Below are 72,089 nucleotides of genomic sequence, written 5' to 3'. Positions count from 1 at the left end.
GTATTATAACCCATAGTGGCCCCTGCACATAGTATTATGCCCCATAGTGGCCCCTGCACACAGTATTATGCCCCATAGTGGCCCCTGCACACAGTATTATCCCCATAGTGGCCCCTGCACACAGTATTATCCCCCATAGTGGCCCCTACACACAGCATTATCCCCATAGTGGCCCCTGCACACAGTATTATCTCCATAGTGGCCCCTGCACACAGTATTATCCCCATAGTGGCCCCTGAACACAGTATTATCCTCCATAGTGGCCCCTGCATACAGTATTATACCCCTTAGTGGCCCCTGCACGCAGTATTATACCCCATAGTGGCCCCTGCACACAGTATTATCCCCCATAGTGGCCCCTGCACACAGTATTATCCCCCATAGTGGCCCCTGCACACAGTATTATACCCCATAGTGGCCCCTGCACACAGTATTGTACCCCATAGTGGCCCCTGCACACAGTATTATACCCCATAGTGGCCCCTACACACAGTATTATCCCCCATAGTGGCTCCTGCACACAGTATTATCCTCCATAGTGGCCCCTGCACACAGTATTATACCCCATAGTGGCCCCCTGCACACAGTATTATCCCCCAAAGTGGCCCCTGCACACAGTATTATCCCCCATAGTGGCCCCTACACAAAGTATTATCCCCATAGTGGCCCCTACACACAGTATTATCCCCCAAAAGTGGCCCCTGCACACAGTATTATACCCCATAGTGGCCCCTGCACACAGTATTATCCCCCATAGTGGCCCCTGCACACAGTATTATCCCCCATAGTGGCCCCTGCACACAGTATTATGTCCCTTAGTGGCCCCTGCACACAGTATTATCCCCCAAAGTGGCCCCTGCACACAGTATTATCCCCCATAGTGGCCCCTACACAAAGTATTATCCCCATAGTGGCCCCTACACACAGTATTATCCCCCAAAAGTGGCCCCTGCACACAGTATTATACCCCATAGTGGCCCCTGCACACAGTATTATACCCCATAGTGGCCCCTGCACACAGTATTATCCCCCATAGTGGCCCCTGCACACAGTATTATCCCCCATAGTGGCCCCTGCACACAGTATTATACCCCATAGTGGCCCCTGCACATTGTATTATACCCCATAGTGGCCCCTGCACACAGTATTATACCCCATAGTGGCCCCCTGCACACAGTATTATCACCAATAGTGGCCCCTACACAAAGTATTATCCCCATAGTGGCCCCTACACACAGTATTATCCCCCAAAAGTGGCCCCTGCACACAGTATTATACCCCATAGTGGCCCCTGCACACAGTATTATACCCCATAGTGGCCCCTGCACACAGTATTATCCCCATAGTGGCCCCTGCACACAGTATTATCCCCCATAGTGGCCCCTGCACACAGTATTATCCCCCATAGTGGCCCCTGCACACAGTATTATCCCCCATAGTGGCCCCTACACACAGTATTATCCCCCATAGTTGCCCCTGCACACAGTATTATACCCCATAGTGGCCCCTGCACACAGTATTATACCCCATAGTGGCCCCTGCACACAGTATTATACCCCATAGTGGCCCCTACACAAAGTATTATCCCCATAGTGGCCCCTACACACAGTATTATCCCCCAAAAGTGGCCCCTGCACACAGTATTATACCCCATAGTGGCCCCTGCACACAGTATTATACCCCATAGTGGCCCCTGCACACAGTATTATCCCCCATAGTGGCCCCTGCACACAGTATTATCCCCCATAGTGGCCCCTGCACACAGTATTATACCCCATAGTGGCCCCTGCACATTGTATTATACCCCATAGTGGCCCCTGCACACAGTATTATACCCCATAGTGGCCCCCTACACACAGTATTATCACCAATAGTGGCCCCTACACAAAGTATTATCCCCATAGTGGCCCCTACACACAGTATTATCCCCCAAAAGTGGCCCCTGCACACAGTATTATACCCCATAGTGGCCCCTGCACACAGTATTATACCCCATAGTGGCCCCTGCACACAGTATTATCCCCATAGTGGCCCCTGCACACAGTATTATCCCCCATAGTGGCCCCTGCACACAGTATTATCCCCCATAGTGGCCCCTGCACACAGTATTATCCCCCATAGTGGCCCCTGCACACAGTATTATGTCCCTTAGTGGCCCCTGCACACAGTATTATACCCCATAGTGGCCCCTGCACACAGTATTATACCCCATAGTGGCCACTGCACACAGTATTATACCCCATAGTGGCCCCTGCACACAGTATTATCCCCCATAGTGGATCCTGCACACAGTATTATCCTCCATAGTGGCCCCTGCACACAGTATTATACCCCATAGTGGCCCCTGCACACAGTATTATACCCCATAGTGGCCCCCTGCACACAGTATTATCCCCCAAAGTGGCCCCTACACACAGTATTATCCCCCAAAGTGGCCCTTCACACAGTATTATCCCCCATAGTGGCCCCTACACACAGTATTATCCCCCACAGTGGCCCCTACACACAGTATTATCCCCCATAGTGGCCCCTACACACAGTATTATCCCCCAAAGTGGCCCCTACACACAGTATTATCCCCCAAGGTGGCCCCTACACACAGTATTATCCCCCATAGTGGCCCCTACACACAGTATTATCCCCCATAGTGGCCCCTGCACACAGTATTATGCCCCATAATGAACACCTATAAACAATTATTATACTGTGGGGTCTTTTCAGACCCCAGAGTATAATAATCGGAGACCCAGGGGGAGAAAAACATTTTAAAAAAAACTCTGTTACTCACCTATATCCCGGCTCCTACACTGTCGGCCTCCGAAGTAGTCAATCTTCAATGACGTCACATGACCCGGGACGCAGGCCCGGCTCAAGTGACATCGGACGACTAGGCCGAAGCCTGCCCGGATCGTGGAAAGGTAAGTAACAGTGTTTTTTATGTTTTTACCTCTCCCGGTCCGCCAATCATTATACTACCCCCCCCCCCCCAATGTCCCGGGCCCTGTGGCAGCTGCCTCTGCTGCTATGGCGGTAGTTACGCCACTGCCTAATAGTTATTGTGCCCCTGTACAATCCAGTTCTTTGCCATTTTCAGATCCCTGAAATTGATTTTAAAGGCTCTACAGCAAATGTCAGGTCAAAGGAGAATCAGACATGTTAGACTTCAACATGTACAATAGTATGCTGCGGGGGTAGATAAGGAGGTGTCTTGCTTCTTGCCATCCCCTTAGTGAAAAACAATGCATGCTCAGCTCAATGTACTAGCCATTAAGGCTAGGACTGCACAAGACTGTCTGTGACGTAGGTTGAACAGAAGACCCTGCGTGTGCCGTGTGCGTGCTCTCAGGGTATCTGGACACTCTCATCTGTACAGAACATACAGTTAGGGCCAGAAATATTTGGACAGTGACACAATTTTCGCGAGTTGGGCTCTGCATGCCACCACATTGGTTTTGAAATGAAACCTCTACAACAGAATTCAAGTGCAGATTGTAACGTTTAATTTGAAGGGTTGAACAAAAATATCTGATAGAAAATGTAGGAATTGTACACATTTCTTTACAAACACTCCACATTTTAGGAGCTCAAAAGTAATTGGACAAATAAACATAACCCAAACAAAATATTTTTATTTTCAATATTTTGTTGCGAATCCTTTGGAGACAATCACTGCCTTAAGTCTGGAACCCATGGACATCACCAAACGCTGGGTTTCCTCCTTCTTAATGCTTTGCCAGGCCTTTACAGCCGCAGCCTTCAGGTCTTGCTTGTTTGTGGGTCTTTCCGCCTTAAGTCTGGATTTGAGCAAGTGAAATGCATGCTCAATTGGGTTAAGATCTGGTGATTGACTTGGCCATTGCAGAATGTTCCACTTTTTTGCACTCATGAACTCCTGGGTAGCTTTGGCTGTATGCTTGGGGTCATTGTCCATCTGTACTATGAAGTGCCGTCCGATCAACTTGTCTTGTCTGCTGTTATGTCATCAATAAACACAAGTGACCCAGTGCCATTGAAAGCCATGCATGCCCATGCCATCACGTTGCCTCCACCATGTTTTACAGAGGATGTGGTGCGCCTTGGATCATGTGCCGTTCCCTTTCTTCTCCAAACTTTTTTCTTCCCATCATTCTGGTACAGGTTGATCTTTGTCTCATCTGTCCATAGAATACTTTTCCAGAACTGAGCTGGCTTCTTGAGGTGTTTTTCAGCAAATTTAACTCTGGCCTGTCTATTTTTGGAATTGATGAATGGTTTGCATCTAGGTGTGAACCCTTTGTATTTACTTTCATGGAGTCTTCTCTTTACTGTTGACTTAGAGACAGATACACCTACTTCACTGAGAGTGTTCTGAACTTCAGTTGATGTTGTGAACGGGTTCTTCTTGACCAAAGAAAGTATGCGGCGATCATCCACCACTGTTGTCATCCGTGGACGCCCAGGCCTTTTTGAGTTCCCAAGCTCACCAATCAATTCCTTTTTTCTTAGAATGTACCCGACTGTTGATTTTGCTACTCCAAGCATGTCTGCTATCTCTCTGATGGATTTTTTTTTTTTTTTTCAGCCTCAGGATGTTCTGCTTCATCTCAATTGAGAGTTCCTTTGACCGCATGTTGTCTGGTCACAGCAACAGCTTCCAAATGCAAAACCACACACCTGGAATCAACCCCAGACCTTTTAACTACTTCATTGATTACAGGTTTACGAGGGAGACGCCTTCAGAGTTAATTGCAGCCCTTAGAGTCCATTGTCCAATTACTTTTGGTCCCTTGAAAAAGAGGAGGCTATGCATTACAGAGCTATGATTCCTAAACCCTTTCTCCGATTTGGATGTGGAAACTCTCATATTGCAGCTGGGAGTGTGCACTTTCAGCCCATATTATATATATAATTGTATTTCTGAACATGTTTCAGTAAACAGCTAAAATAACAAAACTTGTGTCACTGTCCAAATATTTCTGGCCCTAACTGTATACACCCAAGCATAAGATGACCCTGTAATTGGAAAGAATAACATCCAAGCTAGAGATGAGCGAACACTAAAATGTTCGAGGTTCAAAATTCGATTCGAACAGCCGCTCACTGTTCGAGTGTTCGAACGGGTTTCGAACCCCATTATAGTCTATGGGGAACATATACTCGTTAAGGGGGAAACCCAAATCCGTGTCTGGAGGGTCACCAAGTCCACTATGACACCCCAGGAAATGATGCCAACACCTCTGGAATACAACTGGGACAGCAGGGGAAGCATGTCTGGGGGCATCTAACACACCAAAGACCCTCTATTACCCCAACATCACAGCCTAACAACTACACACTTTACACATTCAAAAAAACCTCTATCAAAGTGGGAAAATACCTGGAAACTTTCTTTACTCCCCAAATGGATGGACACAAACCCCAATTTAAGCTCAACAAACAGTAACAACCACCCCTTTAAACCATGACAACCACAGATGGAATAGGCAATGGGAAATCCTTTAGTCCTCACCCACAACTGTCATTGTGTGTGTGTGTGTGTGTGTATGTGTGATGTGGTAAGACCTTCCAAAATTGACTTTTCTAGCCCTTAACATGAGCCCTTCCAAACAAAGTTACAGGACCTTAAGCTGAGCTAACAGCAGCAGAGATTGAGGCCCTTGGCATGAGTAGAGCCTTGTACCAGCAGTGTTTTTGGCCCTTAGGGTGAGTTGAGCCTTGTACCAGCGTGTGTCCCTTAACATCAGGCGGGCCCTAAGTTCTGCGCTTTGCACAAAAGTTCCACATTAACTAGGCTGAATGGTACAAACCTTAGTAGGCCCGAGAACCAGGAACAGGTCTTGCAATGGCTGTCAGATAACGCTTAAAGCACATTGTCCACCAGCCAGTCAGCCTCTACCTCCTCTCCTCCTCTTACCCAACAGTCTTGTCCTCCTTCCACCCAAAATTCCCAATCTTCCCAGAACAATAACCCCAACTGTCCCTGCTCCCCAGAGCTGTTCTCCCTTCCTTTGACTGTACCGCAACCTGCCCCTCCATTTCGCGATTCCACGGACCTAACAGACGAGTATCTGTGTCCAGATGCTCAAACACTAGAGTCTTCTCCATCTCCGGTCGATTTGGTGGCGGATGACCAGCAACCCACCCTCATCGACGACGATGAGACGCAGTTGCTGTCAGGGCAGCCAGTTGACATGCGCATTGTGCAGGAGGAGGAGGCGAGACAGGAGTTGAAAGAGGAGGTGGTGGACGACGAGGACACCGACCCCACCTGGACAAGGCGGATGTCAAGCTGGGAAAGTAGTGTGGATGTTGAGGCAGGTGCAGCACCAAAAAGGGTAGCTAGAGGCAGAGGTCAGCTGCTTTGCCGAAGCCAGGCCAGACCCGGAATGTCCGAAGATGTTCCTTTTTGTACCCAGCCCAGAAAAACTCCCCCATCGAGGGCACGTTTCTCGAAGGTGTAGAGTTTTTTCAAGGAATGCGCCGAGGACAGCTATAGTGTCGTCTACACAATTTGCCTCTCAAAATCGAGTAGGGGCCCTGAGAAGAGCAACCTGTCCACCACTTCAATGCACCGTCATTTGGAATCCAAGCACTGGAATCAGTGGCAGGCAGCAACGGCAGGACAAACGTCGCCCGCCGTTCATGCCACTTCCTCTGCTCACAGTGCTGGCGATGCACTCCAGAGGACGAGCCAGGACATCACTTCATCTGCCTCCGCCACTTTGTTGACTTCTCCCTCATCCTCCCCTGTTTCTGTCTTATCTCCTTCTCCTGCACCATCAAAGGCACCATCAGGCGCTTCTTTACAACAACCCACCATCTCTCAGACATTGGAGCGCCGGCAGAAATACACCGCTAACCACCCACCCACGCAAGCCTAGAACGCCAACATCGCTAAACTGCTGGCCCAGGAGATGTTGGCGTTCCGGCTTGTTGAAACTCCCGCCTTCCCGGACCTGATGGCAACTGTGGCACCTCACTATGCCGTCCCTAGCCGTCACAACTTCTCCCAGTGTGTCGTCCCCACCTTGCACCAGCACGTGTCACTCAACATCAGGTGGGCCCTTAGTTCTGCGTTTTGCTGCAAGGTCCACTTGACCACCGACACATGGACAAGCGCCTGTGGTCAGGGATGCTGCTTATCTTTAATGACAGGCAGGGTGAATGTGGTGGAGTCTGATCCCGGGGTGCAAACTGAGGTACCCTATCTCCTCTCCCAGGCCAAAATTCATGGCAGGAGTAGACTGAAACCCTACAACGCTGCAACCTCCACCCCAGCTACTAGCGGCAAACGCTAAAACACTGGTGTGGGGAGACGTCAGCAGGCGGTGCTGAAGCTCATCAGCTTGGGGGACAGACAGCACAGTGCCTCCGAGGTCAGGGATGCCATCCTGGCTGAGATGGCATTTTTTTTTCCCTGCTACACCTGGAGCCTGGCATTTTTACGCCTGTGATAATGGCTGGAAGCTGGTAGCGGCTCTGGAGCTTGCCAGCCTCCAACACGTTCCAAGTTTGGCCCACGTCTAACCTAGTGGTGCAATGTTTTTTGAAAACATACCCAAATGTACCGAAGCTACTGTTGAAAATGCGGCGCTTGTACGCCCACTTTTGCAAGTGTACAGGAGTCGCTGCTAGCCTAAAAACACTCTAGCAAGGCCTACATCTGTCCAAACACAGGCTGTTGTCCGTCATTCACACACGCTGAAACCCTACAATACCATATCTTGAGCAGGGTGTGTGAGCTGCACAGACCTTTGATGGAGTTCCATCTACAAAACCCAAGGGTTCCTCAAAGTCAGCTCCCAAAGTTTCTGCACCATGAGTTTCCAGGGGTGGCAGAGTTATGGCTAGGGGCAGAGGCATGGATAGGGATGATGTCTAGGGGCAAAAGCAGTGTGGATGTGGAGGCAAGCTAAGCAGAAAAAAACTGGGGGTACAAGCAGAGGCATGGACTGGGGTGATATCTAGGGGCAAAAGCGGTGTGGATGTGGAGGCAAGCTAAGCAGCAAAAACTGGGGGTACAAGCTAAGGAATGGACTGGGGTGATGTCTAGGGGCAAAAGCAGTGTGGATGTGGAGGCAAGCTAAGCAGGGAAAAAGGTGGCTAGAGGCAAAGGGATGTCCAGAGGCAGAAGACAGCTGCATGACAGAAGCTAGACCTGAGCCAGCAAGGCCCAAGATGCCCTCTTTTCTAGCTTCCTTAGAAAAATTCCCCCATCGAAGCCACGTTCCTCGCTGGGGGAGATAATTTCTAAATGTATAGGTCGAGGACAAACTGAGTGTGGTTTACACACTTTGCAATGCGACTCCCCATCTCCCAGGCCTTTCATTCCAGGCTAAAGTACAGCACAACCCACCCACATGCCCAAGGCTTCAACGGCCTCATCTCAAAAATTCTGGCCCAGGAGATGTTGGGGTCCCGGCTTGTGGACACTCTGCCCTTTTTGGGCCTGCTGGCTACTGCGCCACCTCACTGTGCCGTCCACCCAAGCACTTTTCCCCAAACATGAGGCGGTCCCTAAGTTCAGCGCTTTGCCCAAAAGATCCACGTGACCAGCTACGAATGGACAAGTGCATGCGGACAGGGACGCTACCTTTCAATCTTGGCAGAGTGGTTGAATGTACTTGAGGCATGGACCGGGTCGCAAAATGTGGTGGACTGACTTGTCTCCCCACACAACATTCCTGGGAGGAGGGCTGAAACACCACCCTCCTCCTCCACTGTTAGATTGACCCCAGCTATGAGCTGGAAACGCTGCAACACTGGTGTGGGGAGACGTCAGCAGGCTGGGCTGAAGCTCATCAGCTTGGGGGACGGACAGCACACTGCCTCTGAGGTCAGGGATGCCATCCTGGATGAGATGGCAATTTGTTTATCCCTGCTGCCCCTGGGGCCAGGCTTTTTTGTCTTGTTGGAGGGCTCTGGAGCTTGCCAGCCTCCAACACGTTCCATGCCTGGCCCACGTGTTCAATGTAGTGGTGCAACAATTTTTAAAAACATACCCCAAATTAGCTGAGCTAAGGGTGAAAGTGCGGCACTTGGACACCCATTTTCCCAAGTCTACAGTACCTGGAGCTAGCCGCAATACACTCCAGCAAGGCCTACATCTGCCTGAAGCACCTACTGTTGTGCGAGGTCACCACACGCTCTAACCCTAGATACCGTATGTTGAGCAGGGTGTGTGAGCAGCAGAGACCTTTGATGGAGTACCAGCTACAAAACCCAAGGGTTCCTCAGAGTCAGCTCCCTCACTTTCTGCACCATGAGTTTCCATGGGTGGCAGACTTATGGCTAGAGGCACAGGCATGAATAGGGGTGATGTGTAGGGGCAAAAGCAGTGTGGATGTGGAGGCAAGCTAAGCAGCAAAAACTGGGGGTACAAGCAGCCGGTGGCATCATCACTGACAAGCACAGCTGTATGTCAGCTGACAGGCTGACTTTCACCAAAATGAACAGACAATGGATAGACTCATCATATACATGTCAGTTACATGACAAATTTAGTGCAATTTGCAAGTCCAAGATGGGTTGGAGATCTGCAGAGAGGAATCTCACCACCTCTTGCGGGTGCCATCATTTGGAAGGCAAGCCCTGGGCTCAGTGGGTGAGAGCAAGCGCAGGATAATCGTTGTTTGGCCTTGCGGCCACTGCCTCTCCCACTATTGACAGGGCTGGCGCTGCAGTCCAGACCAGCAGCCAGGACACCTCCACATCTGCCTCTGACACTTTGGGGAGTTCACCCTCTATCCTCACCTTTTCCTGCCACTTCTCCTTTTGCCTGCGCCATCATGCGCCTCTTCCCAGCAACTCCCCATCTCCCAGGCCTTTCATTTCATGCTAAAGTACAGCGCAACCCACCCACATGCCCAAGGCTTCAACGGCCTCATCTCAAGAAATCTGGCCCAGGAGATGTTGGAGTCCCGGCTGAGGGACACTCTGCCCTTTTTGGGCAGAGTGTCTACTGCGCCACCGCACTGTGCCGTCCACACCAGCACTTTCCCCCAAACATGAGGCGGTCCCTAAATTCAGCGCTTAGCCCTAAAGTTCCACGTGACCAGGTACGAATGGACAAGTGCATGCGGACAGGGACGCTACCTTTCAATTTTGGCACAGTGGTTGAATGTAGTTGAGGCGTGGACCGGGTCGCAAAATGTGGTGGCCTGACTTGTCTCCCCACACAACATTCCTGGGAGGAGGGCTGAAACACCACCCTCCTCCGCTGTTAGATTGACCCCAGCTACGAGCTGGAAACGCTGCAACACTGGTGTGGGGAGACGTCAGCGGGCCGTGCTGAAGCTCATCAGCTTGGGGGCCAGACAGCACACTGCCTACAAAGTGAGTCATGCCATCCTCGATGAGACGGCAATGTGGTTTTTGCCACTGCACCTGGGCCCAGGCATGTTGTCATGTGTGATAATAGCCGTAACCTGGGATCGGCTCTGTAGCTTGGCAGCCTGCAACATATTCCATGCCTGGGCCACGTTTTTAACTCATTGCTGCTAATCTTTTTAAAAAGGTACCCCAATGTTCCTGAGCTACTGGTGAAAGTGTGGCGCTTGTGCGGATAGTTTTTTTTTTGTTTTTTTTTTAAATTGTTTATTTATGAAAATTTGTAACAATAAAGAAACACAACATGTCTACCAAGCCAGAGGAGATCACAAAGAACAGTATAATAGAAAATGACGAAATTACAAATGGTAAACTAGGTGTGCGGATAGTTTTTAAAGTCTATAGTTGCCGCTGCTAGCCTCTATGCACTCCTACAACGCCTGTACCTGCTGGAACAACGGCTGTTGTGCGACGTCTCCACACTGCTGGCACTAAACATATCATGTGTTGAGCAGAGTGTGTGAGCAGCACAGACTCCCTCAGTTGCTCAACCATGAGTGGCCATGGGTGGCAGACTTATGTGAAATCCCATCCCATCCATTGCACTGAACACGAAACATTAGCATGCGCTCATCAAAACTCCGGATATGGCAGCTGCGTTAAGCAGGGTGCAGGGTACAACACAGACCAGGCCCGAGCACCAGGAACAGGTGTTAGAAATACTGCATCATCCGCCATTTCCTTCCAATTTTGGGGTTTTGGACCCGCCACTGACTTGTCTGGACCTCAGTGGGGATCATGAGACACAGTTGCCATCAGGGCAAGCTGTGGTCATGTGCGGTTTGCAGTAAGGGGGCAGTGCGCAATTGGAAGAGGAGTTGGTGGATGACGAGGCCACCGACCCCACATGGACAGGGGTGATGTCTAGGGGCTAAAGCAGTGTAGATGTAGAGGGAAGCTAAATCAACAAAAAACCTGGGTAGAAGCAAAGGCATAAACTGGGGTGATGTTTAGGGGCTAAAGCAGTGTAGATGTGGAGGGAAGCTAATTCAACAAAAAAACAGGGTAGAAGCAAAGGCATAAACTGGGGTGATGTTTAGGGGCGAAAGCAGTGTAGATGTGGAGGGAAGCTAAGCAGCAAAAACAGTGGGTAGAAGCAAAGGCATGCAAAACTCTACCCTGTTGGAAGACTTATTCCTAGGTCTGGAACACGTTAATGGCCCCCCTGGACAAATTACTGCCACTCAGGGGCCTAGTGTCACCAGGAGGGACAAGTATAAGCGCATGTCGTGGGAATACCTGGCCGACACCAGCTCTGTCCTCTCCGATCCCTCTGTGCTCTACAGCCTACACTTATTTTCTCATCTTTTTTTCTGCACTGCACATCTCTTGCCTACTTCCTTTTGGATCTCAGAAGTGGTGGTCCACTTCAAGAGATGGTAACTTCAGTGCTGAAGTTGTCAATAGACAGTGTAACGGGAGTAGCTGAGGGATCACTGTCTTAACCACTTTTTGGCTCAAAATTAAATTCCAAAGCCAAGTATGGTGCAAGTATATGATGCAAGGACACCTACACACCTATCTCTGACACATTGGGGAGTTCACACTCATGCGCCCTTTTGGCCTGCACCATCATGCGCCTCTTCCCAGCCACTCCACATCTCCCAAGCTTTTCATTGCAGGCAGAAGTACAACACAACCCATCCCCATGCCCAAGCCTTTAACAGCCTCATCGATAAACTGCTGGCCCTGGAGATGTTGGTGTTTGTTTATGCTTCTGGATACCCAGGCCTTCCGTCAGCAGATGGCAGCTGGGGCACCTCCCTATGCTGGGCCTAGCCGTTACTACTTCTCTTGGTGTGCTGTCCCTGCCTTGCGCCTGCATGTGTCCCATAACATCAGTCGGGCCCAGAGTTCTGCGCTTTGCTGCAAGGTCCACTTGACCACCGACACATGGACAAGCGCCTGTGGTCAGGGATGCTGCAGTGCTTATCTTTAATGACAGGCAGGGTGAATGTGGTGGAGTCTGGTCCCTGGGTGCAAACTGGGGTGGCCTATCTCCTCTCCCAGGCCAAAATTCATGGCAGGAGTAGACTGAAACCCTACGACGCTGCAACCTCCACCCCAGCTACTAGCGGCAAACGCTGTAACACTGGTGTGGGGAGATGTCAGCAGGCCATGCTGAAGCTGATCAGCTTGGGGGACAGACAGCACAGTGCCTCCGAGGTCAGGGATGCCATCCTGGCTGAGATGGCATTTTTTTTTTCCTGCTACACCTGGGGCCTGGCATTTTTGCGCCTGTGATAATGGCTGGAACCTGGTAGCAGATCTGGAGCTTGCCAGACTCAAACACGGTCCACGCATGGCCCATGTTTTCAACTTGTTGGTGCCATGTTTCTTTGAAACCTACACCATTGTGCCTGATATACAAGTCAAAGTGGGGCCATTTTCGTAAGTGAGAACTAGCCTCTGCTAGGCAGAAAACATTCAGAGCACACTCCTCTCATCTTCGCACCGTTGGCTGGCGGAGGAAGACGAGGGGGTTGGAGTGGCATCTGATGTCCCTGTCCCACACGAGGCTAGAGGGTGCACTTCAGTGCATCCCATTGCTTCACCACAAATGGTGTGAAGGGAGTGGAAAATGGAGGAAATGGAGAGTGACCCTTACAGTTGGGGCCAGCAAAGGCATGCCAAGTAACACACTGGCACACATGGCTGACTTCATCTTGGGTTGCTTTTCAAGAGTCTAACACATATTTCACATCATGGAGAACAAATAATACTGGATTTTTACAAGCCTCGAACCCTGGTCTAGGTCTAATGTCTGTTCCTTTCTTATATTAGGGGAGAGGGAAAAAAAATTACTTCAGTGATACGTTTAGCGTACATAGACTGACTATTAATGTGTATCCCACTTAGTGTTGTTAGGGTTACACACCGTCACAACCTGGCTAAAGCTTCTATAGCTGTTAATAAAGTCAACATAACTTTACGGTATCCAAAAAGACAGCTGGTACCGACAGAGAGCAAAACAAATGTCAACCAAAGCTGTGAGCTCTGAACACCCACAGTGACTTTGGCGTCATCATCATTATAAGGGAGCGGGTGGTAATAAATAACTTGGCAGTGCCTAAAACCCAAAAAGCTTATACAACTATATTTACATTAAGATACACAAATGACACTTTTTAGTAGCATGTCATGAAACAAGCTGATAAGATCTTCCTTTGTGCAGTGCTATTTGAAAGTTAAACGCTGCCTTCATTTTAATTCTGGAGAAGGTGCAGACATTAGATTTAGAACATGTTGTCTTCATTGTCCAAATCCTCTATATAGGTAATGTGTTTTTCGGGCCGAGCTGTCTGGGAACGAGCTGGTGCAGCACTGACAACCTGGGTGAATATGGCAAGAGCCTGAGATGTAGGGTGAATGAATCCCCAAATTATTTGAGGAATTTCCACTCAGAAACTTGCACTATATGGCAGTGGCAGGACTTTAAGGTATTTGTAACACCAATATATTCTTTGAATTCCCAGTCAGACAATGGCACTATATGGCAGTGGCAGGACTTGAAGGTATTTGTAACACCAATATATTCTTTGAATTCCCAGTCAGACAATGGCACTATATGACAGTGGCAGGGCTTGAAGGTATTTGTAACCCCAATATATTCTTTGCATTCCCAGTCAGACAATGGCACTATATGGCAGTGGCAGGACTTGAGTGTATTTGTAACCCCAATATATTCTTTGAATTCCCAGTCAGAAACTGGCACTATATGGCAGTGGCAGGACTTGAGTGTATTTGTAACCCCAATATATTCTTTGAATTCCCAGTCAGACAATGGCACTATATGGCAGTGGCAGGACGTGAAGGTATTTGTAACCCCAATATATTCTTTGCATTCCCAGTCAGACAATGGCACTATATGGCAGTGGCAGGACTTGAAGGTATTTGTAACCCCAATATATTCTTTGCATTCCCAGTCAGAAACTGGCACTATATGGCAGTGGCAGGACTTGAAGGTATTTGTAACCCCAATATATTCTTTGAATTCCCAGTCAGAAACTGGCACTATATGGCAGTGGCAGGACTTGAGTGTATTTGTAACCCCAATATATTCTTTGAATTCCCAGTCAGAAACTGGCACTATATGGCAGTAGCAAGAAATGAGGGTATTTGTAACCCCAATATATTCTTTGAATTCCCAGTCAGAAACTGGCAGTATATGTCAGTGGCAGGACTTGAAGGTATTTGTAACCCCAATATATTCTTTGCATTCCCAGTCAGACAATGGCACTATATGGCAATGGCAGGACTTGAAGGTATTTGTAACCCCAATATATTCTTTGCATTCCCAGTCAGAAACTGGCACTATATGGCAGTGGCAGGACTTGAGGGTATTTGTAACCCCAATATATTCCTGGAATTCCCAGTCAGACAATGGCACTATATGGCAGTATCAAACATAGTGGGTGTATATAGCCCCAATTCTATTGCTAGGGGACTTGCAGTGTATTTCTGGGGTGAATGTGGGGGGGCACACCGTTGGAACGGGGATCGGGGGTATATATAGGGTATACGGGAATACACTGTCAGTGTATTCCATTCAGGATCCTGGGAAAGCTGGGTTGCGGCGATTGAGCCCGTCAGTGCCACGTTACACTGACAAGCTTCTCCCTGGAATTTAGCTCTTACAAGAGCTGTTGGTTGTCTTCTCCTTCATATCCTAGCCTGTCCCTGCCTACCCAGAATCTAAGCCCTAGCTAGCTGGACGGAAACCTCAGTCCCCGGTGAATTGCAAGCTCAGAATGACGTGAACCTGGGCGGCGCTGTTCTTTTGAATCAGAGGTCACATGTTTTCGGCAGCCAATGGGTTTTTCCTACTTTTTTCAACGTCACCGGTGTCGTAGTTCCTGTCCCACCTACCCTGCGCTGTTATTGGAGCAAAAAAGGCGCCAGGGAAGGTGGGAGGGGAATCAAGTAATGGCCCACTTTACCACGCGGTGTTCGATTCGATTCGAACATGCCGAACAGCCTAATATCCGATCGAACATGAGTTCGATAGAACACTGTTCGCTCATCTCTAATATATATGTATTGTGGATATTTCAAAACCTAGAAAAATGGATTCATGACATGAACTCTCCAATTGTCTTGTCATGAAGATATCACCAGTTGAACACACAGTTAGAATTAGCATACACACACACACACCTTCTCCCAATCCCGGTGTGAAGCATGGGATTTTCCAAAAAAACAATCAGGCCTTGATTGATGAAAAGAAATCCGAAGGAGTTAATTTAAGGAAATCCGATGGAGTTAATTTAAGGAAATCCGATTTAACAAACAAAATAATCCATCAGAAAATATCCATACAGCATACAACAATATCCTTGCATTTCAGGCTGCTCTAGTCCCACAGACTTTCCACTATGTCAACTCCACCAACAACCCAGCTTGCTGTCTAATGGAATCCTTTTATACCATGGACATTTCCCATAATCCTTTGCAGTTTTCTCTATAAAACACCAGAGTTGCTACAGACTTGCCTCTTATAAGATCAAGACAGAGACTCCCTGCTCCACTACTGCAGGTAAGGATATTCAAACACTTCTTTAGTAACTCATGTTGTTGGGAACTTTTCCTTCGATTTGGTACACGGTTCCCAGATGGCAAGACCAGAAAGAGAAGAAAAATAGAACATTAGGTAGCCAGCCCAATGAGGAACGAAAGTAATACAACATTCACACAGAGATTTTACCAGACCTGTGGAACTTCTATACCATAACTAAGGCCTGGTTCACATCTGTGTTTGGTGAGTCCGCTTGCTGCCTCCATTTTAATGTTGCCCCCATTTTAATGTCCTCCTCCAGGTTTAATGTCCCCTTCCATCAGCCCCCAAAATTTAATGTCCCCCTTATATGCCTTACCCAGTTTAATGTCCCTCTTCATATGCAACCCCCAGTATATTGCCCCCCCTCCATCTCCACCCGCAGTTTAATGTCTGTCTTGAGCTTCAAAAGTTTAACATAATAAACACGGACACTCCCCTCTCCTCGCACCCCTGCTGCGCAGTCTGCAATCTCTTGTTCCGGGAGCTACATGTGTGATGTGAGTGACATCATCACATTGCGCCTACAGCTCCCGAAGCCAGAGTAAGCAGAGGAACGGTAGTGAGGCATAGCCCAATCTTATACATTGATCTTGTGCTTCTCATCAGATTGTGCAATACTGAACATGAGGTTCATAGTATATTGATCAAGGTGCATAAGCCCACTAGCCACTTCACAGCAACCTCTTTATAGTGGGTCTCTACTCTACTGGGTGCCGCGCTGCAGAGCACACTCCACCACAATACAGCACCCACAGGGGTCTGTTCACATGGTGCGGTGCTGCATGGTGTCTTCTACTCCTGTGGTGCTGTGCCTTTTTGTCGGTGCAACCCAGTGCTTGGGGGTTTGGTCTGATCGCAGGGGTGTTGCTGGACCACTGTGTCCACCCCCTTTGGGTGCTGCATTGTGGTGGCGATGGGCGCTGTGCAGTGTTGCACCTAATAGAGTAGGAAACACTATAAAGAGGTCGCCGTGATCAATGTATAAGATTGGGATGTGCAGTCCATGACGTTCTCTTTTTGCATATACTATGGTAAGTATTTCCCCTCCTTTTTTTTTTTTTTTTGTTTTGCCTTGGTACCAGCACTCCCCCTGTTAGGCTGAGGTGATTTTAATTAGCAGGAGACATCAAAAGGGACCCACCTACTAGCTCTGTCCTCTGACTGGGGCTGTATGGTAAGGTGAATTTTTTGAGCTCTGTTCACATGGTGCGGTGCCTGTGAGGGTGGTGTGGCTTAGAGCCTGGGGGCTTGGTCTGGTGGCAAGGGTGTTGCTGAACCACTGGGTCACTCCCCCTGTGGGAAGTGCATTGTGGTGGTGGTGGGCACTGATCAATATGTATACTAAGAAACTTATGTTCAGTATTGTAGACTTTGCTGAGCAGCACAAGAAGATCAGTGAATTAGACTGGGATGTGCGGGCTATGTCTTTCTCTTTTTGGAGAGACTAAATCATACCTCCCAACTTTCAAAGGACAGAAAGAGGGACAAAATTTGCGGCAAGCTATGTGCGGCAAATTTAGCTCCACCCACTTCTACGTTGACTCCGCTCATTATCATGCTTTTTTTTTTCATGTGCCCTCACACAGTATAATGTTCCTACAGTCACCCTAACATTATATACCAACACAATATAATGTTCCCCTCCAATTTACCACAGTATTAAGTCCCTCTCCTCGTGCCCCAGTTTAAAATGGCGGAAACTAGAGGGGGACATTAAACTGGAGCAGCTTGAGAAGGACATTAAACAATGAGGGGTAATTGGAGGGGGACATTAAACTGGGGGCAACTAGAGGCAGACATGTCCCCCACCAGCTACCTTTCATGGTTTAATGTTCTCCTCCAGTTGCCCCCAGTTTAATGTCCCTCTTCATCTGCCCCCCAGTTAACTGCCCTTTCACCTGCCCCAGTTTAATTGCCCTTTTTCATCTGTTGCCAGTTTAATTGCCCCCCTTTATCTGCCACCAGCTTATTGTCCCCCTTTATCTGCCCCAGTTTAATTGACCCCTTCATCTGTTTCAGTTTAATTGCCCCCAGGTTCCCCCTCTTGCTCACACATTCTGTCTCTTCTCTCCTCCTTACCTTCCATCAGTCTCAGTTCCCAGCAGCTTCCTCTTCCTGTGTAACACCACACTGTCCTGTAGTATCCAGAATAGCTCCACTCACACAAGAGTCTGATCACATGGTCATGATGTCCTCAAAAGTCATTTAGCCCACTAGGTTTTAGCATCTACCATTTAGCTTTTACCCTACCCTGAGATGAGCTGGTGGATGGGGCAAAGTTTAATAGCAAAACACTTCAGGGGCATAGCGGGACAAACTGTAAGCTATCCAGGACGGCGGGAAAGCCGTGTAAAATCGGGACTATCCCGCCAGATTTGGGACACTTGGGAGCTATGACTAAATACGCTAGGCCCCACCCTACCTGCGGATTCTTAGGCCGTATTCAGATGGTCAAAATGTGTCTACGTTTAAGCGTTCCTATTAGACGCAAATCCTGTTACAACTGCTGGTCTGGAGACCTGAACTTACAGCACTAGAGATATCTATGGTACTGATCGTTTGGGTCTTGTTTGGTGAGGATGAGATTTCGTCCTATAAAATGGACATTAAAATCCAAACCTGTTATGGCCGTTATCTTCTAGAACAGCGGTTCTCAATCTGTGGGTCGCGACCCTGGCGGGGGTCGAATGACCAAAACACAGGGGATGGCTTTAGCCGCTGAGAAGCCGCGCTACCGTCTGCAGCAGTGGTCGGCAGGAGGTATGTCCCGATTTCAACTCATCGCACGCACCGCACATTTTGTCCCTCTTTCTACTCTTCAAAAATTGGGAGGTATGCATAATGCATATCAGGTATTTACATTCTGAATCACAACCGTACCAAAATTACAGTTATGAAGTAGCCACCAAAATTATTTTTTGGTTTGGGGTCTCCGCAACATGAGGAGCTGTACTGCGGGGTCAGGGCATTAGAAAGGTTGAGAACCACTGTTCTAGAAGAAGCTGACAAAAAAAACCATTAAAATGCACCACCAGAGGGTGCTTCGTACCGCTACAGCCAAATATACCTTATTATAGGCAGTTTAGCATGTTCTGTTTCTGTCCTGTAGTTACTTATATGGTAGTTACTCTAAAAATTCATGGCAATGCTTTATAATCCTTGCAATGTTCTAGAGGTGAGGCATAAAGCATTATTTATTTATTCTTTCAGCCATGGTGTCTGCTGCCCTGAGAGCCGAGCTGGACTGCTCCATCTGTGTGAGCACTTATACAGATCCTGTAATGCTGAGATGTGGCCACAACTTCTGCCAGGTCTGTATTGATCGTGTTCTGGATACCCAGGACCAGTCTGGAGTTTATTCCTGTCCTGAATGTAGAGAAGAGTTTCCGGAGCGGCCTGTACTGATGAGGAACTTAGCTCTACGTAATATAATGGAGGATTTATTGTCTACTCAACCAACACAGACAGAAACCGGGATCTCCTGCACTTACTGTGTGGACTCTCCTGTACCTGCTGTGAAGTCCTGTCTACACTGTGAAGCTTCTCTGTGTGATAAACACCTCAAAGTTCACAGCAAGTCACCAGAACACGTCTTATGTGATCCCAGCACTGACCTGGAGAAGAGGAAATGTTCTGTCCATAAGAAGGTCCTGGAATATTACTGTACTGAGGACTCTGCTTGTATCTGTGTCTATTGTTCAGCAGGAGAACATCGAGAACATCGGGTGGAGATGCTGGATGAGGCCTCTGAGAAGAAGAAGAAGAAACTGAGAAATGTTCTCCAGAAACTGATCACAAAGAGCGAGGAGACTGAGGAAAGAGTCCAGAGTCTGGAGGAGAGCAGGAGAAAAGCTGAAGAGAAAGAATCAGGAGAAGCCGAGAGAGTCACTGCCCTGTTTATAGACATCAGGAGACGACTGGACGACCTGGAGAAGAAGGTCCTGAGTGAGCTCTCCAGGCAGGAGAAGGAAAAGTCACTGTCACTGTCTGCTCTGATCCAGAAGCTGGAAATAAAGAAGGCCGAGCTGTCCATGAAGATGAGGCACATTGAGGAGCTGTGTAACATGACTGATCCACTGACTGTCTTACAGGAACCAGACACAGGTGACTTGTGTGATCCTGAGGAGGGTGGAGGTGATGAGGACACAGGGGGACATGATAGACAGCGCCATGACGTAGATGAAATGGATGTGGCTGAGATCTCGGACACATTACACAAATTAAGTGACACAATAACAGGTATAAGGAGTGGGATCTATGTGGAGGATCCTGGAGACATATTACTGGATGTAAACACGGCCGCAAATAATCTCCATATATCAGACGACCTGAAATCGTCCAGAAACAGCCGAGAGATTCCAGAATTATCTGGTGATAAGCAAGAGGAGATTTACCTCAGGGCGACATTACTGGGATGTGGAGGGCAGTAGATCAGTGGAGTGGAGTGTGGGGATGTGTTATCCCAGTATAGACAGGAGGGGGCAGCAGTCAGTCATTGGATGTAATAACAAGTCCTGGGGTTTGTGCAGATATAATAATCAGTATTCAGTGATACATGACAGTACAGAGATCCAGGTACTTGACAGTATCTCCAGTGATAGAGTCAGGATCTGTCTGGATTACGAGGCCGGGCAGTTGTCCTTCTATGAGCTGTGTGACCCCATCAGACACTTACACACCTTCACTGCCACCTTCACCGAGCCCCTTCATGCTGCATTATGTGTATTTAGGCCAACATATTCTGGATCCTGTGCAGATAGTTGGTTGAGAATTAGAAGTTAAAGGATTATTCCCATCTCAGTGAAACAGGTAATGGCAGATGTGAATATGAGACTTGTTCTCTCTTCCACCAGGCTGGAAGTTACAGAAAGAGCTAAACATGGCTGTTCTGTGTTGCTCCTGTAACTACTATACACCTGTATGAGAGATACAGAAACAGAGTAGAACAGCTGCATTTCCACAACTCCCATGACCTCAGTAAGATGGATACGGGGCTATATCAGGGGCGTATCAGTAACCCTTATGTGAGGCACACAAGGGTTAATGTGAGGGACATGATGGAGTTAACTGCTATTAATATGAGGCACATGGAGTTACTAACTGGTAATGCATATGACCAGACTTTTTATCCTCAATTAGGGATAATATTGTGGACTATTATATTTTAATGGTCCTCTACACACGGCTGTGTGTCTGGGCCAAAATTGAAGAGCTGCAAATTATGGATCAGGTCTTATATGCGTCCTATACCTGTTCTATAGGCGTCCTATAACTGTCCTATACCTGTCCTATAGGCGTCCTATACCTGTCCTATAGGCGTCCTATACCTGTCCTATAGGCGTCCTATACCTGTCCTATATGCGTCCTATACCTGTCCTATATGCGTCCTATACCTGTCCTATATGCGTCCTATACCTGTCCTATATGCGTCCTATACCTGTCCTATATGCGTCCTATACCTGTCCTATAGGTGTCCTATACCTGTCCTATAGGCGTCCTATACCTGTCCTATAGGTGTCCTATACCTGTCCTATATGTGTTTCCATTTGCAGCCCTGTCAATTCATTTTTAATGTATAAATCAGTCACAGCCCTGCGTGTAATACCGGCATTGATCAGTAGCCAATGTCGTAATCCATATCCAATAAACTGAGATTTCTAGAATATTAGTGTTGTTCTGTTTTATGTGTAAGTGCACGCTCTCCTATGGGCACACCAGAGTAAATTTTTGGGCACCCTCTTATGTTGTCTGTGTATAGGTTCTACCACCTAATAGTAGGTGCCTGCAATATTTTGATGCCGCCATGGCCTGCAAAATTGAAATTCTTCACACCTTCCTTGTCATTCTATGAACATACAATATGGCTGCCCTGCTCTATCCTCGGATCCCCGCAGCTTGTAGTAGGAGTCATAACATTATTAATAATTTAGAGAATAGTTGTAATAACTCACTTTGTGTATATGTTATGGTGCGGGATGTTTTATAATAATTTAGTATCTTATACTGTATTTCCTCTCCGGAATCAAAATTCTATCATTATGCTCCTATCTCTGCAATATATAGAATTCAGCTAGTATTACCTTATGTGTCGTTCAGGCCCTCACTTCCTGTATGGACTGTTCCACACAAGCTCCCCACAAGGGGGGGTACAAAGTTTTATAACTACTGTTGATCAGTAGACAATTCCTGTCACACAGTTATAATGAAGGTGCAACCTTCATGACTATGTACTTATGTTCTCGATTTATCTAGAGGTAAGGATGTTTACAATGTTTCCAGCAGGCAGGGATGGTTCTGTCTATAGCGGCCTTTGTGATAATGTGCTGAGGCATCATGGGACAGATAACAAAGCAAAGAGAACTGAAATCTAAAAACCAACATCTGGTCAGTCTGCTGGACTGCTGAAATATGAGTGCAAGTTACATAAAAGAAGCCTCTTATAGACAATCAGGTAAGGTAAGGTATGAATACGGTGAATACGGTGTTTATGTTGTGTATTAGTGTGTATTAGTGTATATTAGTGTGTATTAGTGTGTGTATATATATATATATATATATATATATATATATATATATATATAATAATGCGTACTGTACAGTAATGCGTACTGTTTTGGTTCTAAAAAACCTTTCATATCCTTGGAGATGAGCGGTATTTTATACTGCTAGACAGCTGACAGTGCATTGAATTTAGCACACTGTCATCTTTGCCGGTATGTATTATATATATGTCTCTTATACTGAATGTAGTTTATGGATTTTATATTACAATTTGTAGTTGGTGATTTTTATAGGACAAGTAAGTTTAAAAACAGAAATGGGTAAAATGGGTTTTCTGGGCAAATATATTGATGACCTACCCAAGGACAGGACATCAATGTAAGCACAGTGGTTGTCCAGTACCCAATACCCCTATCAATCAGCTGTTCTCAGCCGCTGAGAATGGAGCAGGAAACAGACAGCGCTGTTCTCTGTGTAGTGGCCAGAACAGGTTACTGCAGATCAGGTCTCATTCACTTAAATCAGACCTAGGCTGCAGTACCTTAGTTCAGCCACTATGTAGGGAACGGAGCTGTCTGTTTCCTGCTCCCGGGTGCTGTAATCTAATATTAGTATACGTCATCAATATTTGTAGCCTAGAAAGCCCTTTTAAGGTTTCAAGGGTTACAGCTCACAAATGTAAAACAAACAATAGGGATAATGGCTCACAATTGGTGGGTTTATACTCCTGAATAGTTTCACTCCTACTATTACTAGTGATTGATACAGCCGTCTCCTTATAGAGACCACTAATCCCCTCAGATTGTGCCCAATAATGCGTACTGTTTTGGTTCTAAAAAACCTTTCATATCCTTGGAGATGAGCGGTATTTTATACTGCTAGACAGCTGACAGTGCATTGAATTCAGCACACTGTCAGCTTTGTCGGTATGCACCCCGGGGCCAGAGATATCAGTGCCGTTACTTTTGGCACCGATTTCCCTCCACTGTCAGAAGGACGGGCCATGGAGCCTAGCGTCATCGATGGCTGTGATGAACGCCCCCTCCCTTCCCCATACTACTGTATTCTTCCATAGCCTTGTTTGCCAGGGAGGCTCGACAGAGTCAAACTGCTAAGACAACGGACACTGCGCGGACCCCATAACTGATCATGGAGTCTGTCAGATGTCCGGCGTGTGTTGATTATTTTCATAGGAAAGCAGCATAGAGAAATGTTCTCTGTACTGGACTAGGTGTGAACTTGGTCTAACAGTGTTAATTACCAAATGGCTCTTCCTCCCCCTACAGATATGTAACATTTGGTCTCTTCCGTGGTTTGGCCAGTGTTTCTGTTACCTCAGGATCTCAGTCAGGACAGGTAATGTATGAGGAGGGGTCACCAGGCCTCAGTGGGACTGGGGACATATGTGAGTGACATCACCGGTCCCTCTCCAGCGACCGCCTAATCGGCCTCAGCGGTCATGTGGGGTGCAGGTGGAATGAGGCACAGGGCGCGACCGAACGGGCTGCAGTGTCAGACACTGGAATGCTGAGAACAGGTATGTTTTGTCCCTAATGTTACACCTCTTGTCCCATAGTGCACAGAGTATAATGCCCCATAGTGGTCCCTTCACATAGCCCTATTTTCCATAGTGGCCCTCACACAGTATAATGTTCCATAGTGGTCCCTGCACTATAATACCCAATAGTGGCCGCTCAGAACTCTAAATTTTTGCGGGTCCGTCACCAATTAACCATCATTATACTCTGAGGTCTCTTCTCTGATGTCATTCGTGACATCTCTCATGACATCAAGGCCAGAAGAGGCTGGAAGACCCGTATCGGTGCCCGGGAAAGGAGAGTAACAAATAATGATAAATTGCTGATTAAAAGTTATTATATTCATTATATGTGACCTCAAGTAGTAACATAAATGTATCATGTTCTACAGGGAGAGAAAAATAAAAAGGTTATGATCTGACTCTTGGAAAACCGAGATGAAATGGGGAGAAAAGCTGTGATGAGGTGTTAAATAACGTCCCACACCACTTGACTGATGAGACAAGAGGTGTACTTCGGTGATACCAAGAAGCAGCTGGAGTCCAATCCAATTTGTGGTTAAAACAGCAAACGAAGGTTTAATTCAAACGAATAGATAGGTTACAGTCCAAAAATTAAACAAAGTTAAAAGAACATAGAATATGCATGACAAATAACAAGTGTCAATATGAAGAGAGTGAGAGCTGGTATGAAGGTGGAGTTAGTGCTCTACCTCCATGTTACCAAAGCCTGCTTATAAAGGCTGAGGATGCTTTACCCTCATCCAAGTTTTTTCCCCATAAGGAAAGGTGTAGGTATGATCCTTCCATGTACTCCGGATCGTTCCTTGTTTGACCATAGCCCTAAGTTTGGCTACACTGACGTATTGTTGTTAGTAACGAGACTTCTTCTACCTCCACCCAACATTCCACTAGCCCCTTCATCTGTCAAGGATGACATGCTGGACACAAATGCTACTCCATGACCTTCTCCACTCACACTCTAAGTTCAGCAAATTATGAGATTTAACATTTCCCCCTGATTATGATTAGATATACATTTTTCTAATCATAATTTCCCTACTCTAACTCATTTACTCACCAATCGTATCACATTCATTCACAGGCCATGTGATAACATTTTATCAGCATGTTCTTTCTTTGACTCAATGTTAATGATGGAACTAGCTTGTTGAGTTCTTTTTAACATTTCTTGTAAAATTTTGTCTCCTTTTCCAATTTCCTTTTTTACCTGAGTGTATATTCTCTTGATTCTACACATTATAAATATCTGATACAATATACACACCACTACAAACATAAATATCCAAATAACATCTTCTGAGACTTCTATATTGACTGCGATGAACCTTTGATCTGTCTCTTTCCTCAAGGAGATGTAGTTCCTTGTGAAGGTTCATTTCCTAAAAAAACAAGCAGTATCATTATTTTGAAACATATAATTTACACTGATCAACATGTACCCACAGTTTTTGTTGTCTGCGAGTATTTTTTCCTGCTTTGGGTGATCTTTGCACCAAAATCATCACTTGTCCCATTGTATCAATTATTTCAAAGGGACCTTCCCAATTACTTTCCCAAGGTCCACTCTTCTTGAAGGTTTTAATCATCACTGATGCACCTTTGACAAACTTTGAAGAGTGAGGTGGCATCATACGTTGCATTCTAGATGCTGCATGTGGAAGAATTGTTTGTAAGTTTTCTTGCAGCAACTGCAACCACCTGGACCTTGCTATAGCATCTTTTTGGGGTGTAGACAAACATGGTTCATGCGGAAATATTAATGGCATTTTTCTTCCTGTCATTAATTCAAAAGGAGTGTATTGTGTTGTAGAGGAAATTGTTCCTCGAATACTCATCAAAACAAATGGTATTGCATCAACCCATGTATTTCCTTTATCCAACAACATTTTTGCAATCCTGGATTTTATTGTTCGGTTCATTCTTTCCACTATACCTGCAGATTGTGGATGATAAGGAACATGGAATTGTTGCTGTACTCCTAGAATACCACAAACTGTTTGCATTATTTGTCCAGTAAAGTGACTTCCTCTGTCGGAAGTGATCATTCTTGGGATCCCCCAAGTACAAAACACATGATTTACCAATGCTCTAGCTGTAGACAAAGCATCATCTTTCCTGACTGGTAAAACTTCTACCCATTTTGAGAACACATCTACCACCACCAATGCATACCTGAGTCCATGTTTACCTGTAGGCAATGGACCTATGTAATCAATCTGCAATGTAGACCATGGACCATCTGCAGGTGCAATTCTTTGGAGTGGAGGTTTTTGTCCTTTAGGTCGAGGGTTCACTTGAGCACAAATGAGACATGACTGAACAACATTTTGTACAGTTTCCTCCATTTTGTCCCAATAAAACTTTCCTTTAAGAACTTCCAGCAACTTTTGCTGACCCAAATGACCTAAGCTCTCATGATTGTATCGGGTGAATTCAGTTTGTAAATGCTCTGGCACAACAGGACGCAATTCCCCGTTATAGTCATGACACAAAACCCCGTTTTCACAAACAAAGGGAGGTTTTGGATCAACCTGAGAAACTGCAAGGGATTGATCCTTTGCTTGTTCCTCTGCAAAAGAAGGCAAATGCGTGTCTGTTTTCCTAGCTGGTAAGGCTTTCAATTGTTCAGGTTCGAGGACCTCTGCTCCTGTTAAAGCGGCCTCTTTTGCTAATGCATCTGCAGTAGAATTTCCTACTACTAGCTCATGGTTTCCTTTCTTATGTGCTGGGACTTTGACAATTGCATATCCTTTTGGATTCTTTGCAGCTAATTCAACAATTCTTTTTAGAGTATCACTGTGCACCAACACTTTGTTTGATGAATCAACAAAGCCTCTTTTTTCCCACACTGGTAGGTAATCTGTCAAAGACCGAACCACATAAGAGCTATCACTGTAAATGACCAAAGGACTTCTGTTCTCCTTTTCATCAATCTCCAACACTGTCCTGACAGCTTCTAACTCTGCTCTCTGAGCTGAATAGTGTCCTGGTAACTTGTGCTGGATTGCATATCCTCTTTCAGGATACCAGATAGAATACCCTGAACAGTAATGTCCTTCATTGAAAAACCGTGATCCATCCACAAAAACTGCTTCGTCAGTCTTTTCTGCTTCTCTTCTGAACATTGAAATGTATGTCTCCTGAAATGTGTGTAAGCATTCATGTGCCTGACCCTCGTACTGCATCAATTGGGGAAGTACATACTTGGCTTTGTGGTCAACTTCAAGTTGTTTTGGAGACAGAGTCAACAACCAATGTGCAAATCTTTGATGAGATACACCTGGAATATTTTTCTCAAGGAGAAGTTTTAATGTGGAGTGCGGCGTCTGCAAAATTAATTTGTTAAAGCCAACAATGTGTTCAGTTGCTTTTACAGCAAAATACACTCCCATCAGATGTCTCGCACAAGTTTCGAACCCTTTTTCCACCGGAGTAAGGAGTTTTGAGAAATATCCCAAAATTCTCCATTCCCCTGACTGCAATTGCAACAACACAGATGTAACAGCAACTTCTGACGTATGTACCTGCAAAGCAAATGGAGCTGATGCTTCCACAGTTGACAAGGCTGGAGCTGTTTGCAAAGCTAACTTCAATTGTTCAAATGCCTTTTGTTCCCGGTCTGTCCATGGACCAAAGGAATCATCATGGCTCTTTTTCAAGAGATCATATAAAGGCTTTGCCTTTTCAGCAAATCCCTCAATGAATTCTCTGGAAAAATTCACAATGCCCAAAAAGTGTCTGAGATCCTTATGTGACATTGGAATGGGAAGTGAAGCAACAGCTGCAACCCTGTCCTGGAGAGGCATTCTCTTTCCTGGTTTAATTAGGATCCCCAGATATTTCACTTCACGTTGCATCAGTTTACACTTCTTTGTGTTCAATTTTAGACCTGCTTCGTGCAACAAGGTAAACAATTCCGCTAAAACTTCCAAATGTGTTTCCCTGTCTTCTGTGGCCACCAAAATATCATCAACAAACTGTTTGATATATTTCTGATGTGAACTCCTTCCCAACACTTTTGCTAGTGCTTGATGAAATATGCTAGGTGACAAATGGGCACCCTGAGGCAATCTACAGAACACATACTGTTCATCCAGAAATGTAAAAGCAAACTTGTATTGACAACTCTTTTCCAATTCTATGCTAAAAAATCCATTGCTAATATCCAAGACCGAGAAATAATTCGCTTTTGCATCTAGTTGTCCCAACAAATCATGTGTGTCAGCAACAATTGGAGCTACATTAGGCGTATATTTGTTCAAAAGCCTTAAATCCAAAAGCATACGATATGAACCATCAGGTTTCAAGACACACCATAATGGATTGTTTGTCACAGAGTTTGCTTTCCGTATGACACCCTGCTGAAGCAACTCCTCAATAATCTTAGACATTGGACCTATTGATTCTGGAGGCAATTTGTACTGTTTTTGGGCTGGTGGATCCCTACCCTCTATGTTCACAAGTACATCTTTCATTGTACCTACTTCATTCCTGTACTGTGCCCACAAAGAAGGAATACTTTCTACAATTTCCTTTAACTGTACATCACCACCAGTGTCAGGCCAAACATGATCAGAAGGAATAACATCTGTTAAGCAAATAGTTCCAACCTTGCTGTATTCACTTGGATCAATCAGTACCGGTTTAGAACCATCAACATCCTTCCAAATCACCTTGTTTCCCAAATCAATAATCCAACCTCGTTTGTTCATTACATCAGTCCCTAAGATGTTCTCTGAATTAGGACAATGCCAAATATCAATGCTCGTCTCCAAATGTCCAGGAATTTCAAACTTAACATCAGATATCAATGTGGCTGACACCCCCCCACGACCATTGAAGCCTACAATTGTACAAACAGGTGCATTTTTGGATGGGATCTGAAGCTTATTTGTGACACTCAGTTGAGCTCCAGTGTCTATGAGGAACGTGATCTTTTCCCCTTGAAGAGATCCTGTTACAAAAGGTCTTCCACATTCATCCAAAAATACTGGGGCTACATATTCCAAGGGTCGAGAGGTTGGAATCTTTTCTAGTCATGCTGATCCTAACAGACCATCATCTCTGTCAATCATGACGCGTGACCTCCCTTTTGATCCCTGTATTGATATTTCCCTAATTTGCCGGATTAGAGATGCATAGGGAGATTCTCTTTCCTCTGAAGGAGGAGGAGGTGCAGTGGGCACTAGACCATTCTCTTTCCCTATATTCTGGGTCTCTCTAAGGAAACTTTTACACTGCCATTTTAAATGTCCCACTTTACCACAATGATAACAAGACATCTGACCTCTCTCCCAAGTTCCTTTCCTTTTTGGCTTTGGAGCAATACTTTTTTTAGGAACAGGTGCAGTCCTGGAATTAGTTTGACTGTCCTGATTTGCATTGACTGATTGCTTATTTACTTTATTCTGGACAGCAGAAATCTTTGCCTTTGTGCTTGTTTGCTTCAATGACCTTCTGATGTGGTCAATGAACATTGCTGCATCATATAAAGCAAGTTTTTCTGAGGCAATTCGTAATGATACTGGATCCAAATATTTAAACTTCTTTACAAATGCCTTTATCATAGCTGAAGGTTCTTCACCCTCATCTATCCCTAAGACCATCCTGTATGCTTGCTCAAACTTCATTAAGAAAGCAAAAGGATCATCTTCCAAGGTTGGCTTCAAAGAATCCAGAATATCTACTGTTGGTTCACATTCTCCAGTAGTGAAAAATATAAGCTGTTTCAATCTATCTGATTCAGTACTAAGGGAGGGCCGTAGCTGAATGAAATAAGCGCAGGCCGTCATGACTGGGATTCCTGAGTCGTGCATGAGCCTTCTCTGCAGCATGTTAGGGGTTAACTCCTGATTAGTTGTTTACAGTTCATGGCCTGGTCTCCAGGTGGTGACCGGGCCATGACCCCCCTGGGGATATATATATATCCCCTCTCTCTCCCTATCTTCCCTGTGCCTGCCCTGAAGCAAGATCTTTCACACAAAACTCTGTCTGCCTTACCTGAAAATGGCCAGCTCCTCTGATGATGCGGTTCTTCAGGACTCTATCCGGCGGCTTGCCTCCATTCACGGTGCTGCATGGCTCCGGGACAATTTTCTAGCAGCTCTTTCCTCTCTGGATGAAGATCCCCAAGATGTTCAGCAGCCTCCTCCGTCCCCTGCAGCTCCTTCTGATGCCGGAGTTGTGCCTGCTGCGCCCAGGGTTAGGGCCCGGCCTTCCCGGCCTCCACAGCGCTTAAGCCCTTCAGCTTCTCCCAAGCGACGACGCCGCCGGAGCCCTCCTCGGGACCCTCCAGGTACTGCATCCACCTCTGCTGCGGTGCCCCTGTCCTTGCATGGTGTGCAGAGCTCGCACACTCCATCTGCTGGACGCTCTGCTGAACAGCCTGGGAACAGGCCTTCCGACTCGGCTCCGCCCACTTCCGGCCCGGCTCCGCCCACTTCTGGCGTGTCATCTCTGACGTCATCATCTGGTGTCCAAGATGGCCGCCGCCACCGGAGATCCAGGCCCCAACCATCTGCCAGCGCCCGGAGTCCTGTTTCCAGTGTTAGGGGGCCTGTTCTTGCCCCCCATCCCTCCTGCAGTGTTGCTCCTCCCCTGATGGCGACCTCCAAGGCTTCCAGTCTCCAGGGTGTATCCAGGACACGGCGTTCCAAGAGATCTGCCCCTGCCTCCCTCCAGCCGGCCTTGCTTCAGGAAGAAGCTCCAGGATCTTCTCCAGGACCTATCCGCTGCGGCCGCCCTGCTTGTCGTGGCAGGGTCAGGGACCGGGACGTCGCCACTCTGTCTGCTGCTGATCCTGCTACGGCCCCGGCTATGTCATCAGCCGGTGAGGCCTTCAGCTCCGGGGATGATGAAGTCGTCACGGAGGGACCTGCCACGGCGGCTGCCCCGGTGCTTTGCCGGAGCCAGCCTGGTGAGTTAACTCTTTCCCTTCCTTTTGTTAGTTCATCTGTGCGGTTAGGGACCCTCCCATCCCTGAACCCTTCAGGCCATGCAGCTAATATCCCCCATCCCCCTGATCCTATAGCTACTCTGGTTTCCAGTGTACAGGAATTGCTAGATCGTTTTCCTCCTAGGGTTGTTTCCCCTTCACCTGCCGCTGCGTGGGTTGATCCTGGGACGGTTCCTCCGCCTGCGGCGCCACTCTCAACCCTGCCTTCTTTGCCAGTTACTGAGGATGGGTCTGGTGTGTCGCCGCTGGCTGAGGCACCTGTTGATCCGGTTCACCTGGATGATGCAGCGCGGGGTGAGGTTTATGTCTGTTTTGATGGCCCGTTAGGGGTTCATCTCAAGCAGGAAGTCCGTGAGAAAATTTGGAAGGATGAATATGTTGAAATTTTTGCATTGTTGCCTTTAGAAAAGTTTAATTTGGATAGGGTTAAACTCACTGAGTCTAAAAAAGAGGAGGAAGAAAGGCGCAGGTATCGCCTGATACCTCGCACTTTTGCGAATTGGCTTCAGGCCTTTAACATTTTGGCATGTACTATTTGTGAAAGAGCGCCCCAGCATTCCACAGGTTTGTTTTGTTATCTTGATTCTATCAGTGAGGCCTATAGGGTTTATGGAGGGACTGCCTGGCTTCGTTATGACGAACAGTTTCGCCAGAGGAGGGCAGTCCGGCCATCGATCCGGTGGGATCATAAGGACATCAGTTTGTGGATGCGCCTTATGGTGGCAGCTCGTCTGCCTCCTCAGCCTTTTCGTGCCAGTGCTGGGGTTGCCTCTTCGGGACAAGCATCCTCCTCTGTGGTCCGTCCCGGTTGTTGCTGGCAGTACAATGAGGGACAGTGCCGGTTTGCCGGCACCTGTCGCTTCAAGCATGAGTGCTCCCACTGTGGGGGCACTCATGCAGCCTCTCACTGCTTTAAGAAGCAGCGAGCTAAGCAGGCTGAGTCCGCTGCAAAAAGGGAGGACTCCAGTTCTGTTAGATCCGATGCTGCCGTACCTAAATAGGTATACAGATCAGCGTGCTGCTCAGTTTTTGTTGAATGGTTTCAGGGATGGTTTTGTGATTCCTTCTGTTATTCCAGTGTCTTCTTCCTGTCACCAGAATTTGAAGTCAGCCCGCTTGCGGCCTGAGGTGGTGTCCAATAAGTTGTCAAACGAGTTGGCTTTAGGCCGTATTGCTGGTCCTTTTTCTACTCCCCCGTTGCCCAATCTGCACGTGTCTCCCTTGGGGGTTGTGCCCAAAAAGGAGCCTAATAAATTTCGTCTTATCCACCACCTCTCGTTCCCAAGGGGGCTGTCTGTTAATGACGGCATTGATGTTGATTTATGTTCGGTGTCCTATGTGTCCTTTGATCGAGCTGTGGACATGGTTCGCCTCTGCGGTCCTGGAGCCCTTATGGCTAAAGCGGACGTGGAGGCGGCCTTTCGCTTGCTCCCTATCCATCCGAGTAGTTTGTATCTCCTGGGTTTTCGTTGGGAGGGTGCTTATTACGTAGATCGGTGTCTCCCTATGGGTTGTGCTATTTCTTGTGCGTTCTTTGAGTGTTTTGCTACTTTTGTTGAGTGGGTTGTCAGAGAGGAGTCTGGATTGAGGACTATTTTGCACTATCTAGACGATTTTTTTATGTATTGGTCCAGCAGGTTCACGGGTCTGTTCGGTCCTTTTGTCCACTTTGCAGCAGGTGGCACAGCGCTTTGGTATCCCCCTTGCTGCGGATAAGACGGAGGGCCCGACCACGACTCTGAAGTTTTTGGGAATCGAAATTGATTCCGTGGCTATGGAATGCCGTTTGCCCATTGACAAGGTGCGGGATTTGGAGAAAGAAATAGGTCATTTGCTCCTTTACCGGAAAGTTAGGTTGCGCCAACTGCAGTCTGTGTTGGGCAAATTGAATTTTGCCTGCAGAGTCATCCCTATGGGGAGAATTTTTTGCCGCCGTCTAGCTCAGGCCACTGCGGGGGTTATTAACCCTGCTCACTTTATTCGGCTTACGGCAGAGCATAGAGCGGATCTGCAGGTTTGGTCCTCCTTTCTTTCCCAGTATAATGGCAAGTCTGTTTGGCAAGATGCTTGGATAGACAGCTCAGATCTCTCTTTGTCCACAGATGCGTCTGGTAGTTGCGGTTTTGGTGCCTATTTTCAGGGAAGGTGGATGGTTGGTGAGTGGCCGCCTGAATGGCGAGATTTAGGTTGGACACGCAATATGACTTTACTAGAGTTGTTTCCGATTGTTGCAGCTGTGGAGGTTTGGGGTCCTTTGTTGGCCAATAAGAGAGTCCATTTTTTGTGTGATAATTTGTCTGTGGTGGATGTCCTTACCAGCTTGTCTGCCTCTTCTCCTCCTGTTGTGCGTCTGGTCCGACATTTAGTTCTTTCCTGTTTGTCTTGGAATGTGTGGCTCTCTGCGCGCCATGTCCCTGGGGTTCTCAATTCTATTGCTGACGCCCTCTCTCGCTTTCAGTGGGATCAATTTCGGGCCTTGGCTCCAGAGGCGGAAGTCCATGGAACCCCCTGTCCTGTGCACCTTTGGAATCTGGCGTCCGGACGGCCTTGATGTTATTAGGAAGATCGTTGTGTGACTCCACGTGGAAGGCGTATATCCGGTCTTGGCGAGAATGGTCCATGTTCTGTCACCAGCATGGTCAGGATGCTTATACAGGTGCCTCTGTGTCTATGCTACTGTCATGGCTGGGGGGTTGTTTTTCTGCTGGTATGTCTAAGTCTGGAGCTGGACGGAGCTTAGCCGCTTTATCCTTTTGGTTTAAGTTGTTCAATCTCACTGATCTTACTAAGCATTTTTTGGTTCGCCAGTCTCTTCGGGGGTTTAGTCGTTCTGCCCCTCCCCCTGACGGGAGGCGACCTGTAACTTTTGCTATGCTAGAATCCATTTGTTGCCGGCTGCGGTCCGTTTGCTGGAGCTCATATGAGACTAGGTTGTTCTTGGTGGCTTTTTCGTTGGCCTTTTATGGGGCTTTCCGGGTGGGGGAGTTGGTTAGTTCTTCTGGCCTGGCTCATGACGGTTTGTGGCTGCAGCATGTGCAGTTTTGTGAGACTTCGGTGGTCTGCCAGTTGCGGCGCAGTAAGGTTGATCCGGATGGAAAGGGTGTTGCTGTTCGTTTGTTTCCGGTTCCGGGTGCCGCCTCGTGCCCTGTTGCTGCAGTGCGTGATTTTCTTGTGGTGCGTCCTTCCGGTGGGAAGGCCTTTTTGATACACGAGTCTGGACGGGCTCTGTCCCGTTATCAATTTACTGCTGTTTTTCGTAAGGTTTTAGGGGTGTTGGGTTACACGTCTGATTCTTACAGCTCTCATTCCTTTCGTATAGGGGCGGCAACGGAGGCCGCTCGCTGCGGTTTACCCGAGCCGGTGGTTATGAGAGTGGGTCGTTGGGGCTCGCGTCGTTATCAGCTCTATGTTCGCCCTCACTTGGTGTAATGTTGCTGAATTTTCTTTTGATTGTCTGGTTGGTTAGCTGTTTTTCCTTGTATCTTTGTTTTTCTTGCAGGTACTGCGCCTTGCCTTGTCTGGATCCTTGGACATTCTTATGTGCATTGGGGTGCCGTCCGTGCTTCTGTCCGTCCCGACGGTAGGCAGTTGGGTTTCCCCCGTGAGCAGGTTGTGGTTAGATGGATTGGGGTTCGGGGTCTTGTTTGGGGTGGTCTGTTGCCCACTTTGCATTTTTATGTCCGTCTGGACCGTCCACCAGATGTGCTTGTAGTTCATGCAGGAGGCAATGACATGGGTGTGCGTACCTCCCGTGAGCTGATTCGTGACATCAAGTATGACATGCTCAGGTTGTGGTCATTGTATCCGGGTTTAGTTATAGTTTGGTCAGACATTGTGGCCAGGATGTCCTGGCGCGGTGCCCGTTCCGTTGATAAATTAAACAAAGCTAGGAAGAAGGTTAATAGGGCTGTCTCCGCTTTTGTAGCTCGTAATGGCGGTGTGGTGGTGCGCCATCATGACCTGGAGCTTCCTCAGAACGGCCACATGAGCAAGGATGGGGTACACCTTAATGACGTTGGGTATGATTTATGGTCTTTAGCTCTTCAGGATGGTATTGAGCGAGCCCTGCGGGTGTGGGCGGACTCTATTGCATAAGGGGTCATGCAATAGAGTTATGGCGGTTGGAAGGTCTGTCAGGGCACGCTTTGAGGTCATTTTGGGGAGAATATTGGGGGCCCAAGGTGTAGGGTACCCCCCCACTGTTCAGTGATGCACTATGGGAGAAAGTACGTTAAATAATTATTAATGAGTTGTTTTGCACAAGCAGTATTCTGGACTATTGTCTGCTCTCGAGTCGGCGTGTTGCGGCTGGGAGTTATTTACTGCTGTCCTTTTGGTGGGCCCTGCCAGATCTTCCATTTAATAAGTTGTTTACTTTAATTTGTTATACTAATTATTAATAAATTGGCTGTTGTGGCCGTTCTAATCCATCGGAATTTGGTGTCCGCCTGAGTTATTTTAGGTTAAGTGTCAGGGTATTCAATCTGGGGAGGGGGGGTGGGGTTTGGAGGGGGGGTGGGCAGGGGTAACATCCTGGTGTCCTGAGGGACGTAGGGATATCCCGGTCAAGGGAGGGCCGTAGCTGAATGAAATAAGCGCAGGCCGTCATGACTGGGATTCCTGAGTCGTGCATGAGCCTTCTCTGCAGCATGTTAGGGGTTAACTCCTGATTAGTTGTTTACAGTTCATGGCCTGGTCTCCAGGTGGTGACCGGGCCATGACCCCCCTGGGGATATATATATATCCCCTCTCTCTCCCTATCTTCCCTGTGCCTGCCCTGAAGCAAGATCTTTCCCTCCCTCCCTCCCTAATTTTTATTGTCTTGATATTTGGTTGTGTCTTTTTGTTTTTTCTCTTTTGTTTTTCAGGTTACCGTCCTCTCTGTCACGACAGCCGGCGGTTAGAAGGTCTGTCAGGGCACGCTTTGAGGTCATTTTGGGGAGAATATTGGGGGCCCAAGGTGTAGGGTACCCCCCCACTGTTCAGTGATGCACTATGGGAGAAAGTACGTTAAATAATTATTAATGAGTTGTTTTGCACAAGCAGTATTCTGGACTATTGTCTGCTCTCGAGTCGGCGTGTTGCGGCTGGGAGTTATTTACTGCTGTCCTTTTGGTGGGCCCTGCCAGATCTTCCATTTAATAAGTTGTTTACTTTAATTTGTTATACTAATTATTAATAAATTGGCTGTTGTGGCCGTTCTAATCCATCGGAATTTGGTGTCCGCCTGAGTTATTTTAGGTTAAGTGTCAGGGTATTCAATCTGGGGAGGGGGGGTGGGGTTTGGAGGGGGGGTGGGCAGGGGTAACATCCTGGTGTCCTGAGGGACGTAGGGATATCCCGGTCATGCATCACCTCATTGTCCTCATTCACCACAGGCGTCGGCAGTAACCTCTTGGCCATGTGAGAAGGTAACCATACTCTGAAAATCTTATTTTTCTGTTCATCAGTAAGATTAAATTTATCTGTATACGATTCAAAAGTATTTGCATTGTGGAAAGCATCCATTTTGTCATTGTAAGCTGGAACATCTTTCCCAATTTTCATTAACTGATCATTGATTTTTAAAGTCAACCTAGCTGCCCTTTCATGTAAGCGTCTTCTCTTAAGATCTACCTCTTCTAACTGTTCTGTACTCCCGTGGCTTTGTTCTGGAATATAGGAGGGACTACCTGTAGCAGCAGAGATTTTCCTTATATCCTGGCGTAATTTTGAAACTAATTGTGTCCTAGTTTCCATTTGATCCTCCAACTCCTCAATGTGTTGGGCTAATACCTCACATGCTGAACACTCATTATAATCCTCTTCCACTGTCTGTGTGTCAGTGTTACTTGTGCCTTTAGTGTTCACACATACCCTGTGTGTCTGTTTCTCTTCAATAACTAAAGAATTGTACACTCTGACCATATGCAATACATTCCTTAATTTCTTTTGCAACCTATCAACACAAATAAATTTCTTATCTAATCGCTGATTTTCTTCCTCACACTGAGTGTATAAACTAGACCAAAGCTGTGCATTAGTATGACTACTTACATACTTAAAATCTAGCTTGCTCTTATCAGAATATGAAACAATGAACTCCATACTCACTCAGTTACACGATCTTCTGTATGCACTGTGCTGTCAAGGCCAAAATTCCTCTGCTCTCACACAGACGTTCCGCACACAGGCTTCCGTCTACTCGTGCAGCTGATAGCTGTAAGCGTGGCTCACCGTCCTAGGTACTTTACGAAGTCCTGAAGCTTTGCACTTTGCAAACGATTCCTCCGTTCAGTCCTCCCCTTTGCAAACAAAGGACTGAGGAATACTTCCAGACAACGACTGAGTGGCTCGCCAAATGTTAAATAACGTCCCACACCACTTGACTGATGAGACAAGAGGTGTACTTCGGTGATACCAAGAAGCAGCTGGAGTCCAATCCAATTTGTGGTTAAAACAGCAAACGAAGGTTTAATTCAAACGAATAGATAGGTTACAGTCCAAAAATTAAACAAAGTTAAAAGAACATAGAATATGCATGACAAATAACAAGTGTCAATATGAAGAGAGTGAGAGCTGGTATGAAGGTGGAGTTAGTGCTCTACCTCCATGTTACCAAAGCCTGCTTATAAAGGCTGAGGATGCTTTACCCTCATCCAAGTTTTTTCCCCATAAGGAAAGGTGTAGGTATGATCCTTCCATGTACTCCGGATCGTTCCTTGTTTGACCATAGCCCTAAGTTTGGCTACACTGACGTATTGTTGTTAGTAACGAGACTTCTTCTACCTCCACCCAACATTCCACTAGCCCCTTCATCTGTCAAGGATGACATGCTGGACACAAATGCTACTCCATGACCTTCTCCACTCACACTCTAAGTTCAGCAAATTATGAGATTTAACATGAGGACACAGGGGGACATGATAGAGAGCGCCATGATGTAGATGATCTGGACGTGGCTGTGATCTCAGACACATTACACACATTATGTAACAATAACAGATATAAGGAGCGGGATCTATGTGGAGGGTCCTGCAGACATATTACTGGATGTAAACACGGCTAATAATTATATCCATATATCAGACGACCTGAAAACTGCAACACTGACAGAAGAGGAGCAGAATCGTCCAGAAACAGCAGAGAGATTCCAGGATTATAGTCAGGTGATAAGTATCAGGAGATTTACCTCAGGACGACATTACTGGGATGTGGAGGGCAGTAGGTCAGGGGAGTGGAGGGCAGTAGGTCAGGGGAGTGGAGTGTGGGGATGTGTTATCCCAGTATAGACAGGAGGGGGCAGCAGTCAGTCATTGGATGTAATAACAAGTCCTGGGGTTTGTGTAGATATAATAATCAGTATTCAGTGATACATGACAGTACAGAGATCCAGGTACTTGACAGTATCTCCAGTGATAGAGTCAGGATCTGTCTGGATTACGAGGCCGGGCAGTTGTCCTTCTATGAGCTGTGTGACCCCATCAGACACTTACACACCTTCACTGCCACCTTCACCGAGCCCCTTCATGCTGCATTATGTGTATTTAGGCCAAAAGATTCTGGATCCTATGTAGATAGTTGGTTGAGAATTAGAAATTAAAGGATTATTCCCATCTCAGTGAAACAGGGAATGGCAGATGTGAATATGAGACTTGTTCTCTCTTCCACCAGGTTGGAAGTTACAGAAACAGCTAAACATGGCCGGTCTATGTTGTTCCTGTAACTACTATACACCTCTATGAGAGATACAGAAACAGAGTAGAACAGCTGCATTTCCATAATTCCCAACCACCTCAGTAAGATGGATACGGGGCTATTCCACTCCCAGCTCTGAACAATAGGAATAATCCTGTAAGTCCGGGCCAGCAGGTAACAAGGATCCGCGACTAGGAGACAGACACACACTGGCAGGTATATTTATACACTTTACTTATGCAAAATGGGAAGGAATCAACAAAAGAAACTAAGTTACATATAACAGTATGAGGATAACGCACGCTATAAACTGGCCCTAGCTGTCCCTGAGATACTTGTACGGTACCGGCTTTATACAGTCTCTCAGCTCTCTGTGGTGCTCCCTCGATGCAGGCCTGTCCAGGAACTCAGCAGACTCTGTCTTGCTTCTGTCTTGGGTGAAGGTCTGAACAAAGTCCAAGGCACAGTCCAGCTTTAGTCTCCAGAACAATCTCCACAACACTGCCGCTTTCTCCAGTCAGTCTCTGCAGTGTTTCAGGCCTTCTACTATGGCTTACAGCAGCAACGGCCTCTCACAGGTCCTCACAGCACACACTCTGCACCCACACCACGCTGCTCTGTGCTTCCTGCTCACGTCACTTCCTCCGGACTGCACCATTTAGCAGGCAAAAAAGGGTGCTTATTGTCTCTCACATTGGTGCAGTCCCAGGCTATATTTCTTCACACCAGTAGATGGCAGCAAAACAACACTATTAAGACAATAGGGGCTATTACTGACTGCTACAATCCTTTAAAGGGATCCTATCATTCACACACAATTTTTTCTAGGTACCACGTCGGAATAGCCTTAAGAAAGGCTATTCTTCTCCTACCTTTCGTTGTCTTCGCCGCTGTTCGCCTACAATCCCGGTTTCTCTCAGTATGCATATTAGCTCTCTCACAGCACTGGGGGCGGGCCCCAGCGATCAAACAGGACTGGGGGTGTCCCCAATGCTGCGAGAGAACTCTCTCCAGCGCTGCCTCCGTCTTCGTCAGCAGCATCCTCTTCTTCCAGCGGTGGCTTATAGCTTCTAGGACTCGGACCTTAGGCAGAGCATACTGCGCATGCCCACCGGCCACAAGAAAATGGCCTCTTGCACAGTATTGTAAGCGGCCATTTTCTCGTGGTCTGTGGGTATGCGCAGTCTGCTCTGTCCAAGGCCCGAGGCCTAGAAGTCTAAAAATGAGTCAAACTTCTGTATTTCTGATGACATAACGGTATACAATGATATGAGTTAAAGGTGGAGTTTTACTTTATTAGTATACGGGGTTAGTTAGTAATAATTTCTCTTTGTACATTTTTATATTAAAATATCTGTTTTTGGTAAAGCAGTTATTGAAAAATGTGACTGCCTTTACAGCGAGTGTCGCTCATTTTCTTGTACTAATGAATGGCTCCAGCGTCCTAGTGCAACAGCAATGGCCGCTCCAGTGCTACAGTCGCAGCCCTGCGTGTAATACCAGCATTATTCAGTAGTCAATGTCGTAATCCATATACAATAAACTGAGATTTCTAGAATATTAGTGTTGTTCTGTTTTATGTGTAAGTGCACACTCTCCTATGGGCACACTAGAGTAAATCTTTTGGATATTCTATTATGTCGACTGTTCAACACAAGCTATCTGCAAGGGGGCGTACAAAGATTTATCACTAACTACTGCTTATCAGTAGACAATTCCTATAATATAGTTATAATGAAGCCGCAACCTCCACGCCTATGTATTTATGATCTCAGATTAGATAGAGATATGGATGTTTACAATGTTCCCCAGCAGGCTGGGATGGTTCTGTCTATAGCGGCCTATGTAATAATGTGCCGAGGCATCATGGGACAGATAGCAACGCAAAAAGAACTGAAATCTAAAAACCATATGAGTGCAAGTTACATAAAAGAAGCCTCTTAAAGACGATCAGGTAAGCTGTGAATAAAGTGTTTATGCCGTGTATAAGTGTATAGATTTATATATAAATTGTGTAAAGTCTGTTATACTGAATGTAGTTTATGGATTGTATATTACAATTTGTGATCAGTGATGTTTATAGTTCAAGTAAGTTTAAAAATAGCAAACAGCATTGGTTAAAGGGGTTTTCTGGGCAAAAATATTGATGACCTATCTAAGGACAGGTCATCAATGCAAGCACAATGGATGTCCAGCACCCAATACCCCCATTGATCAGCTGTTGTCAGCCACTGATATACAGAGAATGGAGCAGGAAGCAGACAGTTCCATTCTCTGTGTAGCGACCAGATAAGGTTATTGCAGATCAGCTCCTAATCACTTAAATAGGAACTAGGCTGCAGTACCTCATACAGCCACTACATAGAGAATGGAGCTGTCTGCTTCCTGCTCCATTCTCTGTGTATCAGCAAATGAGAACAGCTGATCGGTGGAGGCCCCAAGTGTTGTCCCCCACTGATCTAATATTAGTATACGTCATCAATATTTTTAGCCTTGAAAGCCCTTTTAAGGTGTTAAAGGTTACAGCTCACAAATGTAAAATACATGATAGGGGTAATGGCTCACAATCGGTGGAGTAATACTTCTGGACAGTTTCACTCCTACGATCTCTAACTATTAATATGGAGCCCACAGGACTCTCAGATTGTGCCCAATAATGCATACTGTTCTGGTTCTAACAAAGCTTTAGTTGACCTTTCATGTCTTTAGAGATGGGCGGTATTATATATCACTACAAAGCTGCGTTGAATTTCATTCACTGTCAGCATTGCCGGTATGCGCTCTGGTTCCAGAGATATTGATGCTGTTAGTTTCGGCTCCAATATCCCTCAACTGTCAGAGTCCATTCACATGGAGGAAAATGGTGAGGAATTTTTCACGCTGAAAAAAAAGCCTCCCATTGATTTCAATGGGTTCTGCTAGCTTTTTTTTCCACTAGTGGAATAAATGGCCAGTTCTTCAGGGATTAACCTGACACTGGAAAAAAATACTCTTCATCGGATGTTAAATGTTCCAGGTACCAAACCATGAACACCGGCATTCTCATCAACCAACGTTATATGTTACAGCATTCTCATAACAATATTATGTGAGAAACATTGATAAGATTGCTATATGTAAGATCTATGTGGTAACATGCACCGTCTCTCATTAACCCTTTTCCAACAACCGCTGTACTAGTACGGCGCATGCTGGGTGTGTAACTATGGCGACCGCCATAGCCGTCAGGTGGCATTAGCCATGAATAAAAACTGTCTTATTCAGAAACCACTGAGGCAATTTACATACTAAAGGTATGTGTGGTCTAACCTTTCTAAAGGCTATGCAAGGATTTGTTTAGTTATAAATGACTTCTCCCAATGATAAAGCCCCTTTAAAAGCATATTTTAAACAATTGGTCATTTTCTGGTGTCACATTCACATTAACTTACTCTTCCATTCTTACTTATGTCCCTCAAGAATTGCTGCAGAATTTGGGCAGTTCTGTTATTCTATCATGTGTCATTGAAGGTCAGGTTACCACTGCATCAATGGCCTCCTAAGGCTGCTGCTGCCTCCACATTATATCACCTTGTCACTCTGTGGCCTACTCACTCTGCTGCCACCTCCACACTCTGCCACCGAGTCACTGCATGGCCTCCTAAGGCTGCTGCCGGCGCCACACTCTGCCACTAGGTAACCATATGGCCTCCTAAGGTTGCTGCAACCTCCAGACTCTGCCAATGGGTCACTGTATGGCCTCTTAAGGCTGCTGCCACCTCCACACTCTGTCACTGTGCACCGCATGCCCTCCTAAGGCTGCTGCTATCTCCACATTATATCAACTTGCCACTTGGACCACAATGACCACTTCTGCCAGCTGTGACTTGACTCTGTAAAGTTTGAAACACATACATCTTTGACTCCTCACGCGAATTCTGAAGTTTTCAACAGCTCTTCTGCACATTTGGATGGCTATTGCCGTAACTTCCTCCCTGATTCTGTCCTTAAAGGGATTCTACCATTAAATCATCTTTTTTCTAATGAACATGTCGGAATAGCCTTAAGAAAGGCTATTCGTCTCCTACCTTTAGACGTGGTCTCCGTCGCGCTGTTCTGTAGAAATTCCGGTTTTAACCGGTATGCAAATGAGCTCTCCACAGCAATGAGGGCGGGCCCCAGCGCTGAAACACCGATGAGCGCGTCTCCATTGCTGCCCAGAGCTCTTTCCTGCGCCGCCTCCTTCTTCTGCAGTAACTCTGCCTCTTCTGGCTTCTCTTGCTCTTGTAGTTCTATACAGGAGCATAGAGAGGCCACTCCAAAATGGCCGCCTGCCAGCTCCTGTATTGAACTGCAAGAGCGGCTACCCCAAAATGGCCACCGGCCGGCGGCCATTTTGGGGTGGCCTCTCTATGCTCCTGTATCGAACTACAAGAGCAAGAGAAGCCAGAAGAGGTGGAGTTGCTGCAGAAGAAGGAGGCGGCGCAGGAAAGAGCTCTCGGGCAGCAATGGGGAGGCGCTCATCGGCCTTTCAGCGCTGGGGCCCACCATCATTGCTGCGGAGAGCTCATTTGCATACCGGTTAAAACCGGTATTTCTATGGAACGGCGCGGCGGAGACCACGTCTAAAGGTAGGAGACGAATAGCCTTTCTTAAGGCTATTAGAATAGAGGAAGCGCTATAGAATAGAGGAACCTCTGCTGCCATTGTCTGCTGGTACCTGCCATTCCTGGGATACAGATAAGTGCATTTTATAAAGTGACTTTGTATTTGCTGAGGTTTGCATTTCGTAAAAGGGACAGAAGCCTTATTATTTTACTTAAAGAGACAATATCCTAATCTTTGCAAAAATGTCTACATCGCCTCAGGGTGACTTGCCTGGCGCAGATAACACTACAACCTCATCCTCCAGTTCTCCTGCACCTCAGGAGACAGCTACCATCTCTGCTTCAACTCCTGTTATAGCGACAGGCTTGCCTTTCTTTATAGGACCCTCCAGTCTTCCAAGTTACAGAGGGGATCCTCATACAGGCATCGTCTCGCGATAGACAGATGTAGGTATGAGATAGCTAGGTCCGGTCATGTGATCAGAAGATCACATGATCGCGGAGTTTAGGCTATGGAGAGGACTAGAAGTTTCGAGTGACAAGTAAGAGTGTATATGCATGCTTTCATATTTATTCCATATTTATTGTTTATTTCAATATACAACAGTGGAACACAAGAAGTTTTTCTATTGAGGTTTATGTATTTATTTATTTTTGTACAAAAAAGTATTATGTATGTAAATATATGGTACGTCGTGGTGGAAGTGACGTGATCACAGGTGGTTTGAAGTTGTGTTTTAGGGGTAATTAAGGGGAGGTTACACCCAGTTAGGTATGTTTTTAAGGGAAGTTTCAGTCAGTAAAATTCGTGCCATGATGAAGGAGTAATCCGAAACGCGTAGGCCATAGTTCCACCTGTGATACGCCAAGTCTACCACGACATACACTTCATGTGCATTGAATGTTTTTAAAGATGAAGAAAATAAAGGTGACGTGATTTTTATTTTAAACCGGAGTATGCTGGAATTTGTTGTATATTGGTTTCCATTGCCGATGTGAGTCCGTCGGCTTCCGTGCATCCCGGATTTATATATTTTTGGAAAAACAAGTGGGTGAGCTGGACATTGAGTTGTTTATCTTGCGGTGCTTTGGACTTTCTTCGTTGACTCCCCCTTGTGTATTTGTATACAGTGATTCATATATATCATGGATACTTCTATGTGTTTTACTACGCTAAAACTGTCTACGGGCAGAGCGTCAAAAGCTGCAGCTGTTTTCAATCAACAAGTTGCCATTGTACAGTCTACTAATCCAGATTTAAAATCCTTGATAAATCAATGGGAAAAATGTTTAACTCAAGAAACAAAAATTACATGGGACTGCCTAACTTTAGAAAAATATGTGACAAGTAATATGATTCCACGAGGGCTACGGCTCAAAAAATTCCCTACATATTCATACAACGAAGAGTTTACTAGTAATTGGAATGATATCCTTTCTAAATGTTCACTGGATTTAATGAGACTTATTGTGGATCAAGAAAAAAAGAAACTTGACACATTAAAAGTGGATTTGGCTAAAATACAGGAACAACTTAAAGAGTTCGAAAATGATCCGATTTATATTACATCTAAAGGTCTGGTGGAAAAAAAGATCGAGAATTTAGAAGAAACTATTATATCTATTAAAAAGAAAAAATACCAACGGGATTTGAACGATTATACTACGGGCTTTGTGTATGCTACCAGAGACAATAGCCAAAAATTTCCTCCAAAGTCCATACTTAGAAATCGTAGATCTCCTATGAATAAAAGACGCAAAGTGTCGTTTTCTTCGTCTGAACAAGGATCGGATCTATCATATTCTACTCAAGAGGAGGATGTTTCAACAGATACATCATATGCTTCCTCGTCGGTGTCACATAATACAAGGCAGCAAACCGGAGATAGGATCAGAGACAGATCAAAAAACGCATACGGAGAGCGGGCAGGAAACACAAAAGGTTTTTGAAAATATCCTACCCGCTCGAATCGCAACTAATGTTGAGTGAAAACAGTAAAAGGAATGAATATGATAATGTTATCAATTTATCTAAACATGAATTGAATATTCATGAAATGTCAGTTTTGTCTAAAGGTTTGGGATTTGTACCCAATCAAAACTTTAACCTGTTTAATACACTGTTGGACGTAAATAAGTTTGTTAGAATGTTAACTATTAAGAGGCATTTTGTTAATAAAGAGTCTGAGGATATTAGAGATGAGTTACAAGCAGTAGAGTTATTGGGAGTAGATCAATCTAAAATAAGGATGGAAGTGGATAATATGTACAGTGGTGATAATGTTTATGCCAATATGACGTTTCAAGAGCAAACTGCCATGAGTAGTTTGATACAATTACAGGAAGAAACAGATCCATTTAATGATGGTATAGTACATAGAGTTGGTGCCACTGTGAAGAATCCTACATTTTATCTAGTAGCATCTAGAGCCTCAGTTTATACATTATTCCAACAGGCGGTTGAAGCTGAGTTGGTACATTTAGCTAAAACTAAAAAGGATGGTTATCGCAAGAACAATATGACTTCAGATGAATATAAGGCTTTGCAAGATTTAGGAAAGAAAAAAGAATTAGTTTTCAAAAAAAGTGATAAAGATGGTAAAATAGTAGTATTGGACAGTGAAGAATATAGGAAGGGTTGTCTGAAAATATTGGAAGATAAAACTACATACAGGAAATTAGAGGGTAATCCGACAGAAAGTATTTCTGTGTCTCTTAAAAAATTAGTTCAAAAAGGGGTGGATGGTGGTATATTTACTGCCTCTCAAGTGAAACATCTTATTCCTGATCACTCTACGACAGCTATCTTCCATGGGATACCCAAGACGCACAAACAGGTTCATCCAGTACCTTTACATCCTATCGTGGCAGGTATGGGGTCTCTAAATGAACTGTTGTGCGCATGGGTAGATGATCTTTTAAAACCCATGGTTAGACGATGTGCGGGGTATATTAGAGATACAAAAATGCTACTTAATGAAATGGAAAATATACAATGGAGTAAAGAATTTTCGTGGGTGTCGATGGATATCGTTTCGTTATATTCTAATATTCCCCACGATATAGTTTTGAAAGCTTTATTCCATCATCTATCTAAATACAGTAGATTTTCGGAGATTCTGTGTGAATACATTCTGGAGGTTACTTCGTACCTTCTTACAAATAATTTTTTCCTATTTGATGGTGGGTACTATCTGCAGATTAAAGGGGCCCCTATGGGGGCACCCTTCTCCCCGTCTGTCGCCAATCTGACACTATCTTGGTGGGAGGAGAATTTCGTATTTACTCCTGCAAATCCTTTTTCGGGACACATATTCTGGTACGGGCGCTATATTGATGATGCCCTCATTATTTGGAGGGGTCCTATAGCGCCCGTACCAGAATGGATTAAATATGTCAATACCAATCCCATTGGCTTGTCCTTTACCTTCATGCAACAGGATGTATGTATCTCTTTCCTGGATGTTAAGCTGACAGGTAATACAGATGTTGGTAGAGTGGAGACTAGCTTATTTCGTAAAGATGTTGGAGGTAATACTCTTTTGCGGGCGGATTGCCATCATCCGAATCACACCCTAAATTCTATACCTGTGGGTGAACTTATGCGTACCCGCCGAAATTGTTCTACTCTAACTAGTTACGAGGTAGAAAAGGAGGTTACCTTACATAGGTTGAGAGATAGGGGTTACCCCGATTGGTCTTTGCGTAGAGCCAGTAACATTGTGGACTCTATGTCAAGACAGGATCTTTTGAAGGTAAATATTGATGGGAGGGGATATTCTACTTGTGATAGGAAAAATAGTAAAAATAAGATAGTTTTCTCTACCCCTTTTAGTAACCAGTTTAAATGTATCAGAAATATTATATATCGTAATTTGTCTATTTTAAATCAGGATCCTATAACAAAACAGATATTGCATGAAGGAGTTCAAGTGGTGGCCCGTAGAGGGTATACGATAGGTAATAGAATTTCTCCTAGTCTTTTTGTAAGATCTGAATCTAGGAATGATATGTGGTTAACTGTAAAGGGATGTTACAACTGTGGGGTTACACGATGTAATGCATGTAAATTTATTAAAAAGACAAAAGAATTCTATAATTCGGATCATAGTAAAATTTACAAGATGGATACCTTTTTGAACTGCAATAGCCAATACGTGGTTTACATAGGGGAATGTGTGTCATGTAAATTACTGTATGTAGGTTGTACGATAAGGAAATTTAAGAAACGTATCTCAGAACATGTGTCAGATAGTACAGGGAATATAGATAACATGTCCAACTTGTCACGACATTTTACTTCAAAACATGCAGGGAAAGTTGATTCTCTAAAATTTTATGCAATAGAACAAGTGGAAAAAGCAGTAAGAGGAGGAGACAGACGTAGAAAATTACTACGCAGAGAAGCTTTCTGGATTATGGAGCTTAATACTCGTTCTCCTGAAGGGTTAAATATAAGATCCGACCTAGCCTATATTCATTAAAGTGAGTGCAGTTTTCTCTTAATAAACATTGGTCCATTTCATCTGACAGTCAAAAGTAGGTTGATATATATTAGAGAAGGTGTTTCTTCTTTGTCGCCTAAAAAGTATAAAGGATCAAAAAGTATCATTGTAGGTCTATTAGGATGTGTACTTACCTTGTTCGAGGTTGTATCTATGAGCTTTTTTTGATGTAAGAAGATCGTAACCTGTCAGTTTTGTAATACAGGCATCGTCTCGCGATAGACAGATGTAGGTATGAGATAGCTAGGTCCGGTCATGTGATCAGAAGATCACATGATCGCGGAGTTTAGGCTATGGAGAGGACTAGAAGTTTCGAGTGACAAGTAAGAGTGTATATGCATGCTTTCATATTTATTCCATATTTATTGTTTATTTCAATATACAACAGTGGAACACAAGAAGTTTTTCTATTGAGGTTTATGTATTTATTTATTTTTGTACAAAAAAGTATTATGTATGTAAATATATGGTACGTCGTGGTGGAAGTGACGTGATCACAGGTGGTTTGAAGTTGTGTTTTAGGGGTAATTAAGGGGAGGTTACACCCAGTTAGGTATGTTTTTAAGGGAAGTTTCAGTCAGTAAAATTCGTGCCATGATGAAGGAGTAATCCGAAACGCGTAGGCCATAGTTCCACCTGTGATACGCCAAGTCTACCACGACATACACTTCATGTGCATTGAATGTTTTTAAAGATGAAGAAAATAAAGGTGACGTGATTTTTATTTTAAACCGGAGTATGCTGGAATTTTATACAATTCAGCACACATGCAAATATCCAGCTCACCCCAATTCCATATGAAACAAAGTTCCTGGGCTGCACGGATGCGGATAGACTCCAATCCACACTGATACGATGTCTGATAGTAGAAGGATCCAGCGTCACCAGGTAAGTAAAATATAACTTTTATTTTTCCATTTTAAAAGTTTACAGCATTCCAATTAGATGGCAAGCATATACGAATGGAGAAACACTGCTACGCGTTTCGGAACCTTCCTCGTTGCCATGACGAAGGGACGAGGAAGGTCCCGAAACGCGTAGCAGTGTTTCTCCATTCGTATATGCTTGCCATCTAATTGGAATGCTGTAAACTTTTAAAATGGAAAAATAAAAGTTATATTTTACTTACCTGGTGACGCTGGATCCTTCTACTATGCTGGAATTTGTTATATCCTCATACCCTTGCTGGGTTTCAGGAAAAGATATTGCGTACTCTTGAACTTGGGATATTTGGTGCACATTTGGGACCCAGGGACTCCCTGCAAGCCGGCCACATCGGATATAATCACCAGTGATACCAGCCCTGGCCCCTCCTGAGTGTTGCAACTGTACTGAGGACGCTACTTGTATCTGTGTCTATTGTTCAGCAGGAGAACATCGAGGACATCGGGTGGAGATGCTGGATGAGGCCTCTGAGAAGAAGAAGGAGAAGAAACTGAAACTGAGAAATGTTCTCCAGAAACTGATCACAAAGAGAGAGGAGACTGAGGAAAGAGTCCAGAGTCTGGAGGAGAGCAGGAGAAAAGCTCAAGAAAAAGCATCTGGAGAAGCCGAGAGAGTCACTGCCCTGTTTATAGACATCAGGAGACGACTGGATGACCTGGAGAGGAAGGTCCTGATGGAGATCTCCAGGCAGGAGAAGGAAAAGTCACTGTCACTGTCTGCTCTGATCCAGAAGCTGGAAATAAAGAAGGCCGAGCTGTCCATGAAGATGCGGCACATTGAGGAGCTGTGTAACATGACTGATCCACTGACTGTCTTACAGGATCCTGACACAGGTGACTTGTGTGCAGGGTCGGACTGGGGTGCCTAGGGCCCACCAGTGGGATTATTTCCAGGGGCCCACCCTACTGCCATATGTAATATCGCCCGTCCAGTTTTTGCCATTATACACGTTTAAAGTGCATTTTCACGCACAATACAGTGTGCAAAACAGCTATGGCTACACTACTACTTCCTTCATGCAACCAAAGATCGCAGTGTCCCTTTGGGACTCTTTCACATTAGTGAATGGAGTCGCATTGGGTCCCTCAGGTTGTAATGTGACTCCATTCACTAACATGAGTGAAAGAATCACAGGGCGACACATCTTTGGTTGTATGACAGAAGTTATAGTGTAGCCATAGCCTTATGCTAGGTTCACAACAGCGGCAAGCTCTCCGTCATACAGGTCCACAATGGGACCAGAATGACGGAGAGGTGGACTATTAAAATGGCGGTTACACACAGACAGTGGCAGACCTCATTAACATAATGAAGTCCGCCAGGTGTCAGCCATTTTCAGGCAGATAAGGGTATGTTCACACATCAGTATGCCATCCGTCCGTTTGAATTCAGTTTGACACTTCAAAACGGACTGATACACATACTGATTGTATACTGACACCTTTTTATGCTGATAGCAAACGCTCTCCGACCCCTAGAGGACAGATAAGGGGATTAAAAGTAGCAATTGTAAACAGTGTAGAGATCAATATGTGTATCAGTCCGTTTTGAAGTGTCAAACTGAATTCAAACGGACGGATGGCATACTGATGTGTGAACATACCCTAAGTCCTCAGCGTTTCTGAAACTTGGATATTGTTATGCTGGAGCTCTAGAAAAGGGCACCAGCATAACAATAGAGAGGTACATTATCTATGGGGTGGGTGGACTACAACTCTCAACAGTTCCAGGGCATCTGGAGCTGCTGGGAGTTGTAGTAATTGAAAGATTTGGGGGCATCTTTCAATTGTCCACCTCAGACAGCGGGGGGATTGGGGGTGCTAGCAGTACCATTACAATAAATTACAACATTACAATAAATACAATGCAGTAATATTTTGTGCAGTAATACTCACAGGAGACGTCTTCCCACATTTCCCATCTCTTCCCTTTGGACCGCCATGACCACTTCTTCCAGCTGTGACTTGACTCTGTAAAGTTTGAAACACAGACATCTTTGACTCCTCACTTCTCCATGTACCCAACCCATATATATATATGTATATATATATATATATATATATATGTATATATATATATATACAGCCCCTGCAGCCTATATAATACCCCACAGTGGCACAATAGACTGTGGGGCATAATAGAGGTTGCAGGGGGGCCACTGTAGGGCATAATAGAGGTTACAGGGGCCACAGTGGACCTTTCAAGCTCTATTATGCCCCACAGTTGCACACCCATGAACTATTATTATACTCGGGGGTCTTTTCAGACCTTGAGTATAATTATCGGAGCCCCAGGGGAGGTGAGAGAACATAATAAACACTGTTACTCACCTCTCCGGGATCTGATGTTACTCCTAGCAGGCTTCAGGCCTATATGGTAATGTGTCAGACATCACGTGGTCTGGGAAATTACCATATAGGCCCAAAGCCTGAGCTAGCAGTAACATATAGGCCCAAAGCCTGTGGTAGCAGTAACAGCCTGTTACTATACAGGCCCAAAGCCCGTGCTCGCAGTAACAGGTTATTACTACTACCACAGGCTTCGGGCCTATATGTTACTGCTAGCTCAGGCTTTGGGCCTAGATGTTACTGCTAGAACAGGCTTCGGGCCTATATGGTAATATTCCAGACCACGTGACGTCTGGGCATTAACATATAGCCCCGAAGCCAGCTAGGAGTAACACCGGATCCCGGAGAGGTGAGTAACATTGTTTATTATGTTCCCTCACCTCCCCTGGGGCCCCGATTATTATACTCGGGGGTCTGAAAAGACCCCTGAGTATAATATTAGCGGCAGTGGGATCGCGGCCTGGCCCGGGCCTATTCACTACCGCCCGCCGCGGCCTAAAGTACAAGGGGAAGCGGGGGCGGCAGTGAGCAGGTCCGGGTTGGTAAATAGGCCGCTGCCTGCTGGTAGATACTCCAGCAGGCAGCGGCCTATTATAAAACAAAAAAAAAAGTTATTATACTTACCGTCCGACCGCGCGCTGCTGCTCCCGCTGCTGCCGCATCCTCTTCTGTCAGACGTCTGTGTATCAGCGTAGGCGGCATAATGACGCCGCCTACGCTGATACGTAGATGGCTGAACAAGCGCAAGGAGATCAGTAGCTCTCCTTGCGCTGGTTCTTAGGATTAGGGGAGGCGCCCTAAGCGCCTCCCCTAATCCTCCTCTGACATGGGCAGGGGCCCGATTGAAATCATTTTAGCATAGGCAGGGGCCCGATCGGGCCCCTGCCTATGCTAAAATGATTAGTAGTATAGTCCGGGCCCGGGGGCCCACCGGGGGATTCCCCGGTGCTCCGGCGGGCCAGTCCGACCCTGCTTGTGTGATCCTGAGGAGGGAGGAGGTGATGAGGACACAGGGGGACATGATAGAGAGTGCCATGATGTAGATGATCTGGACGTGGCTGTGATCTCAGACACATTACACACATTATGTGACATAATATCAGGTATAAGGAGCGGGATCTATGTGGAGGGTCCTGCAGACATATTACTGGATGTAAACACGGCTGGTAATTATATCCATATATCAGACGACCTGAAAACTGCAACACTGACAGAAGAGGAGCAGAATCGTCCAGAAACAGCAGAGAGATTCCAGGATTATAGTCAGGTGTAAGCGCTGATCATTTCACCATCCTACCGCATTGGCTACCAAGTGATCAATGAGATCGGATGATTCCTGATGTCCATTACAAAAAGCGTCTTTTACATAAAACAATAATCCTTATGATTAAGAAAGTTAGGATAAATATTCACTGACTTCTTATTATTACTACATTATTTCATGGACCTTGTTACTTTCTATATGTGTACTTAGTACTTTGGGCACACAAGGGTGGCGTTTTCTGAATAGGCTGTAATTCAGTTTGGAATAGCCGGAATAACCATAGCTGTGGTAAATATTGAGTATAAACGATTTACAGTTTTATGTACATTTCCGACCGATGCCTTGGGGTAACCTTGGACTCTGACCTATCCTTCAAGTCACACGTTCAAACCATCAACACCTCCAGCTCAAGAACATTCATCGAATCCGCTCCTTCGTCACCCCTGAAACCACTAAGATGCTCATCCAGGCCCTCATAATCTCCCACTTAGACTACTGCAACACCCTTCTCCATGGCCTCCCAGTTAACACCCTCGCCCCCCTCCAGTCCACCCTAAACTGTGCTGCTCGCTTAATCCACCTCAACCCCCGATCTTCATCGGCTGCTCCCCTCTGCCAGTCCCTCCACTGACTACCTATAGCCCAGCGAATTGAGTTCAAGCTACTAACGCTAACATACAAAGCCATCCACAACCTGTCCCCTCCATATATCTTTGAACTAATCTCCCGCTACTTGCCTACACGTAACCTCAGATCCTCCAATGACCTCCTGCTCCGCTCTGCTCTCATCCACTCCTCACACAACTGTCTTCAAGATTTCTCCCGTGTATCCCCCATACTCTGGAACTCCCTACCAAGACACATAAGACTGATCCCCACAATCACAGGCTTCAAGAAGGCCCTGAAGACTCACCTATTCAGGAAGGCCTACAACTTCCAATAACACTATCACCTCACTGCAGTGAACAGCCGCCCCCCTCTCCTTGTCTCTATCCCTCTACCCTCATAGATTGTAAGCCCTCGCGGACAGGGCCCTCTACCCCACTGTGCCAGTCGGTCACTGTTAGTTTTATATCTGCCTGTATATTTTGTGTAAAAAATATGCAAATCTATTCTCCAGGATGTAATTAAGAGAGCAGTGCCTCTGTATGCTGCCCTCTAGGGGCAGCCCCCTTAACATCATGCATTACTCAGTTAATAAGCCTACTGACATGATGCGGGGTTTATTGCCAAATTAGTATTTCTATTCCAAAAGGAACAGATTCCCAGCTATGGACAGCGCTGTTTCGGTCTTTTGGACCTCCTCAGCATAGCGCAGGGATACTGATTTGGCAGAGTGAGAGACTATAGACGAGGGTCAGAGGATACTGTGTACTGTATGTATACCCCCAAATGTAAAGCACCATGGAATGAATGGTGCTATATAAATAAACAATAATAATAAATCCACTGTATGGAGGAATTTTCTCTCCCTTGCTTTCACTTTGAAAACAAGCAGACCCCATTATAGTCAATAGGGTTCACCAGTGTCCATGTGTAACCGCTGTTTTAGTGGTCTGGCTATTGCAAACCTAGCATCAGCCTTCAGTTTTTCTGCCACTTATATCCCCATTATAGCTGCAGCACTTTTTGCATTTCTCTCTGAGGCAGGTGATGTGTACGATACAGAGAAGTCTGCCCTTGCTATTCATTATTACTAGAGATGAGCGAACAGTGTTCTATCGAACTCATGTTCGATCGGATATTAGGCTGTTCGGCATGTTCGAATCGAATCGAACACCGCGTGGTAAAGTGCGCCATTACTCGATTCCCCTCCCACCTTCCCTGGCGCCTTTTTTGCTCCAATAACAGCGCAGGGTAGGTGGGACAGGAACTACGACACCGGTGACGTTGAGAAAAGTAGGCAAAACCCATTGGCTGCCGAAAACACGTGACCTCTAATTTAAAAGAACAGCACCGCCCAGGTTCGCGTCATTCTGAGCTTGCAATTCACCGAGGACGGAGGTTTCCGTCCAGCTAGCTAGGGCTTAGATTCTGGGTAGGCAGGGACAGGCTAGGATAGGAAGGAGAAGACAACCACAACAGCTCTTGTAAGAGCTAAATTCCAGGGAGAAGCTTGTCAGTGTAACGTGGCACTGACGGGCTCAATCGCCGCAACCCAGCTTTCCCAGGATCCTGAAAGGAATACACTGTCAGTGTATTCCCGTATACCCGATATATACCCCGATACCCGTTCCAACGGTGTGCCCCCCCACCTTCACCCCAGAAATACCCTGCAAGTCCCCTAGCAATAGAATTGGGGCTATATACACCCACAATTTTTACTACTGGTATACAGTGCCATTGTCTGACTGGGAATTCAAAGAATATATTGGGGTTATAAATACCCTCATTTCTTGCTACTGCCATATAGTGCCAGTTTCTGACTGGTAATTCAAAGAATATATTGGGGTTACGTGCACCTACAATTTTTACTACTGGTATACAGTGCCATTGTCTGACTGGGAATTCAAAGAATATATTGGGAATACAAATACCCTCATTTCTTGCTACTGCCATATAGTGCCAGTGTCTGACTGGGAATTCAAAGAATATATTGGGGTTACGTGCACCCACAATTTTTACTACTGGTATACAGTGCCATTGTCTGACTGGGAATTCAAAGAATATATTGGGAATACAAATACCCTCATTTCTTGCTACTGCCATATAGTGCCAGTTTCTGACTGGTAATTCAAAGAATATATTGTGGTTACGTGCACCCACAATTTTTACTACTGGTATACAGTGCCATTGTCTGACTGGGAATTCAAAGAATATATTGGGGTTATAAATACCCTCATTTCTTGCTACTGCCATATAGTGCCAGTTTCTGACTGGTAATTCAAAGAATATATAGTGGTTACGTGCACCCACAATTTTTACTACTGGTATACAGTGCCATTGTCTGACTGGGAATTCAAAGAATATATTGGGAATACAAATACCCTCATTTCTTGCTACTGCCATATAGTGCCAGTTTCTGACTGGTAATTCAAAGAATATATTGGGGTTACGTGCACCCACAATTTTTACTACTGGTATATAGTGCCATTGTCTGACTGGGAATTCAAAGAATATATTGGGAATACAAATACCCTCATTTCTTGCTACTGCCATATAGTGCCAGTTTCTGACTGGTAATTCAAAGAATATATTGGGGTTACGTGCACCCACAATTTTTACTACTGGTATACAGTGCCATTGTCTGACTGGGAATTCAAAGAATATATTGGGAATACAAATACCCTCATTTCTTGCTACTGCCATATAGTGCCAGTTTCTGACTGGTAATTCAAAGAATATATTGGGGTTACGTGCACCCACAATTTTTACTACTGGTATACAGTGCCATTGTCTGACTGGGAATTCAAAGAATATATTGGGAATACAAATACCCTCATTTCTTGCTACTGCCATATAGTGCCAGTTTCTGACTGGGAATTCAAAGAATATATTGGGGTTACGTGCACCCACAATTTTTACTACTGGTATACAGTGCCATTGTCTGACTGGGAATTCAAAGAATATATTGGGAATACAAATACCCTCATTTCTTGCTACTGCCATATAGTGCCAGTTTCTGACTGGTAATTCAAAGAATATATTGGGGTTACGTGCACCCACAATTTTTACTACTGGTATACAGTGCCATTGTCTGACTGGGAATTCAAAGAATATATTGGGAATACAAATACCCTCATTTCTTGCTACTGCCATATAGTGCCAGTGTCTGACTGGTAATTCAAAGAATATATTGGGGTTACGTGCACCCACAATTTTTACTACTGGTATACAGTGCCATTGTCTGACTGGGAATTCAAAGAATATATTGGGAATACAAATACCCTCATTTCTTGCTACTGCCATATAGTGCCAGTTTCTGACTGGTAATTCAAAGAATATATTGGGGTTACGTGCACCCACAATTTTTACTACTGGTATACAGTGCCATTGTCTGACTGGGAATTCAAAGAATATATTGGGAATACAAATACCCTCATTTCTTGCTACTGCCATATAGTGCCAGTTTCTGACTGGTAATTCAAAGAATATATTGGGGTTACGTGCACCCACAATTTTTACTACTGGTATACAGTGCCAATTTCTAACTAGGAATTCAAAATGCGCAAGGCTCCCGGAAAGGGACGTGGACGAGGCCGTGGGCGAGGTCGGGGGAATGGTTCTGGGGAGCAAGGTAGCAGTGAAGCCACAGGGCGTCCCGTGCCTACTCCTGTGGGGCAGCAAGCATTGCGCCACTCCACAGTGCCAGGGTTGCTTGCCACATTAACTAAACTGCAGGGTACAAACCTTAGTAGGCCCGAGAACCAGGAACAGGTCTTGCAATGGCTGTCAGAGAACGCTTACAGCACATTGTCCAGCAGCCAGTCAGACTCTGCCTCCTCTCCTCCTATTACCCAACAGTCTTGTCTTCCTTCCTCCCAAAATTCCGAAGCTTTACAGAACAATAACCCAAACTGTCCCTGCTCCCCAGAGCTGTTCTCCGCTCCTTTCATTGTCCCTCAACCTGCCTCTCCACGTCACGATTCCACGAACCTAACAGAGGAGCATCTGTGTCCAGATGCTCAAACACTAGAGTCTCCTCCATCTCCGTTCGATTTGGTGGTGGATGACCAGCAACCCACCCTCATCGACGATGATGTGACGCAGTTGCCGTCAGGGCATCCAGTTGACCGGCGCATTGTGCGGGAGGAGGAGATGAGACAGGAGTTGGAAGAGGAAGTGGTGGATGATGAGGACACTGACCCGACCTGGACAGGGGGGATGTCAAGCGGGGAAAGTAGTGTGGATGTTGAGGCAGGTGCAGCACCAAAAAGGGTAGCTAGAGGCAGAGGCAGAGGTCAGCAGCTTAGGCGAAGCCAGGCCACACCCGGAATCTCCCAAGATGTTCCAGTTCGTACCCAGCCCCGAAAAACTCCCACCTCGAGGGCACGTTTCTCGAAGGTGTGGAGTTTTTTCAAGGAATGCGCCGAGGACAGATATAGTGTTGTCTGCACAATTTGCCTCTCGAAATTGATTAGGGGCTCTGAGAAGAGCAACCTGTCCACCACTTCAATGCGCCGTCATTTGGAATCCAAGCACTGGAATCAGTGGCAGGCAGCAACGGCAGGACAAAGGCCGCCTGCCGTTCACGCCACTGCCACTGCCTCTGCCACTGCCTCTGCCTCTGCCACTGCCACTGCTGACTGTGCTGGCGATGCACTCCAGAGGACGAGCCAGGACACCACTTCATCTGCCTCCGCCACTTTGTTGACTTCTACCTCATCCTCCCCTGGTCCTGTCTTATCTCCTTCTCCTGCACCATCAAAGGCACCATCAGGCGTTTCTTTACAACAACCCACCATCTCTCAGACATTGGAGCGGCGGCAGAAATACACTGCTAACCACCCACACGCGCAAGCCTTGAACGCCAACATCGCTAAACTGCTGGCCCAGGAGATGTTGGCGTTCCGGCTTGTTGAAACTCCCGCCTTCCTGGACCTGATGGCAACTGCGGCACCTCGCTATGCCGTCCCTAGCCGTCACTACTTCTCCCGGTGTGCCGTCCCCGCCTTGCACCAGCACGTGTCACTCAACATCAGGCGGGCCCTTAGTTCCGCGCTTTGCACAAAGGTCCACTTGACCACCGACGCGTGGACAAGTGCATGCGGACAGGGACGCTACATTTCACTGACGGCACACTGGGTGAATGTAGTTGAGGCTGGGACTGCTTCCCAAACTGGCCCGGTGTACCTCGTCTCCCCGCCTAACATTCCTGGCAGGGACACGAGAAGAACACCCCCCTCCTCCTCCTCCTCTACCGCCTCCTCCTCCGCCACCGCCTCCTCCTCCGCCACCGCCTCCTCCTCCGCTGTTAGATTGACCCCAGCTACGAGTTGGAAACGTTGCAGCACTGGCGTTGGTAGACGTCAGCAGGCTGTGCTGAAGCTGATCAGCTTGGGGGACAGACAGCACACTGCCTCCGAGGTGAGGGATGCCCTCCTCGATGAGACGGCAATATGGTTTGAGCCGCTGCACCTGGGCCCAGGCATGGTCGTTTGTGATAACGGCCGGAACCTGGTAGCAGCTCTGGAGCTTGCCGGACTCCAACATGTTCCATGCCTGGCCCACGTATTCAACCTAGTGGTGCAACGTTTCCTAAAGAGCTACCCCAATGTTCCAGAGCTACTGGTGAAAGTGCGGCGCATGTGCGCCCACTTTCGCAAGTCGACAGTAGCCGCTGCTAGCTTAAAATCTCTCCAGCAACGCCTGCATGTGCCACAACACCGGCTTTTGTGCGACGTCCCCACACGCTGGAACTCAACGTTTCAGATGTTGAATAGAGTGGTTGAGCAGCAGAGACCTTTGATGGAATACCAGCTACAAAACCCTAGGGTGCCACAAAGTCAGCTGCCTCAGTTTCACATCCATGAGTGGCCATGGATGAGAGACCTTTGTGACATCCTACGGGTCTTTGAGGAGTCCACAAGGAGGGTGAGCTCTGAGGATGCGATGGTGAGCCTTACAATCCCGCTCTTGTGTGTTCTGAGAGAATCCCTGATTGACATCAGGGATAACTCAGATCACACAGAGGAGTTAGGGATAGCATCCGATCCGTCACAGCTGGAGAGTAGGTCCACACATCTGTCCGCTTCACTGCGTTTAATGGAGGAGGAGGAGGAGGAGGAGGAGGAAGAAGAGTTGTCCGATGATGTGATGGTGATACAGGAGGCTTCCGGGCAACTTCGAATCGTCCCATTGTTGCAGCGCGGATGGGTAGACATGGAGGATGAGGAGGAAATGGAGATTGAACTTTCCGGTGGGGCCAGAGGAGTCATGCCAACTAACACTGTGGCAGACATGGCTGAGTTCATGTTGGGGTGCTTTACAACCGACAAGCGTATTGTCAAAATCATGGAGGACAACCAGTACTGGATCTTTGCTATCCTTGACCCCCGGTATAAAAACAACATCTCGTCTTTTATTCCGGTAGAGGGGAGGGCCAATCGCATCAATGCTTGCCACAGGCAATTGGTGCAGAATATGATGGAGATGTTTCCAGCATGTGACGTTGGCGGCAGGGAGGGCAGTTCCTCCAGTAGGCAACCAAGTTCTCACCGGTCCACACAAACGAGGGGCACACTGTCTAAGGTCTGGGACACCTTGATGGCACCCCCTCGCCAAAGTGCCGCCACGGAGGGTCCTAGTGTCACCAGGCGTGAGAAGTATAGGCGCATGTTGCGGGAATACCTTTCCGACCACAGCCCTGTCCTCTCCGACCCCTCTGCGCCCTACACGTATTGGGTGTCGAAGTTGGACCTGTGGCTTGAACTTGCCCTATATGCCTTGGAGGTGCTGTCCTGTCCTGCCGCCAGCGTCCTATCTGAGAGGGTGTTCAGTGCAGCCGGTGGCATCATCACTGACAAGCGCACCCGTCTGTCAGCTGAGAGTGCCGACCGGCTCACTTTGATAAAAATGAACCACCACTGGATAGAGCCTTCATTTTTGTGCCCACCTGTGTAAAGCACCCCAACATGAAACTCCATGTCTGTACTCAACCTCTCCAATTCCTCCGCATCCTCATACTCATCCACCATAAGCGTTGCACAATTCTGCTAATACTAGGCTCCCTCCAACATGATTTCCCCCAACTCTGCTGGTTAGAGGCTCCCTCCACCCTGATTTCCACCAACTCTGCTGGTTAGAGGCTCCCTCCACCCTGCTTTCCCACAACTCTGCTGGTTAGAGGCTCCCTCCACCATGAATTTGCCCAAACTGGGGTTTTTAGAGGCTCCCTCCACCATGAATTTGCCCAAACTGGGCTGGTTAGAGGCTCCCTCCACCATGAATTGGTCCAAACTGGGGTTTTTAGAGGCTCCCTCCACCATGAATTTGCCAAAACTGGGCTGTTTAGAGGCTCCCTCCACCATGAATTGGTCCAAATTGGGGTTTTTAGAGGCTCCCTCCACCATGAATTTGCCCAAACTGGGCTGGTTAGAGGCTCCCTCCACCATGAATTGGTCCAAACTGGGCTGGTTAGAGGCTCCCTCCACCATGAATTGGTCCAAATTGGGGTTTTTAGAGGCTCCCTCCACCATGAATTGGTCCAAACTGGGCTGTTTAGAGGCTCCCTCCACCATGAATTGGTCCAAACTGGGGTTTTTAGAGGCTCCCTCCACCATGAATTGGTCCAAACTGGGCTGGTTAGAGGCTCCCTCCACCATGAATTGGTCCAAACTGGGTTTTTTAGAGGCTCCCTCCACCATGAATTGGTCCAAACTGGGGTTTTTAGAGGCTCCCTCCACCATGAATTGGTCCAAACTGGGGTTTTTAGAGGCTCCCTCCACCATGAATTGGTCCAAACTGGGGTTTTTAGAGGCTCCCTCCACCATGAATTTGCCCAAACTGGACTGTTTAGAGGCTCCCTCCACCATGAATTGGTCCAAACTGGGTTTTTTAGAGGCTCCCTCCACCATGAATTGGTCCAAACTGGGGTTTTTAGAGGCTCCCTCCACCATGAATTGGTCCAAACTGGGGTTTTTAGAGGCTCCCTCCACCATGAATTTGCCCAAACTGGGCTGTTTAGAGGCTCCCTCCACCATGAATTTGCCCAAACTGGGCTGTTTAGAGGCTCCCTCCACCATGAATTTGCCCAAACTGGGCTGGTTAGAGGCTCCCTCCACCATGAATTGGTCCAAACTGGGGTTTTTAGAGGCTCCCTCCACCATGAATTGGTCCAAACTTGGCTGTTTAGAGGCTCCCTCCACCATTAATTGGTCCAAACTGGGCTGGTTAGAGGCTCCCTCCACCATGAATTGGTCCAAACTGGGGTTTTTAGAGGCTCCCTCCACCATGAATTGGTCCAAACTGGGCTGTTTAGAGGCTCCCTCCACCATTAATTGGTCCAAACTGGGCTGGTTAGAGGCTCCCTCCACCATTAATTGGTCCAAACTGGGTTTTTTAGAGGCTCCCTCCACCATGAATTGGTCCAAACTGGGGTTTTTAGAGGCTCCCTCCACCATGAATTGGTCCAAACTGGGCTGTTTAGCGGCTCCCTCCACCATTAATTGGTCCAAACTGGGCTGGTTAGAGGCTCCCTCCACCATGAATTTGCCCAAACTGGGCTGTTTAGAGGCTCCCTCCACCATGAATTTGCCCAAACTGGGCTGGTTAGAGGCTCCCTCCACCATGAATTGGTCCAAACTGGGGTTTTTAGAGGCTCCCTCCACCATGAATTGGTCCAAACTTGGCTGTTTAGAGGCTCCCTCCACCATTAATTGGTCCAAACTGGGCTGGTTAGAGGCTCCCTCCACCATGAATTGGTCCAAACTGGGTTTTTTAGAGGCTCCCTCCACCATGAATTTGCCCAAACTGGGCTGTTTAGAGGCTCCCTCCACCATGAATTTGCCCAAACTGGGCTGTTTAGAGGCTCCCTCCACCATGAATTTGCCCAAACTGGGCTGGTTAGAGGCTCCCTCCACCATGAATTGGTCCAAACTGGGGTTTTTAGAGGCTCCCTCCACCATGAATTGGTCCAAACTTGGCTGTTTAGAGGCTCCCTCCACCATTAATTGGTCCAAACTGGGCTGGTTAGAGGCTCCCTCCACCATGAATTGGTCCAAACTGGGTTTTTTAGAGGCTCCCTCCACCATGAATTTGCCCAAACTGGGCTGTTTAGAGGCTCCCTCCACCATGAATTGGTCCAAACTGGGCTGGTTAGAGGCTCCCTCCACCATGAATTTCCCAAAACTTGGCTGTTTAGAGGCTCCCTCCACCATTAATTGGTCCAAACTGGGCTGGTTAGAGGCTCCCTCCACCATGAATTTGCCCAAACTGGGCTGTTTAGAGGCTCCCTCCACCATGAATTGGTCCAAACTGGGTTTTTTAGAGGCTCCCTCCACCATGAATTGGTCCAAACTGGGCTGTTTAGAGGCTCCCTCCACCATGAATTTGCCCAAACTGGGCTGGTTAGAGGCTCCCTCCACCATGAATTGGTCCAAACTGGGCTGGTTAGAGGCTCCCTCCACCATGAATTTGCCTAAACTGGGCTGTTTAGAGGCTCCCTCCACCATGAATTGGTCCAAACTGGGTTTTTTAGAGGCTCCCTCCACCATGAATTGGTCCAAACTGGGCTGTTTAGAGGCTCCCTCCACCATGAATTTGCCCAAACTGGGCTGGTTAGAGGCTCCCTCCACCATTAATTGGTCCAAACTGGGCTGGTTAGAGGCTCCCTCCACCATGAATTTGCCCAAACTGGGCTGTTTAGAGGCTCCCTCCACCATGAATTTGCCCAAACTGGGCTGTTTAGAGGCTCCCTCCACCATGAATTTGCCCAAACTGGGCTGGTTAGAGGCTCCCTCCACCATGAATTGGTCCAAACTGGGTTTTTTAGAGGCTCCCTCCACCATGAATTTGCCCAAACTGGGCTGGTTAGAGGCTCCCTCCACCATGAATTGGTCCAAACTGGGTTTTTTAGAGGCTCCCTCCACCATGAATTTGCCCAAACTGGGCTGGTTAGAGGCTCCCTCCACCATGAATTGGTCCAAACTGGGTTTTTTAGAGGCTCCCTCCACCATGAATTTGCCCACACTGGGCTGGTTAGAGGCTCCCTCCACCATGAATTGGTCCAAACTGGGGTTTTTAGAGGCTCCCTCCACCATGAATTTGCCCAAACTGGGGTGTTTAGAGGCTCCCTCCACCATGAATTTGCCCAAACTCTGCTGGTTAGAGGCTCAATCCACCCTGATTTTCAAAACAAATGTTGGTGCCAACCTCAACTTACTACAAGGGCCAAATTCACTGCTGGTGACAAGCTCTCCTCACTGCAAGTGCCAAATACACATGTTTCAAGGTGTTTTCCTACTGTCAGAGAGGTGGTATTGAGTGTGTAAAGTGTGTAGTTGTTAGGCTGTGATGTTGGGGTAATAGAGGGTCTTTGGTGTGTTAGATGCCCCCAGACTTGCTTCCCCTGCTGTCCCAGTGTCATTCCAGAGGTGTTGGCATCATTTCCTGGGGTGTCATAGTGGACTTGGTGACCCTCCAGACACGGATTTGGGTTTCCCCCTTAACGAGTATCTGTTCCCCATAGACTATAATGGGGTTCGAAACCCATTCGAACAAACGAACATTGAGCGGCTGTTCGAATCGAATTTCGAACCTCGAACATTTTAGTGTTCGCTCATCTCTAATTATTACTACTACTGGTTTCTCATCTCAATGGTCAGACCACAACCGATCAGGTATTTTCCATCCTATTGATACTTTCCGTGGCATAACCCCTATAATTAAAGAATCTCATAAAGTTAGCTCACATACAATTGTGCAGACTGTTAACTGAGTGGATTATTAAGCCTTTGTAAATCTTCAGCCTCTGGATGTAAATGTCTGACCCCGCTCACTGACAAATGAGGTCTAGAAAATGCAAAATTTAAAAATATAGGTTTTTTATGTTTAAAAACACAAGGTATGTTAGTTATGTTATATAGAGATTACGCTTTATATACATTATGTGTAGGAGATTTCAGCTCTGGAGCCCATAGAATTGTGAATGCAGCTCTGGACTGTAATAAAGGCTATAATCGGTGCAAGTTGACGAGTCTGCTGCAACTGACTTTGAGACTTTTTCCAATTTTAATGTGACTTCAAGGCTACATACACAGGACCAAGTGTGCAGGCCTGGGAAGGGATTTTTGGGGAGGGAGGCTATTTCATGGTAGAACGTCATGCCATGGCTTCCATCCCCCATTGACTTCATTGGGAGGGTTCAGGTCCGTTCTGTTCCCATGTCACGGAGCAGGATTGAACCTGCCCTTTGAGCACAGCATCATACCCCCATCAGAAGAACCTCAACTTGCATACTCATGAGGCCTTAAGGCTCAGTGGTTAGCACTGCAACCTTGCAACAGTGGAGTCCTGGGTTCGAATCCTGCCAAGGACGACATCTGCAAGGAGTTTGTATGCTGTCCCCGTGTTTGCGTGGGATTCGTCCCACACTCCAAAGACATACTGATAGGGAAATTAGATTGTGAGCTCTATATGGGACAGTGACTGACTATGTCTGTAAAAGCGCTGCGGAATATGATGGCGCTATAAAAGGAAGCTAAATAAATAATAATCAACTTGCAAGACTATCACATTGAAGGTATTTGCTGCTTCTGGATCTGTATGTTTGGCCATTGGTATAGCGGTATGTTGTACATAAAACCATGCTATATTCATGTGTGTTATCATATCGCAGTTCTTAAAGAACCATAGTGATCGTAGAGCCTGCAGATTATGCTCCTTAAGATATTGCTGTAAATCCTTGTCTTTCCGAGACTCCTGCTCAGCCTGCTGATAGAATTCCTCCAGTCTCTTGGAAACTCTCTGCTTGGACACTTTCTGCAGTTGCTCTTGTCTTCTCCGTTCCTGAAGATCTGCCTCGTGCTGTCTCTGTTGTGTAAGGATCTGATTGTGGAGGAGCGACTGGAACCAATAACAATGGGACAATTTAGTTAGCTACAACTTTCCATGTGGGAATATTGGTTATGGTAAAAACAATCTCCCTATAGCCATGATATGTGCTGACCTTATGCTTCTCCTCTTTCTCCTGCTCTTTCTGGATCTTCTCCCATTCTAGATTCTCTCGCTGCTGACGGACGTCACTCCAGTATTGGACTTTCTGATCCTCTTCTATCCACTCCTTCCTCAAGTCTTCATCTTTTCTGCGGCTCCTCTCTTCAGCTGCAGCTCTGCGGGATTCTGCTTGTTGAGCTTCCAATCCCTCCTCATCTTGTCTCCTCTCCAAGTCAAGCAAGATTCTTTGTTGTGAACGAAGCCTGAAACAATTATATTAACAATTATAGTAGTTATATTCTTGTACATAGGAGCAGTATTATAGTAGTTATATTCTTGTACATAGGAGGTAGTATTATAGTAGTTATATTCTTGTACATAGGAGGTAGTATTATAGTAGTTATATTCTTGTACATAGGAGGTAGTATTATAGTAGTTATATTCTTGTACATAGGAGGTAGTATTATAGTAGTTATATTCTTGTACATAGGGGGCAGTATTATAGTAGTTATATTCTTGTACATAGGAGGTAGTATTATAGTAGTTATATTCTTGTACATAGGAGGTAGTATTATAGTAGTTATATTCTTGTACATAGGAGCAGTATTATAGTAGTTATATTCTTGTACATAGGAGGTAGTATTATAGTAGTTATATTCTTGTACATAGGAGCAGTATTATAGTAGTTATATTCTTGTACATAGGAGGTAGTATTATAGTAGTTATATTCTTGTACATAGGAGGTAGTATTATAGTAGTTATATTCTTGTACATAGGAGGTAGTATTATAGTAGTTATATTCTTGTACATAGGAGGTAGTATTATAGTAGTTATATTCTTGTACATAGGAGGTAGTATTATAGTAGTTATATTCTTGTACATAGGGGGCAGTATTATAGTAGTTATATTCTTGTACATAGGAGGTAGTATTATAGTAGTTATATTCTTGTACATAGGAGGTAGTATTATAGTAGTTATATTCTTGTACATAGGAGCAGTATTATAGTAGTTATATTCTTGTACATAGGAGGTAGTATTATAGTAGTTATATTCTTGTACATAGGAGCAGTATTATAGTAGTTATATTCTTGTACATAGGAGCAGTATTATAGTAGTTATATTCTTGTACATAGGAGCAGTATTATAGTAGTTATATTCTTGTACATAGGAGGTAGTATTATAGTAGTTATATTCTTGTACATAGGAGGTAGTATTATAGTAGTTATATTCTTGTACATAGGAGGTAGTATTATAGTAGTTATATTCTTGTACATAGGAGGTAGTATTATAGTAGTTATATTCTTGTACATAGGAGGTAGTATTATAGTAGTTATATTCTTGTACATAGGAGGTAGTATTATAGTAGTTATATTCTTGTACATAGGAGCAGTATTATAGTAGTTATATTCTTGTACATAGGAGGTAGTATTATAGTAGTTATAGTCTTGTACATAGGGGGTAGTATTATAGTAGTTATATTCTTGTACATAGGAGCAGTATTATAGTAGTTATATTCTTGTACATAGGAGGTAGTATTATAGTAGTTATAGTCTTGTACATAGGGGGTAGTATCATAGTAGTTATATTCTTGTACATAGGAGTAGTATTATAGTAGTTATATTCTTGTACATAGGAGGTAGTATTATAGTAGTTATATACTTGTACATAGGAGTAGTATTATAGTAGTTATAGTCTTGTACATAGGGGGTAGTATTATAGTAGTTATATTCTTGTACATTGGAGTAGTATTATAGTAGTTATATTCTTGTACATAGGAGGTAGTATTATAGTAGTTATATTCTTGTACATAGGAGGTAGTATTATAGTAGTTATATTCTTGTACATAGGAGCAGTATTATAGTAGTTATATTCTTGTACATAGGAGGTAGTATTATAGTAGTTATAGTCTTGTACATAGGGGGTAGTATTATAGTAGTTATATTCTTGTACATAGGAGCAGTATTATAGTAGTTATATTCTTGTACATAGGAGGTAGTATTATAGTAGTTATAGTCTTGTACATAGGGGGTAGTATTATAGTAGTTATATTCTTGTACATAGGAGTAGTATTATAGTAGTTATATTCTTGTACATAGGAGGTAGTATTATAGTAGTTATATACTTGTACATAGGAGTAGTATTATAGTAGTTATAGTCTTGTACATAGGGGGTAGTATTATAGTAGTTATATTCTTGTACATAGGAGTAGTATTATATTAGTTATATTCTTGTACATAGGAGGTAGTATTATAGTAGTTATATTCTTGTACATAGGAGGTAGTATTATAGTAGTTATATTCTTGTACATAGGAGCAGTATTATAGTAGTTATATTCTTGTACATAGGAGGTAGTATTATAGTAGTTATATTCTTATACATAGGAGGTAGTATCATAGTAGTAATAGTCTTGTACATAGGAGAAGTATTATAGTAGTTATATTCTTGTACATAGGAGTAGTATTATAGTAGTTATATTCTTGTACATAGGGGGTAGTATTATAGTAGTTATATTCTTGTACATAGGAGCAGTATTATAGTAGTTATATTCTTGTACATAGGAGGTAGTATTATAGTAGTTATAGTCTTGTACATAGGAGAAGTATTATAGTAGTTATATTCTTGTACATAGGAGTAGTATTATAGTAGTTATATTCTTGTACATAGGGGGTAGTATTATAGTAGTTATATTCTTGTACATAGGAGCAGTATTATAGTAGTTATATTCTTGTACATAGGAGGTAGTATTATAGTAGTTATAGTCTTGTACATAGGGGGTAGTATTATAGTAGTTATATTCTTGTACATAGGAGTAGTATTATAGTAGTTATATTCTTGTACATAGGAGGTAGTATTATAGTAGTTATATACTTGTACATAGGAGTAGTATTATAGTAGTTATATTCTTGTACATAGGAGGTAGTATTATAGTAGTTATATTCTTGTACATAGGAGCAGTGTTATAGTAGTTATATTCTTGTACATAGGAGGTAGTATTATAGTAGTTATATACTTGTACATAGGAGTAGTATTATAGTAGTTATATTCTTGTACATAGGAGTAGTATTATAGTAGTTATATTCTTGTACATAGGGGGCAGTATTATAGTAGTTATATTCTTGTACATAGGAGGTAGTATTATAGTAGTTATATTCTTGTACATAGGAGCAGTGTTATAGTAGTTATATTCTTGTACATAGGAGGTAGTATTATAGTAGTTATATACTTGTACATAGGAGTAGTATTATAGTAGTTATATTCTTGTACATAGGAGTAGTATTATAGTAGTTATATTCTTGTACATAGGGGGCAGTATTATAGTAGTTATATTCTTGTACATAGGAGGTAGTATTATAGTAGTTATATTCTTGTACATAGGAGGTAGTATTATAGTAGTTATATTCTTGTACATAGGAGCAGTATTATAGTAGTTATATTCTTGTACATAGGAGTAGTATTATAGTAGTTATATTCTTGTACATAGGAGCAGTGTTATAGTAGTTATATTCTTGTACATAGGAGCAGTATTATAGTAGTTATATTCTTGTACATAGGAGGTAGTATTATAGTAGTTATATTCTTGTACATAGGAGTAGTATTATAGTAGTAGTGTTATTGTACATATAATACTATATAAATATAAATATTAATACAATTAATAACACTTCCAGTAATTATTTATATACAACTTTTATACCTTCTGCTTTTCTGAAGAATCATTTCCCTTTGTTCTAGTTCCTGGACCTTCTCTTCCCTCCTCCTTTGTCTCTCATCTCCTCGCATTCTCTGGAGTTCTACTGTATTCCTTTCCTTTTGTTCTCTCACCTCCTGATTCCTCCTGGCTTTAGCTTCATAGTTCTGTTGAAATAAAATGTATTCAGTAATGAAATTTGAAGGAAGAATAAGCGGATTAATTTTTTGTTTTAGAGAACATTAAAGAGGACCTTTCATGGTTTGGGGCACAGGCAGTTCTATATACTGCCTGTGCCCCAAACTGAGTTCAGCGTACTGTCGGCTTTCCCGATCTGTGCCCCGGGTAAAGCACTTTCGGTCACGGTACCATAGCTCTTTACAGTCAGAAGGGCGTTCCTGACAGTCTGTCAGGTACGTCCTTCTCCACAGCGGCGCCTATCGCGCTGTACAGTGTTTGCGGGGAGGAACGCCCCCTCACGCAGGCCCTGAGTCATGTGACGTCCCGGATGTCAATGAAGATGACTGGCATCAGCGGGGAGTGCAGCGGAGCCAGGGAGAGGTAAGTAACAGTGTTTTTTATGTTTGTATCCCCTTTGGGTCTCCGATTATTATACTAAAAATCATTCCTCCATCTCCAGTGCCTCTGTCACTTTAACTTACTAATTTCAGAGGAGAAGAGCGTGGTCTCCGTTCAAGAATCACTGACTCCATAGCCATGCGATCTTCCTTCATCGCTTTTTCAATGTGCTGCAAAGTTTTCTGAAGGGTTATGTTGCCAAGACTTGAAGCTGAGGGTCTATATGATGAAGCCATGGTATTACCTCGTATGAGATATAATGAAACAATAGATTGATATACCGCATAATAATTCATGTTTTCACCCTATTGGGGTATTGTTAAATACTCCATTAAGTAGCCTGAAGACCCAGCAGTTAAAAATATTTTTGGAATGGTTGGTGGCACAAACTTATGTTCTGACATTCCTTAAAGTGTAAGTAATTTTTTTTTCCATAAATCCATACACCATACACAAGCAGCATCAATTTACAAAGAAGTCAATGGAGAGGGAAGGGTGATATGGAACAGTCTACAACATTAAATGAGTCTAGACAGTGATTCCCGATAACCTGTGTTGTGAAAAATACCTGTCTCTCTATAGCAGGGGTCTCAAACTCGCGGCCCGCGGGCCGCATGCGGCCCCCCGAACAATTTTGTGCGGCCCGCACAAGCCTAGGGACGCCGGATTCGAGTTGAATACATTGCGAGATGATTATATCCACTAGCCGCTACGTTCCGGCTAGTGGACATATAGGCGCGATGTGATGACGTCACATCATCACATCGCGCCTACAGGTCTATTAGTGAAACTGCAGAGCGCGGCGGGGAGCGTTGGATGGTGAGTATAAGTGTTTTTTTGTGTGTTAAAGAGGACCTTTCACCATTTTGCCCACAGGCAGTTCTATATACTGCTGGAAAGCTGACAGTGCGCTGAGTTCAGCACACTGTCGGCTTTCCCGGTGTGAAGAGCTTACGGTCCGGTACCGTAGCTCTTCTATGGTCAGAAGGGCATTTCTGACAGTCAGTCAGAGACGTCCTTCTTCACAGCACAGCCAATCGCGCTGTACTGTGGAGCGGGGAGGAATGCCCCCCTCCTTCCCTGATAATGCTCGTCTATGGACGAGTACTGCGAGCAGAGGGAGGGGGCGTTCCTCCCGGCTCTCACAGCACAGCGCGATTGGCTGTGCTGTGGAGAAGGACGTCTCTGACTGAGTGTCAGAAACGCCCTTCTGACCATAGAAGAGCTACGGTACCGGACCATAAGCTCTTCACACCGGGCCCACATCGGGAAAGCCGACAGTGTGCTGAACTCAGTCAGCTTTCCGGCAGTATATAGAACTGCCTGTGGGCAAAATGGTGAAAGGTCCTCTTTAAACATTGAGGTGGAATGAAGGGGCTCATGACACTGGGGGCAGACGAAGGGAGAGGGGAGAACGGCATGACACTGGGGCAGAAATGGGGGGACATGAATCTGGGGGCAGAGATGGGGGGACATGAATCTGAGGGCAGAGATGGGGGACATGAATCTGGGGGCAGAGATGGGGGGACATGAATCTGGGGGCAGAGATGGGGGGACATGAATCTGGGGGCAGAGATGGAGGGACATGAATCTGGGGGCAGATGAAGGGTGTATATGTAACTGGGGGAAAGATGGAGGGGGGACATATAGTTTACGGGTGACTGTAGGAGGATTATACAGTGTGGGGGCACATGAAAAATGAATGGGCGGAGTCAACATAAAAGTGGGTGGAGCTAAATTTGCCGCGGTGCGGCCCGCCGACTGGCTGGGATCTTGCTCTGCGGCCCACACGCTGAGTTGAGTTTGAGACCCCTGCTCTATAGTGTAGAGGTCTCTCTTTTTGAGGAGCTCTACTCTTCCTCCTCCCTCCCTTCTCCATAGATTTCTATTGTACAGAATTGATCATTAGTAGAAACAGTAAAGAACCAGACACTTTTCTTTAATAAACAATGTTACTAAGTTTGTTCCCTTTACCTGCAAGATGGATTTATAAATAAAAAAACGAATTAAAACTTTACTTACACTTCAATAACTAAACATACCATAATACAGAAGAGATTCATGATTAACTTTCATTATTTTATTACATGTATTGTCCAGGGGGTTGATCGTTTTTTCAGTCTGAGTGTCTCTACTACAGACAAGAGGTTCCGTCTGAAACAAAATCAAGGAGAAATTTTTTTTTAAGTCGTGACCAAAGCAAAAAATCCAGAGGTTTTCTTTTGCAGCAGTCACCTCACTTACATCACAGACAGGATCACAATAGAAGATAACACCTCTATAGATAAAACCACTTACCCATTATTACATCCATTACTGACAATATTTGATGTCACAGCTTATCTACTCCCCCTCCCTGCACCATAGACCTCAATAAGTTGGTCTAGACTATTGTGCCTATGGACATTAGACTCAGGCTTAAAGACTGCGCCCAATGTTATGTACAGAAAATAGAATACAAATCTACTATTAGAACTGGATTAAAAGACAATCTAAACATACATATCTACTCATCTGGTGGCCTCCCTGGTCCCGTATGCTTCGCTTCTGAGATTTGGGTTTCTCCTTGGCAGGTTCTTCATCTTGTCTTGGAGCTTTGTCCACCTTTTTTACAGATTTTTCTTTAGCTGACGTAATTTGGTTGATGTGGTTCAGCGAATTCCTGAGGGCCACCCATAACTCCTCAGGTACATGACATTTCTGACAAAAGCCAGAACTGGGTCCACAATATAGACACAAATGAGACTCTGGGCCACCAACATTTTCTTCTGTCCGGTACTCAATTTGTCTATCACTAGTGCTCATAAATGGGAAACTAGTGCAGGACTCGATCAGTTTTTTCCGGGTTTCAGGAGGAATATAGAGCTGTACAGTTATACGGTCACTTAAACTTGGAGAGATCCATATGGCCAGTCCGGGAGGAACTTGCTTGGTCTTCCCATTCCAGAATGTCACCAGGAC

At 45.5% G+C, this 72,089-nt stretch overlaps 1 protein-coding gene and 1 pseudogene across 1 annotated transcript; one reads left to right on the top strand and one right to left on the bottom strand.

Annotated features, from left to right (window-relative positions):
- Positions 1-19,137: 19,137 nt before the first annotated feature.
- On the top strand, positions 19,138-38,765 carry LOC142182942 (E3 ubiquitin/ISG15 ligase TRIM25-like; annotated as a pseudogene).
- A 24,777-nt stretch (positions 38,766-63,542) lies between these two features.
- LOC142219207 (uncharacterized) lies at positions 63,543-69,364 on the bottom strand. The gene is made up of 5 exons (XM_075288160.1): positions 69,212-69,364; positions 68,556-68,716; positions 64,875-65,124; positions 64,557-64,771; positions 63,543-63,585 (listed from the first exon to the last, which is right to left on the bottom strand). The coding sequence occupies exons 1-5, from the start codon at positions 69,362-69,364 to the stop codon at positions 63,543-63,545; spliced, it is 822 nt and encodes a 273-aa protein (XP_075144261.1).
- Positions 69,365-72,089: the final 2,725 nt, after the last annotated feature.

Source organism: Leptodactylus fuscus, chromosome 10 (genome assembly GCF_031893055.1).
Source record: "Leptodactylus fuscus isolate aLepFus1 chromosome 10, aLepFus1.hap2, whole genome shotgun sequence".
In the NCBI taxonomy this organism is placed as follows: domain Eukaryota; kingdom Metazoa; phylum Chordata; class Amphibia; order Anura; family Leptodactylidae; genus Leptodactylus; species Leptodactylus fuscus.
Note: the sequence above shows the minus strand (reverse complement) of the source record. Positions and strands in the feature narration are given on the sequence as shown.

Excerpts from the sequence above, each read along its gene's own strand:
- LOC142219207 (XM_075288160.1), bottom strand. The coding sequence starts at position 69,364 with ATGGCTTCATCATATAGACCCTCAGCTTCAAGTCTTGGCAACATAACC. Across the intron at positions 65,125-68,555 it reads ATTCTTCAGAAAAGCAGAAG|GCTTCGTTCACAACAAAGAA; the intron begins GTATAAAAGTTG and ends TAATTGTTTCAG. Across the intron at positions 64,772-64,874 it reads AGAAAGAGGAGAAGCATAAG|TCGCTCCTCCACAATCAGAT; the intron begins GTCAGCACATAT and ends TATTGGTTCCAG.